This window comes from Megalobrama amblycephala, linkage group LG9 (assembly GCF_018812025.1).
Source record: "Megalobrama amblycephala isolate DHTTF-2021 linkage group LG9, ASM1881202v1, whole genome shotgun sequence".
NCBI lineage: Eukaryota > Metazoa > Chordata > Actinopteri > Cypriniformes > Xenocyprididae > Megalobrama > Megalobrama amblycephala.
The window spans coordinates 19,798,528-19,866,856 of NC_063052.1; the positions used below are offsets into that span (position 1 = coordinate 19,798,528).

The 68,329-nt window shown below is 37.6% G+C and overlaps 3 protein-coding genes, 1 long non-coding RNA gene and 11 other non-coding genes across 26 annotated transcripts in view; 6 read left to right on the forward strand and 9 right to left on the reverse strand.

Moving 5' to 3' along the window:
* Window positions 1-16,408: 16,408 nt before the first annotated feature.
* LOC125276333 lies at window positions 16,409-16,545 on the forward strand. The gene has a single exon (XR_007186652.1). It is a non-coding gene; the product is annotated as a U11 spliceosomal RNA (small nuclear RNA).
* An 11,133-nt stretch (window positions 16,546-27,678) lies between these two features.
* Window positions 27,679-40,525, forward strand: ctps1a (CTP synthase 1a). Of its 6 annotated transcripts, none has more exons than XM_048202023.1 (19): window positions 27,688-27,843; window positions 31,743-31,923; window positions 32,294-32,464; window positions 33,623-33,723; window positions 34,039-34,155; window positions 34,274-34,357; window positions 34,488-34,568; window positions 35,237-35,388; window positions 35,545-35,677; window positions 35,815-35,903; window positions 36,121-36,215; window positions 36,299-36,361; window positions 36,452-36,495; window positions 36,585-36,681; window positions 36,787-36,842; window positions 36,985-37,008; window positions 38,858-38,954; window positions 39,858-40,002; window positions 40,210-40,525. In XM_048202023.1, exons 1-19 carry the CDS (start codon window positions 27,751-27,753, stop codon window positions 40,292-40,294), a joined length of 1,908 nt encoding a protein of 635 aa, XP_048057980.1. In that variant the 5' UTR covers window positions 27,688-27,750; the 3' UTR covers window positions 40,295-40,525. The 6 variants fall into 6 exon arrangements, with proteins under 6 accessions (XP_048057984.1, XP_048057980.1, XP_048057985.1 ...); XM_048202026.1 differs by lacking the exon at window positions 27,688-27,843 and adding an exon at window positions 30,464-30,705; XM_048202025.1 differs by lacking the exon at window positions 27,688-27,843 and adding an exon at window positions 31,541-31,641.
* A 1,094-nt stretch (window positions 40,526-41,619) lies between these two features.
* On the reverse strand, window positions 41,620-46,893 carry LOC125275247. 5 transcript variants are annotated; one of them, XR_007186412.1, is made up of 9 exons: window positions 46,870-46,893; window positions 44,755-44,841; window positions 44,519-44,567; window positions 43,011-43,110; window positions 42,589-42,625; window positions 42,367-42,403; window positions 42,144-42,180; window positions 41,938-41,962; window positions 41,620-41,765 (listed from the first exon to the last, which is right to left on the reverse strand). It is a non-coding gene; the product is annotated as an uncharacterized LOC125275247 (long non-coding RNA). The 5 variants fall into 5 exon arrangements; XR_007186411.1 differs by lacking the exon at window positions 46,870-46,893 and adding an exon at window positions 46,227-46,250; XR_007186408.1 differs by lacking the exon at window positions 46,870-46,893 and adding an exon at window positions 45,713-45,813.
* LOC125276336 lies at window positions 41,830-41,900 on the reverse strand. Its single transcript, XR_007186655.1, has one exon. It is a non-coding gene; the product is annotated as a small nucleolar RNA SNORD99 (small nucleolar RNA).
* Window positions 42,039-42,107, reverse strand: LOC125276337. Its single transcript, XR_007186656.1, has one exon. It is a non-coding gene; the product is annotated as a small nucleolar RNA SNORD99 (small nucleolar RNA).
* Window positions 42,259-42,329, reverse strand: LOC125276338. Its single transcript, XR_007186657.1, has one exon. It is a non-coding gene; the product is annotated as a small nucleolar RNA SNORD99 (small nucleolar RNA).
* On the reverse strand, window positions 42,481-42,552 carry LOC125276335. Its single transcript, XR_007186654.1, has one exon. It is a non-coding gene; the product is annotated as a small nucleolar RNA SNORD99 (small nucleolar RNA).
* Window positions 42,912-42,988, reverse strand: LOC125276311. Its single transcript, XR_007186631.1, has one exon. It is a non-coding gene; the product is annotated as a small nucleolar RNA SNORD103/SNORD85 (small nucleolar RNA).
* LOC125276313 lies at window positions 43,175-43,310 on the reverse strand. Its single transcript, XR_007186633.1, has one exon. It is a non-coding gene; the product is annotated as a small nucleolar RNA SNORA16B/SNORA16A family (small nucleolar RNA).
* On the reverse strand, window positions 44,639-44,715 carry LOC125276310. Its single transcript, XR_007186630.1, has one exon. It is a non-coding gene; the product is annotated as a small nucleolar RNA SNORD103/SNORD85 (small nucleolar RNA).
* LOC125276312 lies at window positions 44,907-45,042 on the reverse strand. Its single transcript, XR_007186632.1, has one exon. It is a non-coding gene; the product is annotated as a small nucleolar RNA SNORA16B/SNORA16A family (small nucleolar RNA).
* Window positions 46,883-53,425, forward strand: rab42a (RAB42, member RAS oncogene family a). The gene is made up of 2 exons (XM_048202029.1): window positions 46,883-47,312; window positions 51,073-53,425. The coding sequence occupies exons 1-2, from the start codon at window positions 47,098-47,100 to the stop codon at window positions 51,497-51,499; spliced, it is 642 nt and encodes a 213-aa protein (XP_048057986.1). The 5' UTR covers window positions 46,883-47,097; the 3' UTR covers window positions 51,500-53,425.
* A 9,047-nt stretch (window positions 53,426-62,472) lies between these two features.
* On the forward strand, window positions 62,473-62,608 carry LOC125276331. Its single transcript, XR_007186650.1, has one exon. It is a non-coding gene; the product is annotated as a U11 spliceosomal RNA (small nuclear RNA).
* A 705-nt stretch (window positions 62,609-63,313) lies between these two features.
* The window catches only part of gmeb1 (glucocorticoid modulatory element binding protein 1), a 16,866-nt gene continuing 11,850 nt past the window's right edge, over window positions 63,314-68,329 (forward strand). Inside the window, exons 1-5 of one of the 3 annotated variants that reach the window (XM_048202032.1) lie at window positions 63,314-63,444; window positions 67,297-67,448; window positions 67,615-67,670; window positions 67,989-68,110; window positions 68,190-68,293. In XM_048202032.1, coding sequence (XP_048057989.1) covers window positions 67,318-67,448; window positions 67,615-67,670; window positions 67,989-68,110; window positions 68,190-68,293 — 413 coding nt within the window. In that variant the 5' untranslated portion in view covers window positions 63,314-63,444; window positions 67,297-67,317. The other 2 variants (XM_048202030.1, XM_048202033.1) reach the window with 2 other exon arrangements.
* Window positions 65,019-65,154, forward strand: LOC125276332. Its single transcript, XR_007186651.1, has one exon. It is a non-coding gene; the product is annotated as a U11 spliceosomal RNA (small nuclear RNA).

Below are 68,329 nucleotides of genomic sequence, written 5' to 3' on the forward strand. Positions count from 1 at the left end.
TGGTCTTCACATCACAGCCAGTGGAAACAATCGGGATAGGACTCAGGAAGAAATCATGTTCATGGATGTGATTATTAACGTTACTGTAGTGTGAAGCAGAGCAGGACCAAGTGTTGTGGGAGCTGAACGAGGCCGCTGGAGTGATTGCGCAACACACGTCTCACGAGCAGCGGAACTTTTATTATGACATAGTCGCCAGCGCAGCTTCCGCTTTTCCAGTCATGAGAATGAGGTAACGCAGCTCTGTTTATCATATTAGATACATTTGAGAGTGTTGAAAATAATGTTATAACGTTACTCTGTGCGTTCGCTTGGCTGCTGTGAGACACTTGTTGCACACTGCAGTAAGATAGAAAGATTTTTATTGCAAAATCTTACATATTGCACCTTTAAGGCCTCGATATATTCAAGTGAAGTCGAAGAACAAACAGGTGTGATGTCATTTCGAACAAAATCAGATCAAAAGGAAGTTTATTTGGTGCTTGTTTCAGGAGTTCGAAACAGCTTGCCAAAGCGAACATTCCGGAAATATGTAGGTGTGCTCTGGTGCTCCACCAGTTCAACTCTTCTGTTCAGTCCGTCAGACATCCACTGGTCTTCTTGTTGTGTTTTTCATCTAAATGCTGCTCGCAGCAGCATGGGCGGCATCGGAATGATTGCTAACAGTATACTGCTGGTCACGCATTTTGAACTTATTTTTTACCCCTAAGCAAAGCGTAAAAAAGAATTTTGCTGTGAGTATATCAGGGCCTTTAGAATTAGGTTAGTTAACACTCTTCGTTTATTACATTTAGCTTTTAATGCTAAGATCGTGTGATGCTCCACTACTGCGCATGCGTTTATGGCATCATCAAAATACACCACAGTACATGCATGCTACATCCACTACGTATTGGTTTTAATCCAGTACATCATTGCGCTACAGGCTGCAGTGAGGACAGTCTCAAAAATTTAGCATAAACCAGCAAGAATTCCTTTACCATGAATTGCTGGTATAGTGCTGCACTTTAAAAACGCCAATTAATAAAATGTTGGAAGAGCAAAAATATCTAAGCTGAACTAATATTCTTGCGTTGGTATATTCTTATGTCGACTCTGCCAAAACAGTATTTTCAGTTTAGTTTAGCTTTAATTCTATTATTCTTAGTTTTAGTTTAGTTTTAGAGCTTTCCTTTCAAGATACAATCATATGCATACATATATACATACGGTGAACATGATTTCACCAAGTACAACATGTTCCTGGATCAACATCTTTGTTGATCCTGGAACAACATTTCAATCAACCAAACAGATTTGAGGGACAAGTTTACCATTTATGTCAAGTTTAGGCTTACAACCTGGGTTAGGTTCTTCCAGTGTTATTCAACTATCATTTCCCTCTGATTTTAGGGATAAGTTATGGGTAGGGTTAGGTTTTGGGGTTGGGAAAAGGTTTGGACTAAATTTTTGGATAGGAATGTTGTTCCAGGATCAGCAAAACATGTCTTACTTTGCAAAATCACGGTGACCATATACCTACACATATATAGTAAGTGTAGTACACATATACATATAGTGAGTGTAGTCATCGGACTGATAACGGAGTGCCTCTGGGGTATATGCTTGGCCCATCTTCCTTTTTGTTTTGTTTGTTTGTTTGTTTTTCTGTTAAACCATTATCTGGTGAAATTCCATAACTCATTTACTACCAGAAAAAAAGAAACACACACAAAAATACTGTACACGCATCTTACCACTTCAGTTGCATGGATATGTTTAATTTTACCTTCTTGTATTAGATGCTGATTGGGTGAATTATTTGAAAACGTAATGTTGTCATAAGACAGTGACAGGAAAATGGATAACACTTGGGCTATTTACAGTTCCACACACAGTCTGTCTTTCCACTCCCACTCACACACCCATATGCACAGATTTTCCCAGGATGCAACAGCAAGACCTGGCATGCTCAGGCTTCTAGGCTCAATCCACTTACGTAATATTTCTATGAGCTGTAAAACATGGGCCATCTACACCTCATGCAATTCTCCTGACTACTCTCTTGATTACTTCTCCCTCAGATGTTCAACACAGGGTCTAGCCAAAAAAAAAAAGCACACAGTCTCCACTTAACCAATGCTAAAGATCTGCATCCCTCACCTCACACTCTGCCTGTCCCAGCATGCATCATTAGCATCTGATTGATTAAAGCTCTTATTGGCCGGGTTCTACTCACCTGCTGTTCGAGGCTTAATGAGGTGATGATGGAGAATAACACACACACACACACACACGTTTGTTTTTATGAATTGTGGGGACATTCCATAGGTGTAATGGTTTTTATACTGTACAAACCGTATTTTCTATCGTCCTACATTACCCCTAAACCTAAACCTACCCATCACAGGAAACTGTGCACACTTTTACTTTCTCAAAAAAACTCATTCTGTATGATTTATAAGCCTTTTGAAAAATGGAGACATGGGGTAATGTCCTCATAAGTCACCCTCTCCTTGTAATACCTATGTCATACACATGTTATTATACAAATTTGTGTCCTGATATGTCACAAAAACGCGCACACACGCACACAGCAGTCCTGTTGTAACATAGGAACTTGAGGGAAAGTGTTTGTAAGTTAAAACAACACTCAAAATCTATTTTATAAATGGTTTTTAGCAATAACAAACCTTTTAAGATGACCCTTTAAGATTATGCAATATATACTTTTGTAGAGGATATTGTCAACTTGATTTTAATTTAATTTATACAAAAATATAGTATAAATTGCCAAATTCACAGTAAAATGCTACACTGCCCCACAATCAAGTGAAATTCACCTGTAAAAACGCCTGTTATTGTAGCGATCGTGTGGCAATAGTGAGATTTGCAGGCAAATATAGGACACATGTAACATTACCTAATGTTAACTAACTTTGCTAGCTAGATAACACTGTACCTAGGCAGTTTTAGTTAATGTGGAATGTTGAACCATTACAAGTCATAACATTTTGAAGTGAAAAAAAAAATTAAAATGTATTTATTAGTTTAGATGAATTATTTCACAATGCTTTGAGTAGTTCATTCATTCAAAATTAATTGCAATAATTATTAATGCGATAATCACAATAGCTGTCAACTGAGTCTAACTTGTACTAAACCTGCAATATTCTTTAAAAAAGTGGGCAGTCAGTGTTGAACTCTATTGCTACCATGATACAACCAATTGTATGTATCTACACTGCTGTCTCACCTTGTGGTTTAGGCATTAAAAGGAAATGCAAAAATATTTCATAAACACAGGAGTGTTCCTGACATTACATAAAAAAAAAAAAAAACTAAGCCTAGGTGGAAGTAACCCTTATTTGACTACATTTGCTTGTGTTTAAATAGGTGTTGTGTAAGGATGCAGTCAGCATTTTCCGACTTGGTTTGATGGAGGAACCTGCATGGAATTCCCTTTCCAGTCAAAATTTGCTTGCCACAGTGACACACTCCTGGGTTTCCCTCAAGGAATTAATGAAAATTTAGCCAAATTCTGTCAGTGGAAACCCAATGACATCTCTTCTCCTCTTTGCTGGCACAAGTGTGGAATATGGGGTTAGAATCATTCCTTTATTCCAAATAAATAGATTATGATCCACAAATAAATGTAGAGAGATTCACAAAAATGACACATATTTACAAATACTGTAAATAGAATGAGATCCATAAATATGTTAAGAGTTTCACAAAAACGAATTAAATTCATTTTTGTGAAACTCTTTTAATGTTCATTTGAAAGTGAACTAATTATTTAATAATTTTTTGTGAATCTCTTTACATTTATTTGTGGAACAAAATCTATTTATTTGGAATAAAGGAACAATTCTAAGCTCATAGCGGAACTAATAGATAATAATAATATAATAGATGTGAAAGCTGTTGATCATGGTCCACTATTATTGCTCAAAGCTCACTCTACCTCAAAAACACTTCAAACAGAAGCGCTGCATGTGGCAGAGTGCAGGTTTGATTTCTGAGGGGGGTCGTGACCCCATCTGGCCGTGTTCTGGTGCTGCCACCACAAGCTGCTGTGTCTGCCTGTGATGACAACAGAGCTGCCTGTCTCTCCCAACTGCTGGAGTCCTTATCAAAAGAGCACTCACTGAAACCAGAAGGACAAAATGGCGTCTTTTTCAAACAATGCCAAAAATAAAAAAATAAGAAACTGAGAAAGAAGAACAGAAGATCAATGGCTGTGTATCAACTAAAATCTGTTATCTATGCACAAACAGTCATATTTGCAAACAGTACAATTATACATTTATCAATAATACAATTTTATGAGCTAATAATAGTAATGGTTATGCTTGCTTTACCAAACTTTGTGGAATTTTAAGAAACTCAGTGTCATGATTTTGCAAAGCACTTACTTGATACATGTTTAAAGATCCCGATTTACATTTCATTTGTTATCAGATCTCTTTCTTTAGCAATGTCAGAACAGTCACAATATTTACAAAGGAATGTGCTTTCAGGTGGAATAATTGGTTTCAAGGGAGCTTTCACCATTGAGCTTGATTTAACTTGTCTCTTTCAATAAAATCAGGAGTCAAACATTCACACATTTCATCTCTATCACTTTCCAGGTTATTAAGCAGTACTGAAATTACATGGACATGTAAATAACTGTAGTATTTGTGGTTCACTGAGCTTCTTTATGTAACAGTCATAAACTACATTTCCCAGAGCAGCCGTTAATGTCATTGCATTATGGGACAACAGCATGAGAATAATAGAGGTACATGGCATAGAAGTTCAACTTTAAACCACTTTACATTTTACTATCAGTGAGCAATTACACGATTGTAGAACACAAAAGCATATAGCATCGCTTTACAACTTCAGAGCTATAAGTAAGCTTGCGCAATATTGTTGAAGCCAACATTTTTAGAAGAACAGTAGAAAAGAGACTAATGTACAAGACTATGAACTGTCTTTTATAAAGAAATGTATTAATCACTCAACTAAATGATAACCAAATTAATCTCCAAATGAGTGAAACCATTTGCTCTATTTCAGAGTACCTTTAAACTGTCACTTGTCAAGGTACAAGTATTTATAACAAGTCAATGTCTATCCATTTAGGATGAACCATTTTGTGGAATGAATCAGATTTTCCAAAGCTATACACATGCAAACAGCTTAGTTTTATTTCCAGACCACCAGCTCGTTTGACCAGTCATCTATAGGGGCTTTCGTGCCGAAAAGTTCTAGGAACTCAGTTTTAAGAACTAGCCACTAGGATAGTTCCCCGAGAACTAATTTCTCCCCGGGCCATGTTCCTGGTTGCATTCGCACAGGGAATAGGAACTGTGAAGCAGTCGAAAGCGGCGTCTTTAAAGGGATAGTTCACCCAAAAATGAAAATTAGATGTTTATCTGCTTACCCCCAGGGCATCCAAGATGTAGGTGACTTTGTTTCTTCAGTAGAACACAAATGATGATTTTTAACTCCAACCGTTGCCGTCTGTCAGTCGTATAATGCATGGCAACTCAATCTATAAGAATCAAAAAAAAAAAACACGCACAGACAAATCCAAATTAAACCCTGCAGCTCGTGACGACACATTGATGTCCTAAGACGAGAAATGATCGGTTTGTGCGTTTTTTTTACCTCTAATACACCACTATGTCCAACTACCTTGAGCATCCGGTGTGTGAGGTCTGAAAACGCGCTCTGATGCCGGAAGTGATCTCTCGTGAGAGATCACTTCCGCCGTCAAAGTGCATTCACACACCGGATGCTCAAGGCAGTTGGACATAGTGGTGTATTAGAGGTAAAAAAAATTATATAAATACTGTTCGGTTTCTCGCACAAACCGATCGTTTCATGTCTTAGGACATCAATGTGTCGTCACGAGCCGCAGGGTTTAATTTGGATTTGTCTGTGCATGTTTTTTTTTTACACTTATAGATGGAGTTCCCGTTGCCATGCATTATACGACTGACAACGGTTGGAATTAAAAATCATCATTTGTGTTCTACTGAAGAAACAAAGTCACCTACATCTTGGATGCCCTGGGGGTAAGCAGAAAAACATCAAATTTTCATTTTTGGATGAACTATCCCTTTAAGCGTGGCATTTACAAACGCTAAAAACCAGTGGATGGAAGGCGCCTTTATCGGAGCTGTGTTTGTTGTGTGTTGTGGGTTTCGAGATAACTGACATGGAATGTAAACACAATTTACACGACTGAAAGAGCAAAAAGTGGGGCTAAGAGACGAAATCTCCAATGACAACTTTCAGTATTACATATCATCGAGGCGGAGAAAAGAACACAACCCTGCAGACAACAGGTACATGCCGTTATTGTTGTTTTACATGTTTATTAAGTAAATATGTTTACACAACTTTTTAAAAATGCCGGGTGCGAGTGTTTGACATGCGTTTGACCAATCAACGTACATTTGTGTCACCGATAGTGCTGGTTTAGACCCTACTCTGAAGTAGGAGGTAATTTAGTTCCCCCAAAAAGAGTTCCAGTCCCATTTTATATTAAGTGGCCTTAACTACTATGTACTTATTCATAGTACATTTAAATTAATCATTTAATACAATGAACTTATTGTGTACATACATGTTTTTACATTGTACTGATATTTTAAAAACACCTGCATGTAATTACATTGACCTACATCTGTAATTAATTTTACATTTATGATTACACTGTTGACCCATCCCTTACACCTTAACCCTACCCTTAAACCTACCCATACCACCAAAGCTTTCCCTAACCTTACCCGTATCCCCCTCACTAGCAGCAAAAGTGTTTTGCAATACAGTATGAACCCAATAAGTACATTGTACTTGTCATGTTCCCAGCCATTTCCAGACTCCAATTCCCAGAATCCTCCCTGACAATCACCCACACTCACTCATCCAATCAGTAATCACTCACACCCAGCTGCAGCACATTACCCAGACTATATAAGTCAGTCACACACACTCACACATTGCAAACTCTTGATTTGCCCCGGTGATCACTACTGAGCGTTTTCTTGTGGACTGTTTATTCCCTGATCTTTGCCTGTGTTCTGGACTCCGTTTATCTGCCGCCTGCCTCGACCATTGCCTGTCCCAGTTTATGTCTTTGCCTTTGCCCCTGTCTGCATTGTTCATTATTTAAATAAAAGCTGCAAATGGATCTCCATTCTGTCGATCCATCATTACAGTACTTATTTTTTGATGTAAGTACATAGTAGGTAAGGCCACCTAATATAAAGTGGGGCTGGAGTTTCCAGGTTATTAAGCAGTACTGAAATTACATGGACATGTAAATAACTGTAGTATTTGTGGTTCACTGAGCTTCTTTATGTAACAGTCATAAACTACATTTCCCAGAGCAGCCGTTAATGTCATTGCATTATGGGACAACAGCATGAGAATAATAGAGGTACATGGCATAGAAGTTCAACTTTAAACCACTTTACATTTTACTATCAGTGAGCAATTACACGATTGTAGAACACAAAAGCATATAGCATCGCTTTACAACTTCAGAGCTATAAGTAAGCTTGCGCAATATTGTTGAAGCCAACATTTTTAGAAGAACAGTAGAAAAGAGACTAATGTACAAGACTATGAACTGTCTTTTATAAAGAAATGTATTAATCACTCAACTAAATGATAACCAAATTAATCTCCAAATGAGTGAAACCATTTGCTCTATTTCAGAGTACCTTTAAACTGTCACTTGTCAAGGTACAAGTATTTATAACAAGTCAATGTCTATCCATTTAGGATGAACCATTTTGTGGAATGAATCAGATTTTCCAAAGCTATACACATGCAAACAGCTTAGTTTTATTTCCAGACCACCAGCTCGTTTGACCAGTCATCTATAGGGGCTTTCGTGCCGAAAAGTTCTAGGAACTCAGTTTTAAGAACTAGCCACTAGGATAGTTCCCCGAGAACTAATTTCTCCCCGGGCCATGTTCCTGGTTGCATTCGCACAGGGAATAGGAACTGTGAAGCAGTCGAAAGCGGCGTCTTTAAAGGGATAGTTCACCCAAAAATGAAAATTAGATGTTTATCTGCTTACCCCCAGGGCATCCAAGATGTAGGTGACTTTGTTTCTTCAGTAGAACACAAATGATGATTTTTAACTCCAACCGTTGCCGTCTGTCAGTCGTATAATGCATGGCAACTCAATCTATAAGAATCAAAAAAAAAAAACACGCACAGACAAATCCAAATTAAACCCTGCAGCTCGTGACGACACATTGATGTCCTAAGACGAGAAATGATCGGTTTGTGCGTTTTTTTTACCTCTAATACACCACTATGTCCAACTACCTTGAGCATCCGGTGTGTGAGGTCTGAAAACGCGCTCTGATGCCGGAAGTGATCTCTCGTGAGAGATCACTTCCGCCGTCAAAGTGCATTCACACACCGGATGCTCAAGGCAGTTGGACATAGTGGTGTATTAGAGGTAAAAAAAATTATATAAATACTGTTCGGTTTCTCGCACAAACCGATCGTTTCATGTCTTAGGACATCAATGTGTCGTCACGAGCCGCAGGGTTTAATTTGGATTTGTCTGTGCATGTTTTTTTTTTACACTTATAGATGGAGTTCCCGTTGCCATGCATTATACGACTGACAACGGTTGGAATTAAAAATCATCATTTGTGTTCTACTGAAGAAACAAAGTCACCTACATCTTGGATGCCCTGGGGGTAAGCAGAAAAACATCAAATTTTCATTTTTGGATGAACTATCCCTTTAAGCGTGGCATTTACAAACGCTAAAAACCAGTGGATGGAAGGCGCCTTTATCGGAGCTGTGTTTGTTGTGTGTTGTGGGTTTCGAGATAACTGACATGGAATGTAAACACAATTTACACGACTGAAAGAGCAAAAAGTGGGGCTAAGAGACGAAATCTCCAATGACAACTTTCAGTATTACATATCATCGAGGCGGAGAAAAGAACACAACCCTGCAGACAACAGGTACATGCCGTTATTGTTGTTTTACATGTTTATTAAGTAAATATGTTTACACAACTTTTTAAAAATGCCGGGTGCGAGTGTTTGACATGCGTTTGACCAATCAACGTACATTTGTGTCACCGATAGTGCTGGTTTAGACCCTACTCTGAAGTAGGAGGTAATTTAGTTCCCCCAAAAAGAGTTCCAGTCCCATTTTATATTAAGTGGCCTTAACTACTATGTACTTATTCATAGTACATTTAAATTAATCATTTAATACAATGAACTTATTGTGTACATACATGTTTTTACATTGTACTGATATTTTAAAAACACCTGCATGTAATTACATTGACCTACATCTGTAATTAATTTTACATTTATGATTACACTGTTGACCCATCCCTTACACCTTAACCCTACCCTTAAACCTACCCATACCACCAAAGCTTTCCCTAACCTTACCCGTATCCCCCTCACTAGCAGCAAAAGTGTTTTGCAATACAGTATGAACCCAATAAGTACATTGTACTTGTCATGTTCCCAGCCATTTCCAGACTCCAATTCCCAGAATCCTCCCTGACAATCACCCACACTCACTCATCCAATCAGTAATCACTCACACCCAGCTGCAGCACATTACCCAGACTATATAAGTCAGTCACACACACTCACACATTGCAAACTCTTGATTTGCCCCGGTGATCACTACTGAGCGTTTTCTTGTGGACTGTTTATTCCCTGATCTTTGCCTGTGTTCTGGACTCCGTTTATCTGCCGCCTGCCTCGACCATTGCCTGTCCCAGTTTATGTCTTTGCCTTTGCCCCTGTCTGCATTGTTCATTATTTAAATAAAAGCTGCAAATGGATCTCCATTCTGTCGATCCATCATTACAGTACTTATTTTTTGATGTAAGTACATAGTAGGTAAGGCCACCTAATATAAAGTGGGGCTGGAGTTCCTAGAACTAAAATCATTCCTAGTTCCTGCGGTGCGAACACAACAAAATCCGGCCATATCTCACTGTGATTTTGCATTATGTTTTTACTTTGGGAGCCGTTGAGCTCTGTAGGCATTTTATGAAGCAATTGGTAGATAAGAGAGAGACTAAATTAAAAGTGAATAAAACATAAATAAATGTATTTTCCTTAGGCTTTTGACTCTGGCAATGAGAGAAGAGTGACAGTAACACTCAGAGAGCAGGACAGATGATTATGTTTCCTGTTTTGTCAGTTCAACTCTGAACAGCTGTGTCTTCACTTTAATCATGTTTCACCTGCAATCAGCGACATGAAGAGAGAAAGAGAGAGTTGAAGAAAGAGGGAGGAGAGACACATTCACCAGGGATGAGCTCAATCAAGCTTCTAAGGATCAAAACCAATCATGCCACATCATTAGCATAATGAACGAAAAACAGCGTGAGATGGGGAAAGTGTGATTCTTCAGCTCCACATTAAAAATTATACATTTAGAATATTTAGTTTCAGTCATTTTGTAGAATAAATCACTGTGTTCCAAGTTTTACTATGAAATTAGTGCAGGCTAGGTCCATTTCTATCGTACAACAAATTGCTGAAAACGGACAAAATAATCGAAGCTTAAAGTCGGCATGAAACGGAAGTAGCAATAGACTTTTGTGATATATATCAGAGTGAAATGGCTTTTTTTCGATTGGGAATTGATTGGATCGTTTTGGTTTGCTATTGCTGTGATCTCACGTGAGCGAGAGTTTGTCCCACCCTCGCGCAGGTGAACACGTCATCAAAAAAAGAGAAGAGATGTCATTGTAAGGGGGAGGGGAAGTTATTTTCATTAAAGATCATAAGAAAAAATGATGTCCATGGATTAATCATTTATAATTTCATTTTTAATTTAATTTCATGGTAACTTTAAAGGAATAAAATTGTGTATTCATTTACTCACCCTCGTGCTATTCCAAAGCTGTATTTCTTTGATTCTTCTGTGGAACATATTTTGAAAACTGTTTTTTATAACTAGTCTTTTTTTATATCTACAGTCCCTGACAAAAGTCTTGTCGCTTATCTATTTTGTAGAAACACCTGCTATTAACCTGACTTTTAATTAATCAATTGGTGTTAGAAATAGCTCATATGAAAAGCTAAATCCGTCCCAAATGATGTTTAATGCACTGAAATAAATTAGTTTCACTGAAAAAAGATTTATCATTTAATCAAGACAGTAAGGTCAAATTTTGACAAGACAAAAGTTTTGTCGCCTATACAGAAATTGAACAAATTTACTGCAAATACAAAAATATGTCAGCAAATTAAGTAGTGGTGCTGTGAGATCCAAATTTAATATCTTGTATGACTTCCATGAGCTTGAAGGACTGCATCCATGCGGTTTGGCAAGGATTCATACAATTTATTGATGAAGTCATCAGGAATGGCAAAGAAAGCAGTCTTGCATACCTCCCAGAGTTCATCAATATTCTTTGGTTTCGTCTTCCATGCTTCCTCTTTCATCCTACCCCTCATATGCTCAATGATGTTCATGTCTGGTGACTGGGCTGGCCAATCCTGGAGCATCTTGATCTTCTTCGCCTTGAGGAACTTTGATGTGGAGATGGAAGTATGCGATAGAGCACCATCCTGCTGCAGAATTTGGCCTCTTTTATGGTTGGGAATATAAGAGGTAGCTAAGATCTCTAAGTATTTTAGACTATTGATGTTGCCTTCCACCCTGCAGATCTCTCGCACACCCCCATACTGGATGTAACCCCAGACCATGATTTTTCCGCCACCAAACTTCACTGTTTTCTGGGTGAATCTCGGATCCATGCAGGCTCCAGTAGGTCTCCTGCAATATTTGCGGCGACTGTGGTGTAATTCAACAGAAGATTCATCTGAAAAATCCACCTTCTGCCACTTTTCCAGCGTCCATCCTTTTAGCAGGCTGTGGGCCTTGGCAAATGCCACACGGTTTTTCAATTGTCTTTTGTTTAGTGCTGGCTTCTGGGCACTGATTCGACCATGGAGGCCATTTCGAGACAGAATCCGACAAACTGTTCTGGTTCAGGTGACCAGGTCTCGTGGAGCTCTGTTGCAGTGGAAAATGGGCTGGCCTTGGATTTTCAGGCCAACAAACGGTCCTCTCGAGCAGTTGTCTTGTGGGGTCTGCCTGACTTGGGCTTGTCAAAATGTCTCCAGTCTCTTCAAATCTATTTTTTATCCTCTATACTTGACGCTGAGACACAATGAAGGTGTCTGCCACATCAGCAGTGGATCTGGTCTTCAGCCTCTTGGTAATCAAAACTTTAGTCTCAGGGTGAATCTTAGGCATATTTGCAGAGGTCTAGTTGCAGTTGATGTGAAGGTCTAGTGTACTGGGGTTCTTTTTATACACACCTGAGACCTAATTGAGCCATTATTAGTCATAGGTGAAGCTAATATGACAAGGCGACAACACTTATGTCTTTGCAAAAATTGACTCAATGGGCTTTACCAAGCTGTGAATATTAGAATACTTTTTGACAGTTTCGTTTTGCACTGAAACATTATTACAAAAGCTTTTGGGATTAAAATGAGCCATTTCTTGTAAAAAAATATTTATTAGAAATATATTTCAGCGGCACTTCAGGTCAATTTGTACACAAGCGACAAGACTTTTGTCAGGGACTGTACAATGGAAGTCAATGGTTTGGTTATCAGCATTTTTCAAATTTGTTTATTTTGTGTTCCAAAGAAATGCACACAAGTTTGGAACAACAGAAGTTAATAATGACATCATTTTTATTTTTGAGTGAACCATCCCTTTAACGATTGACTGTCAAGTTTGATAACTTGCAAATTTACCCTAAATGTGACAATATTGTACACAAAGTACACAAACAATATAATCTTTTATAAATAGTTGCTCAATTATTAAACCCTTAAACCCTGAAGGGAATTAGCATTCTCAAACCATAAGTTCGCTTGAGAATTTCCTATGGGTTTGATGAACAATAATTTTGTGGTTATAACTTGACAAGACTTTCCTGCTACAAGGAATACAGTGAGATTGTACATGCATGGATATTGCCCTACATACTATCACATATGAAAATTACATTGCTACATGTGTATGTTTGTCATATTTAGTGCTGCATAGCAGGGCTGTAGCTAGGGTATCTGGGCGCCAGGTGCGGGTTGTTTCTGTGGACCCCCCTCAGCTGAAATCGTGCTGTATAGTTTTAAGTGTACAAATTAAGTGTTTGGAAACTGGCTCAGGACACAAGACACACAAGTGCATATGAGTGTGGGTAATCCCTGTGCTCACAACATGAACTTCCCCCTATCACAGTCCTTTTTGTGTCCTTTAAAAGACATTCAGTCTCTTTGTTTGTACTGTGTGTAAGTGCTGCCTCCCCACTGATAAAGCCAATTCTTCTTGCATCTCCCTGTTTTCTCTTGCCCTGCCAGTGGTATGTCACAGGAAACAACATTCTCAACATTCCATGTCATCTGATTGGCGGATGTGTGCAGCACCCATGGAAATGGCTTCAGTTCATTGGCAGTGCCTTCCTAATCTTCAATGTGTGCACTGCACCGGAAGATCACTGTTCCTCCTCTGGCATATGCTAACCATACTTCCATATGGACCACAGGGACATTTCCATTTGAACAAGATGGTGGCTGCTATGTTAAGATCACACAACTGGCTGTGTCTTGCTATTTGAGTCAATACAGATAAAACTACAGATGAATTTACCTCAAACTAACATATTTCCCAGACAATATCAGCTTATGTTGTTCACTGTTCCACTTGCAATACCATCACATTAATGGTAAAGGTGCTTCAGAGCTGGTGGGGGCAACAAAGAGTCTAATGTTGTTGTTTTGACATCTTATATTATTCCTATTTTATATACAAGAAAAGATATAGGAATAGGGCTGAATTCTGAATTTCACATCTGGTAAAAATAGTAAGAGTTCTATGCTAGTACACTCTAAAAAATACTGTGTTAAAAACAACCCAAGTTAGGTTGAAAATGGACAAACCCAGTGATTGGGTTATTTTAACCCAGCGGTTGGGTATAAATGTTTGCCCAACCTGCTGGGTAGGTTTATTAAACTCAACTATTGTTTAAAAATTACTGTATTGCTTGCTTAAAATGAACCCAGCGTATGTTGGAAATTAACATTTATTAACATGTTTAATAAATGAACATTTATTAATAAGTTTAATTAATAATAATTAAACAATGACCATTTATTCAATTGCTTATTAATGAATGTTCACCTTTTGATTGTTATTGACATTATGTGTTTGATTTTTAATTTACAACCTATTTTGGGTTCATTTTAAGCCAGAAATATAGTAATTTTTAATTAATAGTTGGGATAAATAAAACTGTCCAGCATGCTGGGCAAACCCAACCACTGAGTTTGTCCATTTTCAAACCAACATGGGTTGTTTTTAAACCAGTATTTTTTAGAGTGTATGTTGTATGGAATAACATACTTACTCTTTCTCTAAATACATTATGTAATGTAAATAGTATGCAAATACAATAAGTAACTTTAAAATTATATTTTTCAGCTTGTTAGCTGAATTAGCCTGCTGGTTTATCATACTGCTAATACTGACAACATTTACAAGTGGCTGCAGTTTTACCCAACTGCAAACTAAAAGCATGATAGGAAAGGAGGTTCTAGACCCACAGATCAGCACTCACTGACTTAGAATAACCATGATGTATTGCTCTGTATGAACACTCTTTTGAAAGATAAATGTTTATCAAATACTGCATATTGTGTCTGTGGCAAGCAGGGTGGGGCCAAGAAGCATGGGAATGGAGCGAGGCTGTGTGCTTAAGTGTTATTGAGCTTCATCTGCGCGCCACACTGGTCTCAAGTCCCATGGAGGAAGTCCGGAAGGATAAAAGCAGGAGTCATGACAGTGCAAGACAAGAAAGGACCAGGCCTGGGGCTTCATGTTGTGTTTTTGTTTTAGTTTATGTGGCAGTTGTTTGTGAGGGGCTGCCGCTTTACCCTCGTTTTGTTGTTTATGTTTATTTTGTTATTAAAGTTATTTAACATTTAACATTCGCCTTTCCCACCTCCTTCTTCTCTGAACTTGAACTTTGTTACAGTTTCACATATTGTTTTTAAAGGTGCCCTAGAATTAAAAATTGAATTTATATTGGCATAGTTAAATAACAAGAGTTCAGTACATGGAAATGACATACAGTGAGTCTCAAACTCCATTGTTTCCTCCTTCTTATATAAATCTAATTTGTTTAAAAGACCTCCGAAGAACAGGCGAATCTCAACATAACACCGACTGTTACGTAACAGTCGGGGTGTACGCCCCCAATATTTGCATATGCCAGCCCATGATCGAGGCATTACACAAGGACAGCCAGTATTAATGTCTGGATCTGTGCACAGCTGAATCGTCAGACTAGGTAAGCAAGCAAGGACAACAGGCCAAAAATGGCAGATGGAGCAATAATAACTGACATGATCCATGATAACATGATATATTTAGTGATATTTGTAAATTGTCTTTCTAAATGTTTCGTTAGCATGTTGCTAATGTACTGTTAAATGTGGTTAAAGTTACCATCGTTTCTTACTGTATTCACGGAGATGAGAGCCGTCGCTATTTTCATTTTTAAACACTTGCAGTCTGTATAATGCACAAACACAACTTCATTCTTTATAAATCTCTCCAACAGTGTGTAATGTTAGCTTTAGCCACGGAGCAAAACCTCAAACTCATTCAGAATTAAATGTAAACATCCAAATAAATACAATACTCACATAATCCGACGCATGCATGCAGTATACATGACGAACACTTTGTAAAGATCCATTTTGAGGGTTATATTATCTGTGTAAACTTTGTTTATGCACTGTTTCAGGCAAGTGCGAGCTCCGGGGGCGGAGAGCACGAGCATTTAAAGGGGCCGCAGCATGAATCGGTGCATTTCTAATTATGCTCCAAAATAGGCAGTTAAAAAAATTAATTAAAAAAAATCTATGGGGTATTTTGAGCTGAAACTTCACAGACACATTCAGGTGACACCTTAGACTTATATTACATCTTGTAAAAAAACGTTCAATGGCACTTTTAAAAATACTGCACAGAAAGCAGAACATTATCATTCTATTCTAAACATAACCATCAGAACTAGCCAATTAAAAGACACTGAGCATCAGAGATTCTGTTATTGGCCCAAGTGCTTGTCAGTCACTACCATTCCCGTCCACATGCCATGATGCTTCACTTATACCCATAAACATTTATTTCAATATTTCTTTTACTATATTAATCAGCAAAAAACACTGATCATCTTGAATGAAACTCACTGCAAATTCTGAAGCAATATAAACCTGACCCATGCTTTTTGATTTAAAGAAATGTAAAGAAATATATCAGAATGTGTTGTTACCCTTGCTAAGATGCCTTGAATATGAGCTCTAGTCAGATCTTTAGAAAATTTAAAAAGGGTGTCTGTTGTGATTAGCACTGTTGTGAAAGATCAACTTGGACCCAATAATGGAATCACTATCAAGAGATTTTGGACGCACAATTTTTTGCATATCGGGTTTACCAGTGGCCAATGTTATTGGTACCCCAACACTGAAGTGGAAAGAAAAAAGTGGTGATTGGAGAACAGATTTTCGCAAAATAATTAATTGTTTCAAAGCACTCGAAACACACGCTGATGACACCTGCATGTCAAAAACAATGTAAATGCAGTAAAAACTCAGATGCATAAAACATTGTGCATGTTTTACACATGCACAAACACCTTGTACAAACCAATTGGAACTGTTTTATTAAAAGAGTAATCTATTAAATGTAATTAACAAATCATCTAATACCATTAAATATGAAGTGTCTTTATAATATGTGTTAATTTAATTTGAATCAAGCTTCTTTTTTAGACTCAATACCGAGTCTGCGTTCTGACGTAAACACCGAAGCGTTGAACTGCGTTTATTACGTCAACTGCGTATATGAGTCAGACAGTGTAAAGAATAATTTGTTGAATAAAGTAATTATTTTTGTTTTGTTTTTGTGCACAAAAAGTATTCTTGTTTCTAGTCTACAAGTCATGTTGACTATTTTAACGATGTCTTTAGTACTTTTCTCAAGCTTGAATGACGGTAATTACGTTGTTTGCTGTTGGGGGATAAAAAAATAAAAAACTCTTAGATTTCATCAAAAATATCTCAATTTGTGTTCTGAAGATGAACAAAGGTCTTCCAGTTTTGGAACGACATGAGGGTGAGTACTTAATCACAGAAATTTCATTTTTGGGTGAACTAACCCTTCAAATACCTTATAGTATGTTATAAACATGACGGTACAGCACAAAGGTAAACACAGCCAGAATTAAGGCCCATTAACACTAAAAGCTATAACTGTAACGATAACTATGTTTGTTTTCTTTTATATGTTTCTGGTGACAGACAGAAGCCAGCGAGGGCCTACATATTGACAGCAATTACTGAAAGTCATGTGCTGTGGAAAGCTGTATTCGTAAATTCGTACACTCTGTGTTACTGGCTTTATACTGTATGTGTAAATAAGAATGTTAACCAGGGATTACAAATGTGTGAAATCTCTAAACTTAATTCTCCATTGAAAGAAACAAAATCAATGTTCTTGTCCTCACAGTCATTTCTCACTTGGAACGACACATTTATGTATGAAAGACCAGTGAGAGAATCATAATAGGGGTATTTAACCTGCGAGAGAAAGGAAAGAAGAGGAGAGAGAGACTGATTCATGTTTCTCAGTATCTAAGCTCCAGGAAAAGCACCAGCTGTCTCTAAATCGCTGTGAAAAGAGAGAGAGAGAGAGAGAGAGAGAAAGAGAGAGAGAGAGACAGAGAGACAGAGAGAGAGCGCAAATGCAATTAGCTGATGTCTGAGTGGAGGAGAGGACTCTGTGCCCAGCGAGATGCCTAGAAAACATGGAGATAGCTCACAGTGTAGAACGCCTGTTCAAATGTCATCGGTTCTACATAATGAGATACATGTCAGCGATGGAGTGCAGGCAAGAGAGCAATAAAAGTACTAAAGACAAACAATGTACAAAGAGCAATGATGCGTTTGAGCTAATGAAACCCTCCAGAGTGTGCATCTATGTTGGCCAACACAAAAAAAAAAAAAGTATTTTAGTCTCATTTCAGCTAATTAAAAAAAAAAAAAAAGATCATTGTTTGTCTGATTAACATTCAGTCTTTTCACATTCAAGTAAATAGGATTTGTATTTGCACGGCTGGAATATAGCTGCTTGGAAATGTTACCAAGATGACCAGCAAGTAAACTGACTTGTCTTGAAATGCATTTGTGAAGGTACAAAATTAACCTGGAACTCTTTTCCACAACAACAGTCAAGTGTTTTTGGAAAAGGCAAGACTAACATTTTAGTGCAGTCTATAATAATTTAGACTGCACTAAATTTTCTTCATTACAAATTGGATGTACCAACAGTAAGGACCCATGTGACTCTGCTAACTCAACAGCAGCTCTACTCACTGAATTGATGGCATAAAGCCCAGAATGAGTTTTGTGAATTATTTTTACTTGTATTTTCACTATACATTGTTACTTACCATCAATAATATTTTGATAGTGGAAAAGTTTCACAGTTTAGAAAGTAGCAGAGTTATAACAGAAGTGAAAAAGTTCCTTGCATAATTCTATGTTATATGATCTGAAAACATTTTAAAGGGTTAATTCACCCAAAAATTAAAATGTCATTCCAAACCCGTAAGGCCTTCGTTTATCTGATGCAGGAGCCGAACGCGGCACCAGTTTTGTTTTTTTCCGTAAGTAGAATAGGGAAGGCGTAGAACATTCAGCGCAAGCGTTTTAAAGAATGCGGAAACGGGAAGTACGTTCAAGGCGATATTTTGTGTTTATAAAGCATAAACGTTTGTATTTTTTGGAAAATGACCGATCGTTTTGCTAGATAAGACCCTTATTCCTCGTCTGGTAGCGTTTAAAGCCCTTTGAAGCTGCACTGAAACTGCAATTTGTACCTTCAACCTGTTGGTAGCCGTTGAAATCCACTATAAGGAGAAAAATCCTGGAATGTTTTCCTCAAAAACCTTAATTTCTTTTCGACTGATGAAAGAAAGACATGGACATCTTGGATGACATGGGGGTGAGTAAATTATCAGGAAAAGTTTATTTAAAAGTGGACTAATCCTTTAAGGGTTTAGGACGACAGGAGGGTGAGTATACTTAAAGACAGAAATTTCATTTTTGGGTGAACTAACCCTTCAAGTATATCTTGATCAAAAGATTGAGTACAAATATAATTATTAAATCTAAGTATTCTAAGTAAACTTGGGTTTAGTTGTGTTTACACTTTTGATAAAGTAGCTTATTAAATACTTTATTCACAGTTACATACTTTCTTATAATCATACATTGTTTGAAAATACTGATTTATAAAGAAAACTATAAGTATAATTTCATTTTTTTTAAAAAAACTTACAAGTATACTTGCAGTATAAAACTAGTAGTTTACTGAGAGTATACTTAAAAGTGTAGTTGCAGTACAAATGAAAAACATATTTGTAAACTATTACTCAAAGTTTACTACTGTTACACTTAAAGTATACTTAAAAGTCTACTTCTATACACTAAAAAGTGGGCCAATTGAGTCCTAAGTAGTATTAAAATAGTACACTTACAAGTATACTACTATACTACTGCAGTATAGTATATACTTTATGTAGTAAGTATACTAATATCAATGTACTAGTAGTATACTTGTAAGTGTACTATTTTAATACTACTTAGGACTCAATTGGCCCACTATTTAGTGTATAGAAGTAGACTTTTAAGTATACTTTAAGTGTAACAGTAGTAAACTTTGAGTAATAGTTTACAAATACGTTTTTCATTGTACTGCAACTACACTTTTAAGTATACTCTCAGTAAACTACTAGTTTTATACTGCAGTAGTATACTATACTGCAGTAAAAATATACTTGAATTTTACTTAAAGGTGCTACAGAGGATGTTTTGTTTTATACATTTTTGCAATATTACTTGAAACTGTCTTTACTAACTGATAAAAGACTATTTATTAGGTGCACTGAAAGTAATAATAATAATATACATCATCTGTAGGGCCTTATAAACATCAGCCAATCGTTTACGCGATCATCGCGATTGGCCCTCTGGCTTGTCAATCACTGCCATTACGTTCCTTGTGAGAGACGTGCGCGGATTGGCCCTCTGGCTTATCAATCACTGCCATGACGTTCCTTGTGAGAGATATGCGCGCTCCAGTAACTTTCCACAGGCGCCGCATGTAATGTTTTTGTCGGGAGTAACAACTACGGATTATGAGTTACCTGCGGTGAGTCCGACATAATGAATCCACTAACACGACACAGCGAATGCCGGTGGTAAACAAACACTCGTGTTCCAATACTCATGCACGAGTTTTGGGAGGCATTCCCTCGAAATGAGCTGTGAAGGAGGAGGGGGTGTTCTTACGCATGCGCTCATTTCAAAAACTCAGTAACAGTCTTTGGTTTTTCAGTCGACGAAAAGATCCTCTGTAGCACCTTTAATAAAAGTAAAAGTATACTTAATAAAATGAAATTGGGTTACACCTTATTTCGACGATCCACTTCAGACACTCTACTAACTATAAGTATTTTGTCAACTACATGTCGACTAACTCTCATTAGAGTATTAGTAGACTGTAGTAGACTTTTAGGTTAGGATTGGGTGTTGGTTTAGTCCAAGTGCTTTGCAACGGTCGGTTTGACTCGTTCAGTGTAGACAGCGTTTAGCTGTTGTGGCACAGCCCGATGCGACGTGATAACTGTGGCGTCTGGTGTAGACACGGTGTTAGAATAAGTAGAATAAGTTGACTTGTAGTTGTGAAGTTACTTGTAGTCAGTAGTCTGTTGGGGGACCATCAAAATAAAGTGTTAGCAACATGTAGTTGCAAAGTGACGTATAGTTAGAATGTCTGGGAAGTGGACAGTTGTGGACCATCGAAATAAAGAGTTACCTGAACTTGAAGTATACTAATTTTTTAAGGGTTGCTTTTTTGAAAAGTTTTGCATACAGACAACAATGTTGCCAAAACCATCCCCGTTCACACAGATCCGCGAAAAACTAAAAACAATGTATTATGCATGCCAGTCCAGTAGTTGGGGATGTCAATTTGTAAAGAAACATTACACGCCTACACTGTAAAAAAAAATCCCGTTGTTTCTACGGAAAAATACCGGCAGCTGTGGTTACCAGAACAATACTGTAAAAATGACATCAAACCGTAAACATACTTACGGAGTTACATGTGAATTTTACATTTTAAATCTGTTAAATTTACGGTAAAATAATGTATTTCATTAACTGATATAATGTTAATTTACTAACCTAATGAAGTACTAATATCTGTTTTGTACCTTTATAATACACTGACAGTCACCAATCACAGTGGTGATGAGAGTCACATGATGAATCAAAGTTCATCACAAGCAGCTTTTCCACAAGCTGAGAAGCACAATACTAATATATAGAAGGTGCACACAGTGTCATTCACACACACACTAAACACCATCATGGTAACATGCATGAAATTTTAAAAATGCAATAAACATTAATTTAACAACATTAGATGTAACATAAAACCCTAATGTACATAACTGATTAGAAAAAAATGAGAAAAACTAAGAAGAAACAGAGTTATTTCAACGAAAATATATCAAATGTGAAGTATCACGCAGGGAATTGTGGGAATGTCAATATACAGTTTTTCACTGTAAATTTTACAATGAATTGTTATTTTTCACTTCCAAAAACTGTGAATTTAACGGTATTTTACCGTAAAATTACATTAAATGTACCATTAGATCTATTACAGTTATTCACCGTATATAGTACGGAAACTTTCTGTAAACCAATCAACAGTTTTTCACCGCAGCATTTTTACAGTCTTTTACTGTTAAAATCACGGTCATTTTTTACAGTGTACACTGCACACATACGCACTGAACACTTAATATGTATGCATATGATGTCATCGTTTTCACAAATTCGCGTTTTTAGTTTACACGGAGACAACAACGGTATCGGTTTCAAAAACTTTAACATTGAAACCAGTTTTAAAAGTTTGCGTTTTCAGGCTACCACAATGATATCATGTAAATGAATGGCAAAAATGCATAAAAAGTTTCCTGTTTATAGATGAAAATGCTGCCGTGTAAACGCCTCCCTTAGATGGAGGCAACATTGCAGCCTACTTACTGTTTGGAACAGCCTTTGCGTCGAGAGCATGCCAATGATGCCTTAAAATGCTGTCAAAGCATACAGGCAGCTCACTAGGTTTTGGAGTATTACCATGTGCATGACTGATGTAGTGTGGCAGATCTGTCTGACTGTACCTCTCCAAATATGGTTCCTCTGGTTGAGTTTTAATTAGAGGAAATGACTAGAGAGAGCTGCTGGTAGAGAAGCTTGAACCACAAGGGGGGAGGGGGGAGTTAATTAAATCAGCCTTGTTGTCGGAGATGAACTAAAAGAGTCTTATCCCTTACTCTGACTGTTCAGATCTGAGTGTGTTGACCATCTCCCCCATTTAGAGTTAAGACCTGAACCCCAGTGTACATGTGTCACTCTAAAATTAAGTGTTTATCTAAGCACATGAACTGTCTGCCCCTTGTATTTCTCTACATTTGACTTCCACCTCCACTAGAGTGCCTCTCTACATTGTAGGGGGAGATCAAAGCCTGTATAAATAAGTGAACCATCTGATGGGGGTTAAAGAGGACAATGTGTCCTCTCTACATGCAGGGCTACTGTGAAAATTAGCTTTGTAATATTAGGTTGAGTTTACTTACACCATTACATATGACAGAAGATGATCTGGCTTTGTCCTCTAGTGATCTCACTCACTGCTGTGTTGGGATCTATATACAGTAGTGTTTATGCAGAAGTGGGTTGAAGTCAATATCATATCAAAATTGGCCTATTTACTTTCTTAATACATATTCTTGGTTGTATTGTGCACGATAAAATCAAGTTGCGCCATTTTCCCCAGTGAATTTTCTTTTTTTATTCAGACATATTTGACATTATGGAAGTAAAAACCATTTCAGGTTTACTTTGAGCCATTTTTATCCCATCTATTGAAATTCAGCCAATCAGACTCCAACACCTCCCCCTTACCATGTCTTTAAGAACCAGTATTGATTGGTTTTAATTTTAAACATGGACCTTTGTCTCTAAGTAGTGATAAACTGAATAGTTACTCCTGCTATTAAAATGAAAGTTTCATTAAGATGTTTTTAGATGTTTAGACAAACCTTATGGGTTGGGATGAAGTTAGCTTAGATGAGTATGAGTACTGTGCAGGCAGCACGTTTCAAGGTCAGTGGTACAGTGGTATAGTTGTGTAATAATGTGGGGAACACTGCCACCTGCCTATAAACACTGGAAAACAATTACATCATCAATTATATGGGAAAAAGGGCCACATTTACAGTTTTAATCCCAAAATCAAACGCTATAGTTCTTATTACATGATAAAACTAAAGAGAAAATTAGAATATTGAGGTAATAAAAGATTGAATTATAGAAATTGCCTACAAGTCTAACATTCTGAGAAATCAAAAGGTCAATTTTAGGTAAACAGTTTTGAGGTTTAGGTGACATCTGCTGGTTTAGCCAGAAACTGCAGACTCTTAGATTGAGAGTGTCTGTGGATTCCATGAAATATTAGTGTGCCTTTACTGGACACTGAATGCTGCCTTTATGTAAGTAAATAGTATTCATAAAAAAATAAAATAAAAAAAAATACAACACAATGATAAATGTTTCACACAATACACTACATTTGTTGCAAACCTTACTACTTTGCATTCAAATTAAGTTCAGCAATCAGCTTTATTAATGCAGCAATAAAAATGATTAAAATTCATTAAACTGACAAAAATGACAGTAAAACAGTGACATAAACAGTGAAATTAACATGTCCATTATGAGACAATACTTGCCCCCTTGAATTTATTTCTAGGGGCATTTTTATAGTCTCAGCCTCAGACGTCCCGCCCACGGACCGTTGGCTAAATATCTGATGCATATGGCACACTTAACTGGAAACACTTCAGGATTTTCAAAGTCATCATCTGGTTGGTTGAATTCTACAGGATGTCTGGGAGATGTGTGTGTTGCATTCTTTAACGGTCCACCTGGAAACAAATGCTGTGACCATAGACAGTAAAGAAATGGACACAGCGACCCCATTGGAACTCAATTGAGACAAGTGAAGCCCATTTTTAGCGATTTTTAGCACTTCCGTTTCTGACGCGCAGACTCAAACTAAGCTTGATGACGTCAGCAACCTGTCTGACAGATGTAAATCTTCTAGTAGCCGTGCGTGCAAACTGCCATCGTTAATCTTGCAGAGACGGCGAGCTTGAGCGGGGAGTTCTTTGGCGTGAGTGAGCAGGAGTAAGTATTCTGATTAATTATTTTGTATAGTATTTTAAAATGTAACGCCAGTACGCCATATTAAGTTAATGCATACTATTGCCTGCGAGCTTCTCCTCCTGCCTGTATGGTAATTTCTCTACTGTGCGACAGAGAGTCGAGTGGTTATGACGCAATCGTTAGCCTATTTTTACAAAAACTGTATCTACGGGGCCATAATGTAACATAGAAGGTAATGGAGCCCTTTATACATTGTCGTGTATCTTTAGAAATAAATAATGGACAAATGGAGTGTTTAAACGCCTCAGATGTAAAGTTATTCACTGTCAAAGTGACGCCAAAATGAATGGGAGTCAATGGGGATGCTAACGCAAGTGAAGTTCTGCTACAAGATGGCGGCACCCGGCCGACTTCAACTTCCGGTCGACTTCCTTGGGCACTGGCTGTGACGCCAAACCCTCTCATGGAAGAAGAACGCTGTCATGTTTACAACTGTGAGCGCTTACTAAGATCAACTAAACGCTGGATTTTCAAAAGTATATGACGTTCGCGGCTCCATTGTTGCAGTAAACTTGCACAACGTTCTTAAATGAGTCATTTATTAGATGCACGCCGGTCTGTTATAGTAGGGACATCGGCTTTACATTTCACGCCCCTAAACATGACACGGAACAAAACGAACTGTGATTAGATGTCAGTCAAACGTCCTCTTGGGCGGTCCTTGACCAATGAAAGCTTTACATGTCAGTCAAACGTCCTCTTGGGCGGTCCTTGACCATTGAAAGCTGCAATAGAGTCCAGACCTTCTGCCGTCAGTCTGATGGTCTGGCTATGCGAGACTAGCATTTTTACCCTTGTAGCAGCGAATGTTTTTTAACCTAATTAAATGTGTGTCATGTTTTGATTAATATATATAAAAAGTCTGCACACCCCTGTTAAATAGATGTTTTTTTCTGAAGTAAAAAAAAAAAAAAAAAAATGAAACTGAACTTTTGCACATTTAATGTAACCAATATGACACATTTCAGAGAAATAAATAAATAAATAAAAACTTTGAAATAGTATAAGTGTGCACACCCCTGAACATAGTACATAATACATAAAGTGCCCTTTGATATTATTACAGCACTTAGTCTGTTTGAACTGTACAATTGAGCTTGATGATTAGTTAATACCCAGTTATAAAGGTGTAAGCGCAGTTTATTAAGATTTTTTTTTTTTTTTCTCTGAAATGTGTCACATGTGGCATTTATGCTGCAGTTACAATAAGTTACAAGATATTATCCTATAGATAATGATGTGATTACGAGCAGGTTGAGTTAAAGGACCTATTAGCCTGCCTATCTAGAGTTTCATGCCAGAACTTTGTATTTACTGAATAATCCGTCAATGCACACACACACACACACACACACACACACAAAATCATGTGACTTGCCTCAACAGTAGATGTGATTTGTGGTTTGATCGTTATGAAATTTCTGAGCTAAAGACTGTCATCATAATGATTTGGTATAGCCAGTTCATTGATATCAGGTCTGTAACATGATTATCTATAAAGGGATGTCTTAGAGAGGCAGAGTCTCTCAGAAGTAAAGACAGGCAGAGGCTCTCCAATCTGTTAAAGAGAACGTAAAAAGATTGTAGAAAACCATGTTCCTCAATGTCAAATTGCAAAGGCTTTGCAAATCTCATCATCTACAGTGCATAACATCATCAACAAACTCTGATTGGTTGCGTTACATGTCAGTCAAACGTCCTCTTGGGCGGTCTTTGCAAATCTCATCATCTACAGTGCATAACATCATCAAAAGATTCAGAGAAACTGGAGAAATCTCTGTGGGTAAGGGACAAGGCCGAAGACCTTTATTGGATGCCCGTGGTCTTCGGGCCGTCAGACGACACTGCATCACTCATCGGCATGATTGTGTCAATGACATTACTAAATGGGCCCAGGAATACTTCCAGAAACCACTGTCGGTAAACACAATCCGCCGTGCCATCTGCAGATGCGAACTAAAGCTCTATCATGCAAAAAGGAAGCCATTTGTGAACATGGTCCAGAAGCGTTGTTGTGTCCTGTGGGCCAAGGCTCATTTAAAATGACTGTTTCAAAGTGGAAAAGTGTTATGTGGTCAGACGAGTCCAAATTTGACATTCTTGCTGGAAATCACAGACGCTGTGTCCTCCAGGCTAAAGAGAAGGGAGACCTTCCAGCGTGTTATCAGTGTTCAGTTCAAAAGCCAGCATCTCTGATGGTATGGGGGTGCATAAGTGCATACGGTATGGGCAGCTTGCATGTTTTGGATGGCACTATGAATGCTGAAAGGTATATAAAGTTTTCCAGACAACGTCTATTTCAGGGAAGGCCTTGTGTATTTCAGCAGGACAATGCAAAACCACATACTTCAGCTATTACAACAGCATGGCTTCTTTGTAGAAGAGTCTGAGTGCTGAATTGGCCTGCCTTCACCTATAGAGAACATTTGGCGCATCATTAAACGAAAAATATGTCAAAGATGACCACAAATTCTTCAGCAGCTGGAAACCTATATCAGTCAAGAATGGGACCAAATTCCAACACCAAAACTCCAGAAACTCATTACCTCGATGCCCAGACGTCTTCAAACTGTTTTGAAAAGAAGAGGAGAAGCTACACCATGGTAAACATGCCCCCGTCCCAACTATTTTGAGACCTGTAGCAGGCATCAAATTTGAAATGAGCTCATTTTGTGCATAAAATTGTAACATTTTCAGTTTAAACATTTATTATGTTATCCATGTTCTATTGTGAATAAAATATTGGCTCGTGTGATTTGGAAGTCTTTTAGTTTTCATTTTATTCAAATTTTTAAAAAAATTCCCAACGTTCCCTTTTCCAGAATTCGGGTTGTAATATATAATACAGCATTTAATAAAATGTAGAAATTAGATCAGTCAAAAGGTGTTATAATGACTGTCACAATTTTAAAAGTCCAAAGATCAAGAAGAGTCAAAAGGTTCCAATATGAAAGTATTTAATAATAAAACAGAAAATCCACAAGGTGTAACAGAGGGTATGTAGCAAACAATAACTGACAATGAACAGAGGAACCAAAGGAGCTTAAGTAGTGGTACAAACAAGGTTAATAAGGAGACACAAGCTGAACGAAGAGAACTAATCATATCAGTAACCATGACTCATGAGAGGCAGGAAACTAGACAAAGGAAACACGTGACTAAAAATAAAACTAAAAGTCCATGAAAATGAAACTAACTAAACAGAACCATGGCATTATGCCCCATCCCGGAAGGTGCAACCTCATGCTGTAACTGAAGAGAAGAGGGAGGGATAGAGGGGGGTTTGGAAGCGGACGAGGAGATGGCGCAGGGATGGTACAAGGAGTGGGTGAAGGGCTGGAAAATAGGGGAGGCAGACTGGCAGATGATGACGACCATGGAGGAGCAGGAGGAGGTAGGTACCATGGAGGATATTCAAGCATACAACTGAGACGTAGCTGGAGGACTGGCTGAGCTTTGTGGTGAAGGTGAGAGAGGAAATCTGGATGGGAAATGTTAAATCCATATAGATCAATGACACAGTTTTCAGGCTGGACAGAACCAGCGGTGAAGGAGACTCAGACGATGATGAAATTGATGATTCAGGGTAGGGTTGGATGGGAAGCTTTACCTCAGAATACAAGTCTATTAGCCAGTCCTCCGGGTCCAGTTCCACCAGGATTCCCTCTGTCACGTGGTTGCCAGCTCACACCCCAGGTCAGACTTACTTTGAGGCGTTGGCTCCAGGTCGATGGTTGGTGCTGTTGTAACACACTCTATCCTTGCGGCGGGCGGAAGCTCTCCGTCTGTGGGGGGCTCGGGCGAATTCTCCACGGTCAAGGGTGGTGGTGGGCTGGGCTCTAGGTCTGGCTGTTGTCTGGATCGGGGGTAGATGCTCTCTAGACCCCGGATGATAGAAAATCCATCATGATGGGAAAAACAATCCAACCCTCTCCGCATGAAGTTGCCTCCTTGTCATTTCTGACTTATAACAAAAAACGGAAAAAAATGACCCTCTAGGTAGTTTTTGAAGCACCTTATTACAACCTATATTTACATTTTAAAGTCATGCGCCCTCTAGCTGGCATAATGACAGTGTCATGTTACATTTGTCATCATGAAATGACATATGACTGTCGTTACCAATCAAAATGCGTGGTCGTTTAAATGCAATGTGTGGACATTTTTCACCATTTGTCCTATTTCCATATAGCAAAACTCATTTTTTTATTAACGACTACACCAACCCCACCCCTAAACCTACCCTTAGTGATTTATTGTGCATATACACTTTATGAGTACATGCATTCCCTGGGATCGAACCCACAATTGCATGATCACATGATTGCATATTGTTATATATTGCAATGCTCTGCCAATTGAGCTACGCAAAACCCGAAATATGATGCAGATAAATGGGAACAAGGCATTAAAATGAAAGTGTCCTGTTGTCGATAGAGGTGCAACTTTAGCAAACGCTCCTATGGGTCGTATTTCATGAATTAAAATGAAAGTGTCCTGTTGTCCATAGGGGCGCCACTTTAGTAAACGCTCCTATGGGTCGTATTTCAGAGAAGTGACAAACGACCTATATAGGCATATTGGTTGGAGAACATGTTGGACAAGGTGTAAAGCTAACAAAAACCCAGAACTAAGTTTTTACTTGTCGACCCCAAAAAACGAGCATTTAGGGACACAAAAGTGGATACAGGCAATTAAGAGAGAGCGCAATGTGTCATATTACTCTGAGACTACGCCCACTGGAGGGGAACACATACGCGACAGGAAAAGCTAAAACAATAAATAAATATAATATATAAAATGGACATTTGGATATTTTGACTTACCAGTGACAAAATGTTTACTGCACACGTAGGCATACCGAGTGTCAGGCTCCCACAATTTAGCCATTCTTCCTGCTGATGCTTCACATCCTATTGCCTGTATTAAATTTTGTCTCCTTATAGGCTGGCTTTTACAGTTTGGTAGCTTATAAAAACTTAGTTCTGGGTTTTTTTTAGCTTGTTTGCTGTACACCCTGTCACAGCAGCTTTTAGGCATTGTTCTGTCTGTTGTTAGAAGCAAGAAACTGCATTATTGTGTAGAATACACATATTGCTGCATTATTGCGTAGAACACACATAAAAAAATATGAGCTGAATGTTAATTTAGATTTGTTCATAAAAAATAATATAAACATTTTATTTGTTAAAGTAAAACAACATCTTCATGATCAGATATTTTTATTTTTAAAATACAACATTGAATTATTGAACAGTTACACATTTTTGAACAATTACATATTCCTATTTTCTTATTAACTAGTAAAACTACACATTTTGAACAATTATAGTTTTAAGCAGTGTATTGGTAGTTAGTGTGCTACACTCTGGGGTTTGTAAAAATAGGGCACAATTTACTGTGTTAATATAAAGGAATTAAACCGTATTGATTTTCCACAGGTGTTTTGCCTGTTTTAAATTGCGCGTTGCATTTTGTGTTTTAGGGTTACATTGTAACAGATAATGTCCTGGCAGAAAATTAACAGTAGCTTTTCTGTTTTTCTACAATTTGTTTCTTAAAGTATACCTAACTGAAAAGCAATTATAGGTACAAGCTAATATCATGCTGTATCATAAATAAAAAAAATATATTTGAACAATTGCAACTATCAATATAATTCACTTATGATGTGTGTGCTGTAGCATCTTTCTTCAGCTCTCTCCAGGATGATCTGCTGCTTGTCTGGCTTAGCTATTCAATGGTTTCCTATTTTGTGTAATTTAGATGAAAATATGTGCCTTTTTATTGTTTGTCACTTAAAAGTTGTCAAATCATTTTTAAAAATAACTAAATTTGTTGCTAGGTGCTTTTTGAAAGAAAAAAGTCTGTAAAGTTGCTAAATTTCATGCAATACAAAGTCAAAAGAAAGGATTGGATTGCCACGTGTGGGCGTGGCCTAAATGCGCTTTGTCTCTATAAGTTACGCCTAGTGTGTAAACGTCACAGTGCGTAATTAATATTCATAATGATTTCGCAACTCGGGCCTCTACTCTGCATTTACGAAACGCGCTTCCGGTTTGCCGTAGCCATTCCGCTACTCTGAGGTCGGGTAGCACGTGTAGTAGATGAACACTGTGCGTGAGTGTGTTGTGAACACGTTTATTATCGCTTTACAACAACGGCTTTTGTGTTGTATAGATCGTTGTATATTTGTCGCTTTAGGCTAGGCCTATTTTACACAAAGTATCCCAACAACGCATCTTCAAATCATTTGGTAAGTTGTTTGTTTCTTAGCTTTATTGTTGACAGCGAAGTATGCGATTCATACCATTCAGTAATAATGACAACACAGCACAGTATAAAAACTAAATAATACAATGAAGCGAACTTGTTCTTTATTCAAAGATAATATTTGAGGTTGTATCCTTTATAAATGCGTAACAAACTCGTGTTCCCATTGTTAGCACATGGTACACGTCGCGTATGAATTATGATATCTGAATCTAAATTGCTTACCAGTAATACATTTGAGGTCCTAGAAGCGGAATTCCCATACATAATTTACCATTGTTTTCGAAATTAGTACCACATTTAGCCTACTGCTGTTTTTTTTTTTTTTTTTTAAGCCGGTAGCTTGGTATGATAACTTACTCTGTCATCAAATAATAAATTAACAAAACTACAAGAAAGAAATATTCAGAAAGCTTCTTACAGTGATTAAACTTGTCATTTAATTGTTATGATTCATTAGCAGTGAAGTTGTAGTAAGTATGGCATTTTGGCGGAAACTTATGGTTGCCATGGTGCCATAATATGATTAACATTTTTGTCAGGAATAGGATCCAAATCTTCCTCATGTCCACATCATCATGTTAATGACCAGCTGTAAATGTGTGTTGCAATGGTTCATTTACTGAAACCTTGAGAAATAGATTTATTTGTGTATCTGAAATGTTCTTATGTTCCATAAGATGTTTGATGATTAATGAAAGTGGAGTTTGATGATTAATGAAACTGTTCTTTCAGGTATTAATAGAGAACAAAGAATCCCATAGATCATTGTTTTGATATCTAGTCAAAGGGTTTCACAGGTCTGTTTGTTGCTTCAGAGAATTGATATTGTTGGTCTCATCACTGTGAAGTGCTTGCTAATGAGATGGAGTTTGACCATGCAAGATTACGCTTAGAAATTGATCTTCATTAAATGATGGTGACTTTTTTCTAAACAAGAAACAATAAAATCAATATTCCCTTTTTTTCCTCTTTATTGTCAGATTAATCATATCCTATGGTTTCTTTTCATTTATCCAGCATATGATTGCCAGTATGAAGTATATTCTGGTGACGGGTGGTGTGATCTCAGGCATTGGGAAAGGCATTATAGCCAGCAGTGTCGGCACGATTCTCAAGTCCTGCGGCCTGCATGTCACAGCCATCAAGATCGACCCGTACATCAACATAGATGCAGGAACCTTCTCACCATATGAGCACGGTAACCTCACACAACTCATAGAAGCTCCTTCCACTTCTGAGACTGTTTTACAATTAAATGTTACAGTATATATCAGTTGATTTCCAAATCTTGAATATTAATGATTAAAACTTGCCATATAAGAAACAATCTGTTTGCTAAATTCAAGCATCGCTATTATTATTGAACAAACCCTGAAACCCTAATTGTAACTATGCATACTATGTTAGTTCTATGCATTTTAAATGAACAAGGTTTTGTGATTGTCAGCCTCTGCTTTTCCACAAGAGACTTTCAGCTAATAAAAGAAAAATACTGCAATTATTTATATGCACAATAATCATATAACTCCTTGGTCTATATATAAATATGATGTTTTGTTTTTTTGTAGGTGAGGTGTTTGTTTTGGATGATGGGGGAGAGGTCGATTTGGATCTGGGAAACTATGAACGTTTTCTGGACATCAGGCTTACCAAAGACAACAACCTGACCACAGGAAAAATCTACCAGTCTGTCATCAACAAAGAGCGCAGAGGAGATTACTTGGGCAAAACCGTACAGGGTGAGAAGGGAGTCTTATATTAAAGGTGCCCTAGAATCAAAAATTGAATTTACCTTGGCATAGTTGAATAACAAGAGTTCAGTACAGTACAGTGAGTTTCAAACTCCATTGTTTCCTCCTTCTTGTGTAAATCTCATTTGTTTAAAAGACCTCAGAAAAACAGGCGAATCTCAACATAACACCAACTCTTACGTAACAGTCGGGATCATTAATATGTACGCCCCCAATATTTGCATATGCCAGCTCATGTTCAAGGCATTACACAAGGGCAGCCAGTATTAACGTCTGGATCTGTGCACAGCTGAATCATCAGACTAGGTAAGCAAGCAAGAACAATAGCGAAAAATGGCAGATGGAGCGATAATAACTGACATGATCCATGATATCATGATATTTTTAGTGATATTTGTAAAATGTCTTTATAAATGTTTCGTTAGCATGTTGTTAATGTACTGTTAAATGTGGTTAAAGTTACCATCGTTTCTTACTGTATTCACGGAGACAAGAGAGCCGTCGCTATTTTCATTTTTAAACACTTGCAGTCTGTATAATTCATAAACACAACTTCATTCTTTATAAATCTCTCCAACAGTGTGTAATGTTAGCTTTAGCCCTGAAGCACTATCAAACTCATTCAGAATCAAATGTAAACATCCAAATAAATACTATACTCACATGATCCGACGCATGCATGCAGTATGCATGACGAACGTCTTGTAAAGATCCATTTGAGGGTTATATTAGCTGTGTGAACTTTGTAAATGCACTGTATTATAGTCGAGAGCTCGGGGGGCAGGGAGCGCACGATTTAAAGGGGCCGCAGCCTGAATCGGTGCATAGTTAATGATGCCCCAAAATAGGCAGTTAAAAAAATTAATCTATGGGGTATTTTGAGCTGAAACTTCACAGACACATTCAGGGGACACCTTAGTTTATATGACTATATAGACTTAACTGGTTCTAGGGCACCTTTAATTCTTGTTGTCTTGTGGCTGTACTTCTAAAATGGCCTGTTTCAGTTTTTATTTCAAGTGCAACTGTGACAAACCACTGTGTCGTCTAAATGGGCTTTAAACATACTGTGTATATACTGTGTGCTTTAAGCATACTGTGTATCCATGTTCTCCATATGTTTAATTGTATAATCATTTGTTCCAGTGGTGCCACACATAACTGATGCTATTCAGGAGTGGGTGATGCGTCAAGCTAAAGTTCCTGTAGATGATGATGATGTTGAGCCCCAGGTTTGCGTCATTGAGGTGAGTAAACATAAAGTAAATAGTTGGCCCGGTTTCACAGACAGGGATTAGATTAAGCCAGGATTAGACCTTAGTTCAATTAAGACATTTAAGTAGATTTTTATAAACGTACCCTAAAAAAAACATTCCTGATGTGTGTTTTAAGACAAAACAATAGCACTGACTTATTTTAAGATATGTCAGTGCAAGTTGCTTTTAGTTAAAACCGCTCAAACATGCATTTTAGTCCAGAACTAGCTTAAGCTTTGTCTGTGAAATCGGGGGTTTAAGTTTAACAGGTTTCTGATGTCTGAAGTTTTGTCTATCTTTTTGAAGTTGGGCGGTACGGTCGGAGACATAGAGAGCATGCCTTTCATTGAGGCCTTCAGACAGTTCCAGTTTAAAGTGAAGAGAGAGAATTTCTGTAATATTCATGTCAGTCTGGTACCACAGGTGAGGAGTTGTGCGCATTCACTTCGACACACAGAACAGAGCATTATAGACCATATCACAATACATGTACGCATGCCCTGGTAATGTGAGTGACATAGTGTCTGATTGTGATGCCCAGCCCAGCGCTACAGGAGAGCAGAAGACCAAACCCACTCAGAACAGTGTGAGAGAGCTCAGAGGACTTGGACTGTCACCTGACCTGGTGAGTCAAGTTTCATAGAGTTTGTGTATGTTCAGAATTGTCACTAGCTTGAATGTTTTTAAGTCTACAATGAATGAACTCTAGATGAATTCTGAGAGTTTTGAGTGTTCTTTTATTCTTGCTGTTGCAGATAATGTGCCGATGCTCCACTCCACTTGAAAACTCTGTTAAAGAGAAGATATCCATGTTCTGTCATGTTGAACCTGAACAGGTTAGACCGGATCCTGCAGAATTGAAAACCACAAATGAGCTACTTTTACCAACATAGCTGTTGATTTAATGCCATAATGGTGAAAAATTGGTTAAAAATGGTTAATGGTTAAAAAACATAATTATCAAGAACATGTTGAAAAATGTGTAAAACGCTGCTTTCTGCTGAAACTGATTTAAAATGTCACAAGGACAGTGAGTCTCATTCACTAATAATTGCATGGATTATTCAAATTTATAGGTACTGGAGAACTGCTCAAGAAATTTTTTTGCCTAATTAACAACATGTGCATTTGCACATGAATTGGTTCTTAACCTGTTCTAATATTAATGAATTTGGAGTATTATAAATGAGCAACCATGTGCTCGAGGTTAGTAATTTGGATAAAACGCATCCAAACCATTTCCATATAATGGCTTTACGCGCAATCTTTTCTTTCTTCACTCTCAGAAAACATATGATGCTCTCTCAAAACACGCTCTCTCACCTGAAAAAAAAAAAAGTATGTCTTTGAGTATGTGATTTGTGTATGTATGGTTTAAGTTGTTCCTGTGTTTTTTTTGTAATTTAGTATGAAAGTTTTAGTATGAAAGTTATTGATGAATTATGATTGTTTTGCATACAGTTAGTGAATGAAACCCAGTGATCTCAGTTGGTCTTCTCTGTAGGTGATCTGCGTACATGATGTATCGTCCATCTACAGAGTGCCCCTGCTCTTAGAAAACCAGGGTGTTGTGGGTTACTTTTCACACAGACTTGATCTGCCCATTGAAACCAGACCCAGGAAGATGCTTGCAAAGTGGAAAGAGATGTCGGACAGGTTAGAATACATTTTAAAGTGATATTGAGCTATAATGGATCATGTAGGCCAAGATCATCCATTCCTTTTGGGATCTATTTCATATCATTATGAAGGCAAAAAAGACCAAGAAAGGCATTTTTTTAAAATGTTTTCTGCATTGTGTTTGTATGGTAGATCAGACAGGCTGTTGGAGCATTGCTCCATTGCTCTGGTGGGGAAGTACACCAAGTTCTCAGACTCGTATGCCTCTGTAATCAAAGCCCTGGAGCACTCCGCTCTCGCCATCAGCCACAAACTAGAGGTTAAGGTGGGTAAAACATAGCCTAATGCAATTGGTTCTACAGCTGGGTAACTCTGTCTAATTTGACCTTTTACAGAATAGTTCATCTGAGTATACAATTGTATCAATAAATCTTTATCTCCTCTTCTTGTTTGTTTCTCTAGTATGTTGACTCTGCAGATTTGGAGCCCAGTACATTACAGGAAGAGCCAGTGAAGTACCATGAGGCCTGGCAGAAACTCTGCAGTGCGGAGTCAGTAATGCTTCCAAATACAATGACTCCATTTACATGGCTGATTTTACACATTTAAACATAATTTATATCTATTCTGCTTAGTAAGAAGATGTTAACACATTAATTGGTGTTCTTTTTATTGAGGAGAATTCAGAAACGGTTAAAGAACTTTATTTTGCCAGTTATCCTGATGTAGTTTTACTAATTTTATTGCTGCTGTCTCTCATGCCATCAGTGGTATTTTAGTACCTGGAGGTTTTGGAGTACGAGGGACAGAGGGCAAGATTCAAGCCATCAATTGGGCCAGGAGACAGAAGAAGCCTTTCTTGGGTAGGACCTTTTTAAAATGAATTTAAACTCCAATGTCCTGCAGCGGCTGTGAATGTAACACAACTGTACTATGCATCTTTCAGGTGTGTGTTTGGGGATGCAGCTAGCTGTGTGTGAATTTGCTAGGAACATGTTGGATTGGAAAGGCAAGTTCTTCCTTCACAAAAGAATGTTGTACTCATGACTCAATTCACAAAGCCATGCTGAATAATGTGTGATTCTTCTGTTTTACCTAGATGCTAACTCCACAGAATTTGACCCAGAAACAAAACATCCTGTGGTGAGTTGAAATGTAGCTTTCTGGTTCATTTTGGATCAGAAACAAAAGAGCAGATAGAACTATAATGTTTTTAATCGGTCATCTCACAGGTGATTGACATGCCAGAGCACAATCCAGGGCAAATGGGCGGAACTATGCGGTTGGGGAAAAGGCGAACTATTTTCAAAACCAAAAACAGCATACTTAGTAAGTGCATTTTACTAACTGTAATACCATATTTATGAAATGTAATGCATGATTTAATGTTTTAATGCATGAAATCGCTGATTTTTATTTTTTTTTCTCTCACAGGAAAACTTTACGGAGATGTAGATTATGTTGAGGAAAGACACAGGCATCGCTTTGAGGTACAAAATCTCTTCTTAAAAGCTATTTAAATGGTCTTAGATGTACAGTGTTTATAGTGTACATAAGATTGTGGGAGTATTCATGCTAAATCTGTCATGACTTGATTTTTTCGCTTTAATATGATTTTTTTTTTTTTTTAAGTCCTCTTCAAATATGTTAGATATGGTAAGTTGATTTATTTCTGTAAATCAGTTCAAAATGTCAGTTTCCGTAAAACATTTGATGGGTTTGCATCATTTACATTTTGCTTGCTATATAACAGCCTTTTCTCCATCAGTAGCTGTTTATAATCAGATTGATGGCTCAATCAGACTGAACAGGCTGAACACCTAAAAAAGAAAAAAAGCATGTAAACATTTAAATCTGTCTATTTTCTCAATCAGATTGAAAATACCTGCTGCAGTGCCGTGATGCGTATGTTAACATACATTTAAACGTGCATATGTTTATTTACATATATCATGTCTTACAGACTGAGGCCCGTTTCAGAAAGGAGGTTATGTGAAAACTGAGTATGTCAACCCTGAAATGAGGGGAAACTCTAGGTTTTCCGTTTCAGAATGGGAGGCATGTCAAAACTGAGAAAGCAGGATAAGTCAAGCCTGTTACTGAAAGAGAGGTAACTTGTACTCAGAGTCAGTTACCATGGTAACTTACTCTGTGAACCTAACCTGGGGTGCATTTCCCAAAAGCATCGTTAGCCAACTATGGTTACAAGTTCCATTGAATTCTATTGGAAACAACTGAACTTGCAATGATGGTTGGCTTTGGGAAATTCTCCCCTGGTCGGAAGGCATCAGAAAGGCATTTATTTTCAATAAAAGTGAAAAAAATGTTCTAAAAGTGGAAGTAAAGTGCCTAAAGAGTGTTTAATAATAATAATAATAATAATAATAATAATAATAAAAGGATTTATAATTTTAATAAATATAATCATTTACACTGTTGTTGCATCCTGTTAATGTACAACAACTGAGGTGCAAATACTATGTATCTGCCAATATAAAGTATAAATAGCATCTAATTACTATTTACGCTTATTGCAAAGAACTGCTACTTTTTACATGTAAATAGAATATATCGCTGTGTAAATAGCATCTGTCACTAAGAAAATATGCTATTTCCACTTGGTGTAAATAGCCGCTGCCTTAGTTTTCTAACCCCATTGGCAGATTAGCAAAATAAGAAAAATACACTTTAATTTATTTATTTTGCCCATGAGATACCATGAAAATTAATATTAGTTCAATAACTTACCGTTCTTCCAGTTTTCACCTATTATAACATATTACAGTAGTCAACATTTGAAGTGGATCAAAACCTTTCATCAAAGTTCTCCTAAAACTTATTCTTAAGACAACTTAGTTCTTAGGACAACTTTTAACTTTTTTGATCCACTAAAAATGTTGACAACTGTATAACAGTGATTAAAAATTAAACTTGTATTGACTCAGATGTATGCAGACATCTTTTTGACGGATGCTGTTGCCATAGTGAACATTAATCCATTGATCATGGCTTTTCATAGTCGTGGTGCATGCACTGTCTACTCTGAGGTTTTGGTTTCAGAACAGCTAAATTGAGTTGACTTACTCTGAGATGGGAAACTCAGAGTTGATTGAACCTCCTTACTGAAATGGGCCCATGGTCAGTAAATGAGATTGAATGTTTACTAAATATTTACTAAAAAAGCTCTTCTGACACATCAGCTTTCTTTTTATATATTTCAAGGCAAAAACAGCAATTATACTTAAGGTAGCTCCGGTGACATTATCGTGGCAGCTTTCTCTGGTTCTGAAGGTGGTTAACCTTGTGTATGCACTGAAATTTTGTTCAGAAATCTTGTAATGCACATGTAAGCATATGTGAATGCAATGTTTAGGGTTTGTATGAACAGAACTTTCAGAATCTGAAATCGGATATATATTATATATATTATATATATATATTATATAACAAATATTTGTATTATCCTAGTAGCATGCTTGAATCCAGCATTATTCCTTCTGAGCAGGTGAACCCAGAGCTGAAGCAGCATTTTGAGGACAAGGGCTTCCATTTTGTGGGTGAGGATGTGGAGGGAGAGAGAATGGAGATCATAGAGCTGGATGGTACGTGAGAGAACACAAGACAAACTAAAATATGACAAGATGATTTGAAAAGGACACTACTTTGAAAGCATATTTGCCAGTCATTTATGTTGTTGTGAGAATAGTGTAATCACTTATGGTGTGTTCACACTCGGCAGGTTTAGTTAGATTAAAACAAACTGATGTGTTTGCTCTGTTAGTGCGGTTCATTTGAATAAGCGCAAACACTACCATCCGATCAAGCAGACAAAGAGGTGGGTCTCGGTCCACGTCCAAATGAACTCTGGTCCGGTTCGACTGAAATATGAACCCAATACTTACGAAAGACATCTAAACAAAACAAGGACATGACGTGACGTCACAAGATGTGACCCCTAAACAGAAAGCACACCTGGTTTTTCTCGTAATAGGAGCGAAGTTACCCATTACAGTCTGGTACAGGTGTTGGAAACCATCTTCTTGTCGCAGATCTTCCCTGGCACTATTTTGACTCCTTTACCATCATGTGAACGAACGCACACACAAGTGCATCTAGCCCAGCCCGCAGCATTGTTTTGGATGTTCAGTAAGTTGTCACAAAATGTTTTTTTTGTGGTTTGGTGTTAAAAATGGCAGTGTGAATGTTAAGCAAACCAGGACTAAATGTATCATTTTCCTTTTTGATCAAGACTAAAACAACCAATAGAACCAAAATACAAGTGTACCTGTCATGACCAGTAATTTTCTTCACAAAGATACCAAAAAACAGTGGTACCACCACTAAAAGGAAACACTAGCAATTTACTACTGAAATGAGAACAAACATGTGACTCAAATTTCTGCAGTAATTGAAAGCATGCCTGAGACTGCCCATAGACCTGAAATAATTTTAGTTAGCTTTTTTTAGCTATGGAATTCTTCAGGGTTTTTTTTTGTTTGTTTCAGATCACCCATATTTTGTTGGTGTCCAGTATCACCCAGAATTCACATCCAGACCCATAAAACCATCTCCACCATACTTCGGCCTGCTGTTGGCTGCTGCAGGAAGGCTTCCAGGTTATATCCAGAAAGGTTGTCGACTGTCGCCACGGTATGATGTTCCCTAAGCAGCAATTTTTCCTGCCCAAATGTCATCCCAAGAGCTGTCAATAAAAACTGGGTGCTGTCTCTGGAAAAGAGACATCATATACAAAACATCTTGAAGCTGAAAATCATTTTAACAGCTGTTGGAACCTAAGCAGTGGCCATTTGACAAGCTTTGCATGATACCAAATGAAAGTTGTTTTTTTATTCACAGAGACACATACAGTGACCGAAGTGGCAGCAGTTCTCCAGACTCAGAGATTGCAGATTTTAAACTGTGTTCAATTGCTCAGGAATAAATCGGTTAATGGTATGTTGTGAGATCTTATCTGTAAACAATTATTCCCAGACAAGCTTTAATTTTAAAGCCACCCATTCTTTACCTGAAAGCAATGGGGATAATTGTTCTGTTTCAGCAGTCAATGGAATTGTGACATGATCAGCTGCTTTTTTTTTTTAAACTGTCATTTAATCTTGTTTGTACATGTGATCATACCAATTAAAGTTAAATAAAGTTTTATTCTAGGTAATTAACGGACTAACTTCATTGTTCTGTGGCTGTGAAGAATTTAAAAGGTGCTGTAGAACATCTTTTGAAAAGATGTAATAATTCTAAGGTGTCCCCTGAATGTGTCAAGTTTCAGCTCAAAATACCCCATAGATTAATTTGAACTGCCTATTTTGGGGCATTGTTAACTATGCACCGATTCAGGCTGCGTGGCCCCTTTAAATCTCTTGCTCCCTGCCCCCCCAAGCTCTCAACTATAAGTGCAGTTATACAGTTGCATAAACAAAAGTTCACAGCTAATATAACCCTCAAATGGATCTTTACAAGATGTTCGTCAATCATGCATTGATTCCTGTGAGTATGGTATTTGGATGTTTACATTTGATTCTGAATGAGTTTGACGCTATATGCTCTGTGGCTAATGGGCTAATGACACACTGTTGGAGATTTATGAAGAATGAAGTTTGTGCATTATACAGACTGCAAGGGTTTTAAAAAAAAAAAAAAAAAAAAAAAAAGTGGCAACGGCTCATCTCCGAATACAGTAATAAAACGATGGCAACTTTAACAGTACATTAGCAACATGCTAACAAAACATTTAGAAAGACAATTTACAAAATCACATGATTGTCAGTTATTATTGCTCCATCTGCCATTTTTCACCATTGTCCTTGCTTACCTAGTCTGATGATTCAGCTGTGCACAGATCCAGATGTTAAATACTGGCTGCCCTTGTCTAATGCTTTGAACATGGGCTGGCATATGCAAATATTGGGGTCATACATATTAATGACCCCGACTGTTACGCATGTTGAGATTCACCCTGTTTTCCGGAGGTCTTTTAAACAAATGAGATTTATATAAAGGAAGCAATGCAGTTTGAGACTCAACGCATGTCTTTTCCATGTACTGAACTCTTGTTATTCAACTATGCTGAGGTAAATTCAATTTGATTCTAGGGCTCCTTAAAAAAAAAAAAAAAAAAAAAAAAAAATTCAGTATTACTGACACCATTCTACAGTAGTTTCTATAAACCTATTTGTAACTTTAAAAACAAAATGTAAATAAATGCAGGCATTTTGTACACTGAGAAACAGATTTTGCAATAGCCAAGGATTGTCCCAATAAAGCACTAAGTGCTTTAGTTTATTGAAAAAAAGAAAAACAAAGCCATAAGTTAAACAATTTACACTTCAGGTTTGACTTGCACCATCCATATGAACACTTTAAATTCCACCTGCTGGTCAAAAGCTTCCGAGCACCTAAAGAAAGAAACAGGAAATACAATGAGCCATAATACATACAAAGACACAAAGTTCTCATAAGTACTGATCTCAGTCCCATATCCGTTAGTTTCATCCAGCAGTCACTACAAAAAGCTATCATCACTGATCAGGAATCAAATTACACTATCAAAAGCTAATGGCAACTTACCAGCACTTGCACCAGTCATCAGCACCTTAAGAGAGGAAAAACCATTAACACAAACGGACAATACAATGAGCATTAACACATACAAAGACAGTTTTCACAAGCACTGATCTCAGTCCCATATCCGCAAGTTTCATCCAGCAGTCACTATGAAATGGACATCATTGATCAGGAATCAATTACACCATCAAAAGCTAATAGCAACATACCTGCACTTGTGCCACCTTTACCACCAGTCATCAGCACCTTAAAAGAGGAAAAAAAACATTAACACAAACGGGCAATACAATGAGCATTTGCACATACAAAGACAGTTTTCACAAGCACTGATCTCAGTCCCATTTCCGTAAGTTTCATCCAGCAGTCACTATGAAAAGCTATCATCACTGATCAGGAATTAATTACACTAAACAAAAGCTGATAGCAACATACCTGCACTTGTGCCACCATTACCACCAGTCATCAGCACCTTAAGAGAGGAAAAACCATTAACACAAACGGACAATACAATGAGCATTAACGCATACAAAAGACAGTTTTCACAAGCACAGATCTCAGTCCCATATCCGCAAGTTTCATCCAGCAGTCACTATGAAATAGGCATCATCATTGATCAGGAATCAATTACACCATCAAAAGCTAATAGCAACATACCTGCACTTGCACCACCTTTACCACCAGTCATCAGCACCTTTAAGAGGAAAAACTATTAAAACAAGCCACAGAAAACAAAATTGCCATGCAACATCACATCAGCAGCTACTGCTGGATGTTGGACAGTAGAGTGACCTACACAGACACCAGCTGACAGGAGGTCAAAGTCTCCCCATTTATTTAGCACGTAGTTGGACAATCTGGTGCACACTGAGAGCACAGATTCTCAAAACGTGCAAATGGACCATAATGACAATGAACTTGCACACAAACACAAAGCCAAACAAGGACTAAATTATAAAGTAGCAATTAGGGCAGTAAAAGCTGGCTCAGAACATTAATTTGACTGTCATAATAGAGCTACTCTCTCAAAGAGGGCAAGTTTGTAATCATAGCAAACATAACCTAAAACAGAAACCAACCTTTTACAGAAGGTTCACTCAGCCCATCTCAAAGAGCACTATGATGGCAGGACAATTCATCCATCCAAGAACATGGTCATCTTATTTCGCACCATCCAACCTGCATGAAAGATTAACCATTAGGCAGGGCTACACAAAATAGGACATCCATGAAGACACATTTCAGTTGTCCTTTTCCTTAATGTTGCTGAGACAGATACAGGTGAACTGTACAGCGACCGTCGGTAAAAGTGTTGCTATCGGCTCCTGTTTGACCGCGCCTGCTATAGATGAACAAGAGCGACTTCGATCAGGGCCGTGAACAGCGATTTCAATAACACCATTTAAGGTGCTTGAGCCAGCAGCAATTTTTTTTTTTTTTTTTTTAGCTACCAGTTTTATAAATGGGTATTCAATAACCGCTAAAGAAGTTCACATGTAGGTGTACTTCAACTGTACATAAACAGTATTTAAGTTTATAAAATTCAATTTAAATATTAAAGTTAAGCCAATACCTATGCAGTAGTGATTACGGTGGCAATCATACATATATAGCTTGAACTGCAGAAATTTATTAAAAAAAAAAAAAAAAAAAAAAAAAAAGGGGAGACATAAGCCAAATATAGATGCATCTAGAAATAGTAACCACATTATGTATAACGTTGCCAGGTATAAAACTAAGGAAAAAAAAATAACCTAAAATGTCGCTGCTTTGTAAACTATTCTGCATATAACGTCAAATTGTTACTTTAAAAAGTGTAATAAGAACTACAAATAAGTTACAAGTAAGAAATTATAATACTATATTTGAGCCCAACCCTGACCAAAACATTGGTTTTCCCGTTTATTTAGCACAAAGTCAGACAATCCGGTGCACACTGAGGGTGCCTTCACACTGGCAGTTTATTTCAAAATGGGGCACAGTTGGCATGGAAGAACCTGGGTGCGCACATGGGTACCGAACCAGAGACGACCTGACGGAGGTGCACTCGAACTTTGCTGCAGTTCACGCGATTATGAAGTCACCACCGACTCTGGTGCACGCTTGTTCAGGAAGTAAGGTAACCTGCGCATGAGTTTACGCCGATTATAAAAGCATTTACTTAAAACACATGTAAGAGATGGTGATGATTCACCTTGGATCTGAGCAGGAGTTAGCCTGCAGTGCATTCACGCTCTGCTGATAGCCATTCATTTGCCACTCTGATTGCACTAGCGGTCTCCTCAAAACAGGCTGCAAGCAGCGGAAAACCATCCACATGCTACGCGCGCACACATAGTAATCTGCTGCACGTCGCCAAATTTGTTTGTTGACCCGTGTTGCGTTTATCACACGCCATGCACATCTGTAGTGACGGGATGAACGCAAATGCACCAGGGTTCAATAGAATCAATTTGAGCGTCAGACCAACGCTGCAGGGATAATCGCGCTCGGGCTCAGACCACGGCAAACGAGCCCAGTGTGAAAGCCCCAGAGAGTATGGATTCTCAGAAAACATGCAAATGGCCTATAATGACAATGAACTTACAGCGCACTGACCCACAATTAGCATTGTCTCACTTGCAGCACTGCACCTTCTGGAAGACAAAATAAAAACATTAAAGCCAAACAAGGTCTAAATTATAACTGAGCAGTTAGGGCAGTTAAAGCTGGCTCAGAACGTTAACTTGATTGTCATAATAGAGCTGCTCTCTCAGAGAGGGCAAGTTTGTCATCATAGCCAACATGAAAACGGAAAGCCTAAAACAGAAACAAACCTTTTACCTTTCACTCAGCTTATCTCAGAGCATTATGATGGCAGGACATTTCATCCATCCGAGAACATGGTCATGTTATTTTGCACCATCCAACCTGCATGGAAAAAGTAACTGTTAGGTAGGGCTACACAAAATAGGACATCCATGAAGACACGTTTCGGTTGTTCTTTTCCTCAATGTTGCTGAGACAGATACAAGTGAACTGTACAGCGACCGTCGGTAAAAGTGTTGCTATAGGCTCCTGTTTGACCGCGCCTGCTATAGATGAACAAGAGCGGCTTCGATCAGGGCCGTGAACAGCGATTTCAATAACACCATCATTTAAGGTGCTTGAGCCAGCGGCAATTTCAGCTGCAAGTTTAGTTTAAGTAGGACTCGATAACCGCTAGAGAATAAGTTCTCACATGTAGTGTATTTCAACTGTATATAAAACCATATTAAAGTTAAACCAGTAACGTTACCTATGCAGTAGTGATTGCAGTGGAACCACGTGGAGAAAGAATATATCATGACTTGCACGAACTTACAGGCGAACAATAACGAGATAGATATAGGCCAAGTATGGCTGTATCTAGGAATAGTAACGTATAAGAAATGTATTAACCGCCATTAGGTATAAACTTCCCAGGTATAAAACTAACGTACAAATATAGCCTAAAATGGCGCCGCGTTGTAAACTATTCTGCAAATAACGTTGCACTGAGTAAAAAAAACAAATTGTAAGCGACATCAAATCCACAAATGTGACTTATAAGAAATTGTAAAACTAATTAATTCGAGTCAAACCCTGACCGCGCTGTTTCGCACTAAATTCTGATTACTTCGAAACATCAAAATATTCAACGATGAACTCCAATAATTCACAACCAAAACAGTAGTATGATAACCAAACAAACTTTTTTTGAAAACTAGCTACTGAAATATACTACACCATTTTCGATGTTTCAGGATTGAAGAGAACTCACCTCCATTCTTTGAGAAAGTGAAAAGAAGGAAGTTGAGAATGTGACGCGTTATTTTATACAGAGAAACTTAACGCTGATTGGTGAACGGGCTCACCGCTGATTGGTTGAATGAGGTGGCTCGCTCGCAAAGCTTGATGGGATTTGTATTTCTGATTCTGAAATAAAAGAAGTTTTTTTTTTTTTTTTTGACATAATAGGCCATTTTAATAACTGAAGACTTTTTTTATTTAACCAACTGGATGTTTTTATTGTGAAATATATTTATATTTAAAAATATATGTATATAAAACTAAGTAATAAAATCATTCTCATGTTGCATGTTGTTGTTAAAATCGTGCTCTAACAAGAACTTGCTTTTACACAACTACTAAATACTATGATCTTAGCTCAAATAAACTATGCAGTTAAAAAAAAAAATCATATTAAACTAGGCTACTAATTCTATTTGTTTACAGATTATACCATACATGAATTTATAGCGAGAGAATCCGTGACAAGAAGTGGGATACGCTACCGGTCAGATGATTAAGATAGTCTCAGTGAGCGCTTTATCTTCTTTTCTTTTTAAATTACAGGCTAATTACAAGCATATTTTGGGTCCATGTGCTTCTTGAGTTGTTTGAGGAATCCCCCCGCGGCTGCCTCAGTGTCACTATTTCAGCACCACGGACAGAGCCTGTACAGCCTCCGCTTGGACCGAGGCAAGATCACCGGCTAACAATCTTCACTAACCAGTAACCACAAATACAAATGTATATGCAAAAAAAAAAAAAAAAAAAAAAAAAAGTGGCTATTTGGCCTAAGATTGTACTTCCTTAATAAAATAATGTTTTAATAAAAAATATCCTTGCAATATATTTGGTATGAATTATTTACTCCGAGTATTATTAAATATATATGAAATTGATTATTGAACACGGGTGCTTTTATCATATTGCTATTTTATACAGGCAATAAACCGCGAGGTCTTGAGTTACAGGGACTTTACCCTTCACTCTGATTCACATCCTGTTTACTCGTAGTAAAATCATTGTATCGCACTGTTTTCGTGGCTTATTGGTTTATGAGAACGAATATTATATAAACTTATAAATACAGGCGTAGTATGCCTGTTTATTAGCAACATTATATAATAATGTGTAAGGAAAAACGCTTACGTCGCAAAGCAGGTTTCGCTTCCTCCAGTCCTCAAATGAAAGTAATTCAGCTCATTTGCTGTAGTTACACATTAGTTAGAACTGAGATGTGAGAATGAGTGCATCACATGACTGCAGCACATCCACCTCACCGCCCCCGCCGCTCCGCTCCATACACTCAATGTAAACACCGTTAGCGCTACTGCTTTGTCTTTGAGCCTGTGGCTGGAGCTCCCGACTCGCCATGCCATGGATATTTTATGGCAATACCAGTTCAGGATCATTTTGCTGGGGGACTCGACGGTGGGCAAATCATCTTTGCTCAAGAGGTTCACGGATGGCATATACAGCGATGTAGCGGATCCTACGGTCGGTGTGGATTTCTACGCCCGTTCACTAGACATCGAACCCGGGGTTAAAATTAAACTACAGCTATGGGATACCGCCGGACAAGAGAGATTCAGGTTAGTGCTCTATGTATTATTATTATTGTTATTATAATTATTATTATGTTCTGTCTGCTGGCTATGTCTCCGTGCACAGTGATATGGAATGAATGCGTAGCCTACATCACTATATGATTTTATCACACATAATGACGACAAGTATCTATGCTTTTGCGATGTCATTGGTTGTGTAATATTGTGTAGAGCAAGGTTATGTTCTAGGTTAGTCCTTTATATCAGTATTTTTACTGTAATATATCATTCTACCTTTATATGTCTGTTATATCATTTACCTGGTGGGTTCCGTGTAATACAGTTCAGCTAGACATTCACAGGCCTACCAGACTGTTTATGAATGAGTTAAACTGGCTCATCTCATTGATTTATATTTTAATGTCATATGCCTCACCTGTTTGGATTCATTACTGAGCATGTTTGGTTTAGTACTGTCACTGGGCTCAGATCCTGATGTCTCTGATCAGCTTGCCCTATTTTTGAAGCACCACTTGCCTTCAGGGAAGCACAAACATCCACCCTCAATGCTTTAAAGGACCATTCATGATATTTAAAAATCAACCACCACAAAAGCCTTTCTTGTTTTTATAAATGTATTCTGAATGATCAGACTCCCCACTTGATTTCCATACAATATCATGGAACACTCTATGCACAAATGGACACACAGGTTCTCTGCTTAACATCCTTTCAGGTATATGATCAATTAGCATTAAATGTATAATTACAATATTTTAGTACACCAGGCCAATTGGGCTCAGAGCTCAAGAGCTTCTGAATGTCCATCTGACAGACACCTACAAAAACCTGACAGAAACAAGCAACTGCAGATGCAAGATTTATATAGACTAGAAAGTCACACTGCTTGAATGTGTGCCATTGCCACACAGTGAAAAGTGGAATAGACAATTGAAATTAGGACAAAGAAATAAAATACATTTCTAGCCTCAGCGCCTCACTGAACACCCATTTTGCAGTTTTAAAGGGTTAGTTCACCCAAAAATGAAATTTCTGTCATTAATTACTCACCCTTGTGTTGTTTCCCACCCATAATACTTTCGTTCATCTTCAGAACACAAATTAAGATATTTTTGATGAAATCCGAGAGGTATATGACTCATCCATAGACAGCAATATAATCACCACTTTCAAGGTCCAGAAAGGTACTAAAGGCATTGTTAAAACTGTCGACGTGACTGCAGTGGTTCGAACTTAATTTTATGGAGTAAGAGAATACTTTTTGTGCGCAAAACAAAACAAAAAATAACGACTTTATTCAACAATATCTTCTCTTCTGTGTCATTCTCATACGTTTTTTACTTCCAGTGCTTCCAGGTTCTACGTCAGAATGCTGGCTCTGGCCGGCTGGCCAACTCCTGCGTCAGCATCACACGCTGCTCACGTGATCAGCTTTGGCCAATACTGAGCCGGCATTTGGTTGTAAACACGGAAGCCTTCACTGTGCTTACTGCGGCAACTATGTAAGGACAATGACAGGGAAGAGAAGAGATTGTTGAATAAAGTGTTTTTATGTTTTGTTTTTGCGCACAAAAAGTATTCTTGTCTCTTCATAAAATTAAGGTTGAACCAATGCGGTCACATCGACTGTTTTAGCAATGTCTTTAGTACCTTTCTGGACCTTAAAAAGTGGTGATTATATTGCTGTCTATGGACGAGTCATATACCACTCGGATTTCATCAAAAATATCTTCATTTGTGTTCCAAGGTCTTACGGGTGTGAAATGACATGAGGGTGAGTAATTAATGACAGAAATTTCATTTTTGGGTGAACTATCCCTTTAAAGCTATATGCTAGTCCTGATACGATTTTGTGTCTTGTGTAAGGGATTATTCCAATAGTGAATTTTTGTAAATGTAACTTTGATGTAACTTATAAATTACTTGATTTTTCATATTAATTGATTTTTCAACTATTTTCTGTTATTTGGATATTACATCTTGCAAAATCCATCCTTCAATATGAATATGCAAAATCCATCCTTCAATTCAGATGGGCTATAAGTTAAATATATTATACAATGAATTAAACCATTAAACCTCAATGGTTTCTGGTTTCAGATGTATCACCGGGTATTTCTTATGATGTATCAGGTTAAATGATTAAAGTAACGCACTGGGTATTAAAGGAACATTCTGGGTTCTATATATATATATATATATATATATATATATATATATATATATATATATATATATATATATATATATATATATAAGCAATAAGGTACTCGCTGTATTGTGAATACAAATATTAAAGCCAAAAATATATATCAATGCAATTTTCATGAAGTAAACTTTCAATAAAAGCCTTCCCTCCACCAGAAAAAAATAGTCCCTGACCGTGAACAGCAACAGAAGTTACAGTATTACGCCATTAGATGGTGGCAAAGACTGTCTTTATGAGTGTGTCAGTCAGTACCGAAGACTTTTACATTGAAAAGACTGAATTGTTGTGAACACGGAACAAGACGCAACTGACAAATGCTTTGACTAGCGCCATCAGTCACGGGAAAACCCCTTAACTGTTAAAAGGACAAGATAATACATCGGGCATTTAAACAGTTTTTATATTATGAACTGATGCAAAAACTTGGGAAAATGAGATCCAGGCAGTAGATAAAGTTGATGAAAAATTATTTATTCATTACAATTAAATTTAGCCTCACACGCAACTTTAATCGATAATGAAAATACTTAATAAAACCAAAAGGTAAAATAACCATCATAAAGGAGTAGTCAATAGTTAATAATAAATTTAGAGTATTGTATCTAATAGATGAAAATCAAAAAGAATTAAAACATTAAGACATTTGCAGATAAGAGAGAAGAAGCAGAAGCCCAGGAGAGCAGAGGAGAGAAGAAGCTAAATTATCAATAACTCAGTCCATATTATACCATGAGAATACAGGGAAATTCCCAACCCACTCAAACTGATGTTTTTGTCAAAATGAAAAAGGTTAATTTCACCCATTACGTCGTCCACTGGTCCAGTGTCAAAAATAGTTGTTTTAACCCTTAGGGAATTTTGCAAATCAACATATTTTGATCAGATTCAATTGAGCAATTAATTCTGAAAAACATCACTTCTGCAGTACTTGGCAGGCGTCCAATATCTAACCACAAACGTGTCAGCGTGACCTGTCACACTGGACCACTTAAAGAACAACGGAACATAACAAGCATACTCTTAAATATAAAATAAGAATAACCATAAGGGTACAATAACAAGTAAATACTTGAAAATATGATAAGAATTAATATATATAAAGTATGAGTACATAAATATATGAAATCAAAAGTGAAACTGATAAATCATAAGCCATAAACGATTAACATAAATATTAATAAAAATGCATGAATATGAATATGGACCATTTCGGATCCACCAGAACATAGGACTGAACTGAAGGAAAATGCTAAATCTGAATGCAGGTAATAAACTCCCCCAATCAATCTCTTTCTCACACTCTTCTAGTTCTACATAATACAGTAAGCTTGGATTCAGTTTACAGTTGCTAATAATAATAAATACACAGCTATTGACCAATCAGAATCAAGAACAGGAACTAACCGTTTTATATATATATGTGTATATGGTGGCTAATTTGCATGAATTTTTATGATCCCATTCATACTTTTTTTCTACATATGCCCCACTGATAGTTAGATGTAGGGGTGGAAATTATTTGATGTATCTATGTAATCATGAGCCTTGAAAATATCATCTTCTTCTTCCCCTCAGGTCCATCACTACTTCCTACTATCGCAACTCTGTTGGCGGGCTCTTAGTCTTTGACCTGACGAACAGGAAGACCTTCGATCACGTGCGGGAATGGCACCGAGAAGTCAGCGAGCACATCCTGCCTCATCACATGGTCTACATCCTGATCGGCCACAAGAGCGACTTGAGCCGCGACCGCAAGGTGACACGGGACGAAGCGGAACAGCTGGCGGCCGAACTCGGCATTCGCTACGTGGAAACTTCAGCCAAGTGCAACAGCAATGTGGAACGTGCTTTCGAGCTGCTCACACGGGACATCTATGAGCTGATGAAGATGGGTGAGATCTCCACTCGTGATGGCTGGGACGGGGTCAAGAGTGGCCTCACCGCTAAAGTTCTTTATCCAGCCGAGGAGGAAGCGGAGCGAGAAAAGAGCTGCAACTGCTGACTTCCACAATCCACCTGTAATTGCTCACCTGTATATCAGTTGGTTGTTGCTCACCTCGGCTTTCACTAATGTGTCGCATCATGGTCACTGCCTCAGGGCCTGGACCGCTGCACTTACCTTGTTGTTGCTGTCTGAGGTTGATGGTACAAGCCACTCAAAAGTGTTTAGTATCTAGGCTTGCATGGAGAGGTACTGCTTCATATTGTTGGAATTCACCCCATGTTTTGACGTTTGCAGCAATCTTGTGGATAAAGTGTGGATAAACATTTTTACATTCTAGTTTGAACTGTATGTCTCATTGTACTTCACATAGTCTGGAGATATTAAGGTTTATTTGGCTTGTTCCTTTCCCTTTAACCATTATTACTGTGGTACCATTACCATTTAGAAAAACATCTAGTGATTACGATCTACAATGTCCATTCACTTAAAGATTTAAAGACCCCATAAAATGGCTTGACAACATGGTTTTCTTTCCTGTGTTGACATATTTCTTATTGAAGCAGGTAGTTGGAGCTGGACAATAGCTTGTCCTTAAAAATACCCATTAGCTTTTAGCTTATGTTAGTGCTGTGAACCATAATTTGCTACTTCCTATTGCTAGTCAGTTGGCAGGTGGTATTAGGAGAAGAACAACTGAGAGCATTTGACTAGGAAAATGTGTCATCAAAACGTTTGATCCGTTTCCCTAGTAGCAGTAAATCATTTTCCCCAGTATATTTTTGTCTTTTAAATGTTTTTAGGAGTGCACATAGCATATATATGCCTTTAAAGCAAGAGACCTGGACTGAAAGCCACAAAACTCCCATTTTGGTTTTCTGGATTCTTCGGTTAAGATGAATTTGAGACAGTGAGGACAGTTGTTGGCTGGTAGACATCATTTAAACCTCCTTTATAACTGATTGCTGGATTTGTAATTTTACACATTAAAATTCTGATCCATTTTTATTCCACTTTGTTTGTAACAGCCCAATTTCTGCATACATTATTATGTGCACAAAGCCAAAATACTTTACTGTAATAGATCAGGAAATAATCGCCAATGCAGCATATTTTAAATTGTTTATGGATAAATACATAATATTTTGTCAAATCTGTTGATGTAGTATTCATTCTCTAAAAGCATATAACGTAATCATATCTCATTCTAAAACCTAGTGATCTACCCATCTTGACAGCATTGTAGTGCATCATAGATGAATTCCTAACACAAAGACTGTTTTGGCAACATCACGTGTATCATCCAAGATTAAGTCAAAAGAAATGTTGATTATGAATATATCTCATTCAATACTAAAAAATATCAATCTAATTAAATGGACTATCCCACCCCAAATTTGTGTGTGCTATGTATGTTTGTGCTTTTTACTATCCAATACCAATAGCTCAGCAACACGCTATCAAGTGTACAAATTGCTACTTATGTATAGCATTTCAAAGCAGCCACTTATAAGGTTCCATTGGTTAGCATGTCGCCTTAACCCCAAAGTATCAACTTTACAATATGAATAGCGTATGCAGAAACACATAACCTTTCAAAATATACTTCATATGTAGCGTGATAGCGCGAACACAGGCGCTTGACAAATTTCATCCTTGTTCAGTGTCTGCACGATTTCTCTCCAAAAGTTATGAGCGAAACAAATTTCTTCGTACTCGAATTTGTAGTTTGTATTATAATTGCGGGTGTCTATCCCCCAGATTTATTCAGTGAAATGTAATTTAAGTTGGTCCAACTTAATTTGATCAAATACAGCTTAAATGAAATGGATATATTTATATTTTTATGCTTGCCCAACTCAGTCTAAAACATTTAATTGAAAAATAAATTATTAGGTAGAAATGATTCCAATTTTGTTCCCCCTATATAGAGAAAATAGACAAAACTTGGTTGAGGTGTTTTTTTTTTTTTTTTTTAAAGTCAGGTATAAACAGTTATTTACTGTTTATAATATCCATAGCTGTCAAAACATTTAATAGATAAATAAACATCTGCTGTATGTTAATGAGTTATTGTATTTAGAACATTGAAATTTTATGTTTACATAATCATTTAGCAGATGCTTTTATCCAAAATAACTTACAAATAAGGAATAGAACAAGTGATCGATCTTAAGGAGCACAAGAAATTCTACAAATACAAACATTCAAACATTGTTCAGAATAGTACAAGCTAGAACAGAGAGGGATTTGATAGTGAAAGCATAGATGAGATTTTTTTTTAAGAATCAGAAGGATGCCATTAAGTGCTCATGGAAGAGATGAGTTATCAGCCGTCCGGATAGAGGGTTAGGAAGATTGCACATGTTGGAAGTCCAGCCATAAGAGCATTGCAATAGTCCAGTCAGGAAATGACAAGGGCCTAAGCGGGAAGTTTTGTCGCATGCTCCGTTAGGAATGGCCAGATCTTTCTGGTGTTGTGCACTGCAAACTTGGATGACTATGCTGTCTTTGTAATGTGGTCTCTTGAATGTTAGATGGTCATCAAAGATTACCAAAAGATTTTTTGACGTATCAAAATGGAATTATTGTTGATGAGCCTAGCTGTATGGTGAAATTATGCTGAGTGGCTGAGAAGACGTAAGGTACTGTCTTTGCTAGATTGAGTTGCAGGTGATGTACTTTCATACATGCTGAGATGTCCACCGGGCAGTACAAGAAATTAAATTAAAAGTAAAGCTGTGTGTTATCAGCATAGCAATTAAGGGTAGGAGAATATATGTGTCTGTATAGAAGGTCCCGGTAATGTATATGAATATATGGAGAAGAGGAGGGGTCCTAGCACTGACCCTTCAGGTACCCCCATGACTAGTTGATGTGCTTTAGATTCCTCTCCTCCCCAGGCAACTTTGAAAGACCAACCTATGAGGTAAGATTTGAATCAGCAAAGTGCAGAAAATATTGAACAAATATGACTTACTATCACTAGAAGGTTGTCACATTGATATTCAGTGATTCCACAATGATGTTCATCAAGCTTTTAAAGTCCCTTAAGACAAGTCATTTCACTCGGCGGCCATCTTTGAAACGCCTCTCGGGCATTCAAGTGCAGCTCCTATTTCTTTGAATAGGGAAACATCAAATTATCCAAAGCTGTTTGCCAAGCTTTCAATTAAATTTCGTATTTGAAATCACCAATGAAATCTGACAACAACTGTCTCATAAATTTTGTTTCTAAACGCTAGAATCATGACAAAAACTGTATTTTTCAGGCTGGATGCGCATGCGCAGTCCTAAATGCGCGTCTCTTGTGCCTCATTTCGGAGGCGCGCGTCTGACTGTTTCTATAGGAACCGGGGCTTCTAACGGCCGCTGCAGTGACGCGATGACTTTACCAATCGGCGATTGGCTCTTATTTATAAGACATATTGCGCGTTGCACTTTCTCCCATTCAAAATAATGCGAGTGACGCGTCTTGTGAAATCAGATGCTTTTGTTTACATTTTTATAGTTATCATTCTTGGTGTCAGTGGGCCTTTACACTAGACCCAAGCCATATCTTCAGACCAGAATATCATACAGACTTGCAGGTGGGCATACTTTAAAATAACTGTATAGCAATGCCTTGGCATCCACCCACAAGCACCACTAAAATTCTAGTTTTGTCTACTTGTATGGAGGTTGAATTCACCAACACCAGGATCGTGTCTCAGGCACTGACTGTATATGAAACAATAGTCTCTGAGTAATGAAGACCGTGTGCTACTTCAGATCAGTGCAGAGGTACAGATATAAGACCCTCATATCAGACACTCTTTATTTCACCAGCATGTCAGCAAGACTTCAGTTATGCCTGCTGTAAAGAGATTTTGCATGCAGCAAAGCTGAGCGTCTTAGCTCCATCATGTGCCGACGGCTTTACTGGGTGTGTTTGTATGTACATTTCTGTATGGCTAAATTTATTGTAAATAGCAGGGTGCAATGTACTTAAATGTCAGGTGAGGCTTTGATGGAAGCTAAAAGGTTTGTGGCTTAACCGCAGGTCAATGTAACATCTCCTTTCATACCACACATACAGTATGTAATTATAAAAGCTATATGAAAGAGTATGGGAAAGTCTGCTTTGGGCCAGCAGAACATCAAAATACTACTGAACACACTGATTTTACAGATCAAGTATGAAAGTCTCCCATACATGATCTTCTATGTAATATGTTGGTATTTAAACGTAGTTGATCATATACATTTTGAAGACCTCCCCTCAAATGCACAGAAAAATAGGAAGAAAAAATGTCAGATTTGGTTCCTTTTGAATCACATGCTGTAGGACAATCAGGTTTCTGTGCTCATTTACAGTGAAATGAGTAAATTACGAAATCCATTTAAAGTTGTAATTGTAATATTGACACATTCAAGGGTGTCTTTTCTCATCCAGCATTAAAACTTATGAAACACTGGGTTTATTTTGTTATTTTCGTAATAAAGTGTAATAATATATGCTGTAAAAATTGCTTTTTTGAGACATTGCAATGGCTGATTTTATGTTTATTGGAATGGGAAATCAGATTGGATTTCGAAGCACCAAGAACACAAAGGACTGTGGACAAATTACTGACCAATCTGCTAAATGTGAACAATTTAAAAAAAGTTGGGAGCTGTGGAGTTTACATGAATGGAAAATGATGGTGAAGAGAGATATATGTTAATATGCTGAGAACGAGGTTAAGGTTACATTTACCAACACAGTTCACACATGAAAATAGCCAAATGCAATGTGAAAAGCCTTGTGGAATCACTTTCTGAACATGATATTTCAAATTCCAATGAGTTGAGTCAATTAGGTTCTTCTACATTAGTAATATTTAAAGGAGTGTGTATGTATACATATATAAATATTCAAAAAATTGACTCAATGGACCGAAATATGTGACCACACTGCTGTTGTGTTGTGGCCACTGAATGGTTTTGCACAATTTGACAACTAGTTTCTATGGTAACTGCATTAATTAAATATGTAAGCATGCCATATTTAACTGCACATTGCTCCTCACTATTTCACAGATAAATGCATTTTTAATGTATACCACAAATCTTTCAAAATGGTGGTGCCAAATACTTTTTACACGCCCCCTTGTGGTCAGCTCTATGACTTCATTTTTAGAAAATGGGTTGCAGTGAAATAAATCACAGTGTAAATGAAATACGATAATTGTGAATTATAGATAGAGAATAGGACATTTTAGAATAAGAGCAGGACTTTCATTAGTCACCCACTATCAGCCACTCACTGTTAATTCTGTTCATATAAACATGTCTGTACATGCCTTTAGGGGCTCATCAGTGGTGTGGATGAGCAGAGTAAAATGTAAATTTTAAATGTTAAATCAACTGTAATGAATGCTAAAGCCAATGGTAATGATGTACATCAAGCTTTGGGCATTGTAAACTGTCAATATATTTGCATTGTGATTTGGTAATTATATAAGATTCATTATGTTTAAATAAAATTAGCATTAAGTTCTGTGTTCTCATAATCTCTTGCAGTTTTTTTTTACCATTCTGAAAATGTACCATTTGTATATGTGGACTTTTCAGTTTTTCTTTCTGCAGGTTACATTGTTGAACCAGTGGCAGAAAATGAAGTAGGTCTTCTCAATTCACATACTTCTTTACAGGCTGTATCTAAAATCGCATCCTATATGCTTATTCACTATTCCCTACACTACTCCACTAATGTAGTCCACTGAATGAGTGAATGTAAACGAGTGAGCGATTGAATGAGTGCACACAGTATGTACACTATGATTTCAGACACTACTACAAATTAATGCCTCCACAAATAATAGGGAATAGGGGCGAATACAGACACATCCATCTGTTTAACCAATTCATTCAATTAGGGGTGTTCAGTTCCAGGTTTTTCAGAGTCGACTCCAACTCCCACCACTGACTCCATTTACTTTACATCAAAAAGGGCCAGGAATGAGATTGCAGTCATTACACACTTTTTTTTTTAATTCCCCTACACAAAGCTTTCAATTACCCTTATTAAAACAACACACTTTTAGTATGACCGTCCAAGTTAGTCCAATTTAGGCAGCAGCTCCTCTCTGCAGAACATGACATCCAGGGGGTGGAGATGGGTAAGTTTAGGGATCAGAAGGTGGAGACGGGTAGGCTTAGGGATGTTTAAAGTGGGTGGAGTTGGATCCAGATCCAAGGGGTGGAGACATGTAGGTTTAGGGATGTTTAAAGTGGGAGGAGTTGGATCCAGATCCAGGGGGAGGAGATGGGTAAGTTTAGGGATCAGGGGGTAGAGACGGGTAGGCTTAGGGATGTTTAAAGTGGGAGGAGTTGGATCCAGATCCAGGGGGTGGAGACATGTAGGTTTAGGGATGTTTAAAGTGGGAGGAGTTGGATCCAGATCCAGGGGGTGGAGACCGGGTGTGTCTCATACGTCCTGAAAAGTGAAGCTGTGGGCTCTTTGATTGCCCCCTGGTGGCTGGATGCAGTACAGGTCATAAACCCCGCCCTCTCAATGCAGTCGAATGAGACTTCAGTGAAAACTTAAAAATAAATTCTGCTTCAAATAAAACTTTCTGAAAGATGGTTTTGGTCATTTAAGGTAGTTGTTATCACGCTGATATATATTCAATTGTTCGTTTTTGTGATGATTTAGATTTTAGCTAGCAATTTGATGCTATAAAAACGGGGCGTGTCGTCATGATTCGAAGTTGATTGACAGCTTGTCTGAGGACTGTCGGAGCTTCGAGGGGAGATTGAAGATGTATTAACTGTTAATTTTCGATTTCTTTGTTATTTAACACCAACAAAATGAGTTGTTCAGCAGTAAACTGTACTAACTGACCTACAGGATCTGACGGATCACTGAACTTTTTTTCTGTAACATTAAATGTGGGCGTTATAAGCTAATTAATAAATGTTATTAGTTAAGATAACACACCTAATGTTAACCATGTCGGGAAAAAGCAGGTGATCGTTATCTGGCAGTTACTTATTATTTTTATGGGTATAAAATAATAATTAGCTGGACAAAACTAATGATAGTCTACTCTAATTACAGCAATCGATCTCCTGTAACGTTAGTTGAACTTGATTTAAAATGGCAGGACCGTTTCTGACGATCTAGAGTTGTTTCTAGTGGCATATTATATTGAGTTTATCTACTGAATTTGCTGTCTCAAAAATATTATTGCTCTAGAAACAGAATAGCCTATTATTTTATAGGTAGAATTTTAAATTGTGTATAATTTTTATAGTCTATTTAAAATACATGAATGATGACGCAGTCGTCTGGGCGGAAGTTTGATACAGCGGCTCCGCCTCCGGTTCCACGGACGATACCTTCTGCGCATGCCCAGGTTGCAAACTTTTTTTTTTATGATGTTTTTGCGTAACATGTCAGCGCCTATCGTCAGCCATTTTGGCCTCAGTTCATTACAATGGAAGGAAGCGGCGTCGCGTCGTCCATCTTTTTTTACAGTCTATGGTGGAGACATGTAAGTTTAAGGATATTTAAAGTGGGAGGAGTTGGATCCAGATCCAAGAGGTGGAGATGGGTAGGCTTAGGGTTATGTCAAGTGGGAATAGCTGGATCTGGATCCGGATCCAACCTCGCCCCCTGGATCTCATGTTCTGCAGTGAAGATCATCTAAATTTAGAGATGACATTATATCGAAATGATGAGTAGCTCTCAATGTTGTCACCTACCTGTTGCCGATACCTGATTTTACAGAGAGAAAAGTCATGAGAAACAACCGTCGAATATTATGTCTTTTATCCAAAGATGCTTTTATCCAAAGTGACTTACAAATGAGGAATCTTTATGATTCATCGTAAAGAGGCAAATAAACAGAAGTGCTCACAATACAAGTTTCAGACATTGCTTAGAGTAGCATAAACTAGAATAGGGGAGGATTAAAGGTCCCGTTTTTCGTGGTTTTTTGAAGCTTTGATTGTGTTTATAGTGTGCAATATAACATGTGTTCATGTTTCGCGTGTAAAAAAACACAGTATTTTTCACATAATTTACTTATCGGTATACCGCTGTTTCCACTGTCATAAAAACGGGCTGATGACTTCCTTGTTCTATGAAGTCCCTCCTTCAGAAATATGTAACGAGTTCTGATTGTGCCAGCGGTTCCTGTGTTGTGATTCGACAGCAGCTTAGCAAACCTTGCCCGGAAAGGTCACGCCTCTTACCAGTGGAGATGCATGCGCTCAGTGTTATTGTAAACATGTCTTAATTTTACCCTATCAATTTGAGCCGGAATCAGACCCAGTGATTGGACTGCGGGATGAAAATAACAGCATTTCGACGACATGGCGACAAACACACTCTACAAACGCAACTCTTGTGTATTCCTGTGGGCGGAGGTTAGTCAAAAAACTGTTTTAGTGACGTCATTAAAGAAGGAAGTAGAGGGATGTAGTCCAAACTGGCCGTTCAATGTAGGCGACTTCTGTTAAATAAAATATCTCGCTTGGCATTGAACTTTGAGCTTTAAAATTTTACAGATTTTATTTATACTCTAACAACAACATTACACACTAACTAAAGTTTGAAACATGGGCTCACGAAGAACGGGACCTTTAAAGGAAAGTGAAATCATCTTTTTTTAAATGATTAAGTGATAGGTTAAGTGCTCACGGAAGAGATGTGTTTTCAGCTGTCTTATTGATTATGAACACATTGGATTAATAGCATAACATCAAACTACAAAGCTGGCATGGAAGTATGTATAAAGTCAATATGACTGTTATTTATTTCTAAGCTACATGTAGGATAAAAGTATGTGACAAAGTTGTTTCTGCAACATGGTGTAATACATCAGTGTCTGAATTCCTCACTTCATCTTGGTAAGATATAAGTCAACATCTAAACTGTGAAATGAATTCTGAGATAGGCTAGGCTGCGAAGGATCCATCCGTTAGCTACGTCCCAATTTAGAGGCTGCATCCTTCGAAATCTGCATTTCGAAGGGTGATTGTGCTACCGCAGCACAACAATGGCTGTCCCAATTCGAAGGCTCCTTCAAATGCGTCCTTCATTTCACAGGCAATGAAGGATACAAGGGATGGATCCTTCACACACTCACATCCCCCAAGCTGTCTTACCTAGTTACTCGATAAAAACACATTCTCAAAACTTACGTTTTCCCTATGGTTGTGTGAATTGTAAATTGTGTGAAAAAGTATTTTACACAAAAATCGAAAACCCCTTTATAAAACCCCATAGGAAAATCTTGAAAGGAACCAGCGGCGAATTAGGCACCGTTTACACTAGTGCAGTTTCGTTTTAAAATGAAAACGATCCTGGTCTACACTGGCGTTTCCACAGTTTTAGAAATGATCTCAGTTAACACTACACAACCGAAAACGCATGTCACATGACCGTTCATGCACACTGGGCATGCGCGTACAAGCGTAAACAGTTGCCACTTGCGCATGCTGCAGTATTAAAAAAATGCTGAGTTTAAGTGCACAATGGATGCTAAAAATGACAACAAAGCCAGCAAAGCTTGCAGTTCAGTCTCCATGTTACACGGTCATCAAGGATGCGCAGAGAGAACCCGCCATCATTTTCAAAGTCGGTCCATTTGCACTGAAACGCAACCCCGGCGTTTTCAAACTAAAATGGGCTCTGCAGCGTTTTAGAAATTCTCTGTTTTCGAAAGTCGAAACGCCCGAGTAGCCTAGTGTAAATGACAGGCGTAACTGTAGCAAAAGTTATGCCTTTTAAAACTAAGGGGCTGTTTACACGACACCGTTGTGTAAGTTTTATGAGGTTTGGCCATTAATTTACATGACAACGGCATTTTGGTAGCCTGAAAATGCAAACTTTTGAAAACAGGTTTCAAAGTGCAAGTTTTTATAAACGTCTCCGTGTAAACAACAAAAACGTGAATCTTTGAACACGATTACGTCATGCACATGCGTATTAGTCTATAGTCTTTTATCGCCATCTAATGGCCTGCCAGCAGAATACAGCGTTTTTAGTCGTTTACACGGATTCGTATGAATGGGGATCACACTACTTGATCGTTTTGACAATGGTGTCGTCTGTACGTGGAAACTCGAAGGAAAAACTTCACCGTTTTCTGTAGTGTAAACGTACCCTAAAACACACTAGTGTAACGGGGCCTTTCTGACATCATACCTGCAAGCCTTACTACCTAGAATGCGAGCATTTTTGGCTTTAAAAAGATGTTTCAATAAATAAGCAAGAATAAACGTGGTGTTCTCTATAATTCCTGTTCTTTACGACAACAAAACACTTAAATGCGGGCTCGTAATCACGACTTCAGAAGTGGGAAGTAGGACATTTCCGATAGCACGTTTAGGCAGTGTTATAGTTGGACTCTGCCTGAAAACGTGATGAATCTGGAAAAGAATGCTGAAGAAGCCAAGCAGTTTAGCATAATGTAACAATGCTTCCTAATGCTATAGTGTTACCAAAAAATATTCTAGCATTTCATTCCTGGGTCATGAATAGATAGGCCCTAAGACTTTTCTGTATGTATGACTATGCATTCTCCCTCACACAATCACAATATGAAAAACATTTACAATAGAACGACTTAATAATAATCAACAACGTTTTTACCTCTAAGATATTTGAGCTATTGTTAGTTTGGTGTTTGATGCGTGTAATTACTATATTTTTCTCGTTTAAACATTGTCTGTAATACACTAGCCAATCAGACAACACCGACGAAGCATCCACAGTGATGTTATTGGCCAAAGTGCTTGTCAATCATCACCGTTACCGCCCCAATCCCATGATGCTTCACGTTAGAATACATTTCTACACTTGTGTTTCGAGTTAATTTAGCGTATTAACCAACAAATATATCTATAATCTTGTACAATAGATTATAAAGTATATAATGAATTGGGAATTGTAAAGCATACTAAAGCTAATCGTTGTTTTGACTGGCCATATATTTGTTACCCTCTCTGAGACACCCTGTCTCCCAGAATGTGAAGTCCAGTCAAAAAAACAACAGATTAAAAAGGGTATCTGCCGTGACTGGCATAGCTGTGGAAGGGATTCTCTGACACAGTTACGGAATCGCTATCAAGAGATTTCGGATGCACAATTTTTAAAACTCGGAGCTGCCAATGACCGTTGTTCTTGGCGCTCCAATCTTAGCATGTTAAGGAAAGATTAACCATTTAACAGTAGTAGTTTAGGGAAGAATGTTTTACTTTGTATAATTTCAGTGAATTATGTGTGTATCTGTTTGCCTATAAACTGTTTAATTTTTCCCCAGTAGAAAAGTATTAGATTTACACTTTAAGTGTTAGTTGTATAGTGTTTGTGAATGTTTTTAAGTGGTAAACGAAAATAAAGCCTTTTGAAAAATGACTGCAATTGTTTAAGATGATTTTATGAGGGATTACCATATTCATATACAACGCATACATACTCTTATTGTACTCCAGCTACTCAATTTTGATAATGGAGATTGGGGTGGATTTCCAATTTGTATATTAGTGCCTAGTTGAAACAAACTCCAAAAGGTAATACAACCCACAGTTATTGTAATTCTTCTTATTAATATTTAATGGACTTTCAAGTGCTTGTAGATACCAGGCTAAGGAATTAATACGTTTAAACAATGATACTGATATCAGTGTACAAAAATCTCCATTCAATTGAAAACATGTTTTCAAGTTGTACTCCACACAAGCAGACGCAGTATTTAGCGGGTGAAATGCTTTACCTCAGACTTATCATCAAAACAGAGGCTTTTTAAAGTTTTAAACTGTACCATAACATCACAACTACTTTATATGACACTGACAATCCCATGAACCGTGTTTATTTTAATACGAGCAGTCCTGTGTGTACTGTAAAGTCTCTCATGGCTAGAGCTGGAACAGGGATGAGCTTGAGCAGGAAGTGTAGCTCAACAAACTGCGCATGTTCACTCAAAGCCTCTCGCTATGTAAGGATGACACCGACCGCGATCTAAACGGTAAGGCCAGTCCAGCGCATTTCATCATCTCAAATGTAACGGTTAAACGTGACTGCACAGCGGAGAACTTCGACAGAACGTCGACTAGAAGTGTTCGCGGCTCGGGTGGCAGCAGCAGCCCCCTCGAATGGCGGAGGAGCGTCTTGTCGTTTGTGTGTGTGCGTCCCGCCGCACGGGAGACGTCATGAGAACAGAACACCGCGGCGCGACGCCAGCGCGTCATTTAGATACAGTCCGCCCGTACGGCCAGTGAATGCTTCATGAATTAGCCGCGCTTGAGGTGTTTAGAGTGGGATGTTTGTTTGTAAACACGCATTCACCCACAAACAAACAAGCAGTGAAATGAAGGTGTGTGTTAGCATAGCGCGTTAGCATCACGAACAGCAGATGAGTGAGAAAGAAATGGCGCAACATGAAGAGCTAAAATGCTAACTGAATTAGCAACCGAAGAAGTCAACACTTCTAAAAGTGCAGTCGCTTAGAAACATTCACCATGGCAACCAACACAGTTTCCCCACAATACGATAGTTAGCACGGTTGTTGTCGCTACTGTTAAATCTTAATAAATACATGAGTGGTCTCTTTCAAACAGCGCAATACTTTATTCATTTAGGTAAATACATTTTTAACCACAGGTGGTTCTTAATACCAGTCACTAACTATGGTATTTTGACGGAATCTGTTGTTACCATGGTAAACAGAAGAGGTAGTCGTGTCATGGTACAGTGATGTCAGATAGTAAGTACTAGTACTATGAGGCTGTATGATGTCAATATTCATGTACCGTGGTATTTACTCCAACGTACTTAAGAATACCATGGTGTGCGACTATGGGTTAAATCAAAACGTGGTACCAACATGTGCCAACGTACATATATTTATATATTTATATATATATACAATTTCTACTGTTGTCGGGATATAGTGTGCTTTTACACACACACACACACACACACACACACACACACACACACACACACACATATATATATATATATATATATATATATATATAAGCACACTATATCCCGACAACAGTAGAAATTGCTCTTTTAATTGAAAATGGTTCATATAAAACACTTAGTTTTAGTTGATATAAACCATATATATATATATATATATATATATATATATATATATATATATATATATATATATATATATATGTATACTTTTTTTTTTAATGTATTTTGTAGTTTTCTATTTGTTTTTTAAAAATGGAAATACTTGGTCATGTTACAGTGACTTTACTGTTGAAAGTCACCATTTAAAGTCATTTTTAGTCTCTGGCCATTTTAAATGAATGGACCACTGCTTTAGGTTTGGTTAACTTAACTGGCTTAGTCTTGGAGTAAAAAGAATGGACATTTTCCTTATTTGATATTATGTTCTTAGACACTATCTTGTAAATTGGCCTTATCATACAGTACACATTCACTTGTTCATACTGAATTAATGTTACAGATGACGCTACTGTATAATCTGTTGTTTATTACTGTCTGAGATCTGAGTTACCCTCATGGAGATACCCTGACACTTTTAGTGGGTCTTCCAGTTAGGGGTTGTGAAAGATTAAAAAGGGTATCTGCTGTGACTGGCATAGCTGTGGAAGGGATTTTCTGACATAGTTACGGAATCGCTATCAAGAGATTTCGGATGCACAATTTTTATAATCTGAGGCTACCATTGATCGATGTTCTTGGTGCCTTGGTTTATTACTGTAAAGATAAGAAAAACTAAATAAAAACATTAAATGTTGAAGTCCACAATGGTGTTATAATGGTGTTGACATTTTCCATTCCGACTTAGTTCATCTTTGTTTGTGTGTAATGTTTTATGTGGTTCTGTTGATTAAGAGGTGGAGCAAGTATATAATGTTTATATGATTGACTACGTTTTTTGAATAACAATGAAGAAATGAATTGTAAGGCCAGGACCTTGTATTAAAGGGTTAGTTCACCAAAAAATTGAAATTATGTCATTAATTACTCACCCTCATGTCGTTCCACAGCCGTAAGACCTTCGTTCATCTTCAGAACACAAATTAAGATATTTTTGATGAAATCCGATGGCTCAGTGAGGTCTGCATTGCCAGCAAGACAATTAAAGGTCCCGTTTTTCGTGTTTTTTTGAAGCTTTGATTGTGTTTATAGTGTGCAATATAACATGTGTTCATGTTTCGCGTGTAAAAAAACACAGTATTTTTCACATAATTTACTTACCTGTATACCGCCGTTTCCACTGTCATAAAAACGGGCTGATGACTTCCTTGTTCTATGAAGTCCCTCCTTCAGAAATACGTAACGAGTTCTGATTGTGCCAGCGGTTCCTGTGTTGTGATTCGACAGCAGCTTAGCGCACCTTGCCCGGAAAGGTCACGCCTCTTACTATAACGTGGAGATGCATGTGCTCAGTGTTATTGTAAACATAGTTTTACATGTGGATTATAATTTTCAGGAACCGAGTTAAACATAAATTGTAACCATTGATCTCTAAGTACAGCGTCCCTGGGAAGGCCAAACAAAGGTGATTGGACTGCGGGATGAAAATAACAGCGTTTCGACGACATGGTGACAAACACACTCTACAAACGCAACTCTTGCTCTTCTCCGTGGGAGTGCAACAAGACCACGCCCCCTTTTTTTGTGTATTCCTGTGGGCGGAGGTTAGTCAAAAAACTGTTTTAGTGACGTCATTAAAGAAGGAAGTAGAGGGATGTAGTCCAAACTGGCCGTTCGATGTAGGCGACTTCTGTTAAATAAAATATCTCGCTTGGCATTGAACTTTGAGCTTTAAAATTTTACAGATTTTATTTATACTCTAACAACAACATTACACACTAACTAAAGTTTGAAACATGGGATCACGAAGAACGGGACCTTTAACACTTTCAGATGTCCAGAAAGGTACTAAAAACATGTTTAAAACAGTTCATGTGACTACAATGGTTCAACAAAAAAAAAGTATTTTCAACAGTGTCTAGTAATGGCCGATTTTAAAACACTGCTTCGTAGCTTTACAAATCTTTTGTTTTGAATCAGTGGTTCAGAGCATTAAAGTCATGTGATTTCAGTAAATGACGCTTCTTTACATCATAAGTGTTTAGCAATTTCAATAGTTCACGTGAATTTGGCAGTTTGATATGCAATCCGAACTACTGATTCGAAACAAAAGATTCGTAAAGCTTCGAAGCAGTGTTTTAAAAAAGTATTCTCATCACTTGGTAACTGACATTCTTCCAAATATCTTCCTTTGTGTTCAGCAGAACAAAAAAATTCATACAGGTTTAGAACTACTTGAGTTTTCATTTTGGGTGAACAATCCCTTTAAGAAAATTAAATATGGTCAGTGTTGAGTTTAAATGTGGTTGACATATCAAGCAAAACATCTTCTGAAATATAATCAGTAGTTTAATGGAATATCATGCATATTATTATTATTATTATTACTACTATAAACACTACCGGTCAAAAGTTTATAATAATTACGATTTTGAACAAAGTCTCTGTTGAAAGAATTCTGTTATGCTCACAATGGCTGCATTTATTTGATTAAAAATACATTAAAAATACATCAAAAACGATTATATTGTGAAATATTATTACACTGTTTTATAACTGTTTTTTAATATATTTTTAAAAAGTAATGTATTTATGTGATGGCAAAGCTGAATTTTCCATTATAGCCATTACTTCAGTCTTCAGTGTCACATGATCCTTCAGAAATCATTCTAATATGCTGATTTGGTGCTTAATTATTATTGATACTCAGTTATTATAATAATAATCTTAATTATGACAAACTTTTGACTAGTATAGATAAAATATTCACCAGGTATTTCATATTCCTCAGTGTTGAAGGAGAGTGCGGGCTATGGCAGAGACAGAAGTCACTGTGTCCGTGGAGGACATGGTGGTGATGAAGAGCACAGAGGAAGAGGATGTGGAGCCTGACAACCAAAGCAAGACTCAAATGATCCTACAGCTGCAGCCCATCACAGCTGGGTAGGTGTGAGGACCTTAAACTAGACAGCTAGGTATATCAAAACACACAAGCATGCAATAGACAAACACTTTACATCTGTCATATTAAACAAAGGACCAAAACAGCTTAATTCTTGGGAGTATAAAAGTGGAGCTTGATGTTATAGATGGATGTTTTATGTTTTAGGCTTGGAGATGAAAGCAGTGAGACAGATGCTGCAGTTGTGGCAGTGGAGACACAAGGTAAACATGTCCCAAAACTTATTAGTGATACTTTTCTTCTTTGCATTATGACAGTGGGTTTTGCACAGCCAAGTATCACTCATATGTTCTTTATAAAATGTAGTCAAGTAGTTTAAACAGTCATTAATTCACATAATAACTAGACAGTAATCTCACTGTGGTTTCCTGCAAACGCATCTTAGCTGTAAAAATGCTGTAAGGTCTGTCTGCTCAAATTTATCAGCTTTCTCCAAGCAGCGGATTACGCTTCAGTTTGTGTCATAAATGCACCTTATGCAGTTTTCCCACAATAAACTGTTGTGTGTGTGTTATGTGCAGATGAGGCATCTGCTGAAGGAGAGGATTTGGAGCTTGGTTATCCCATTACATGCGGCGAGAGTAAAGCCATCCTTCTATTCAAGAAGTTTGTCTGCCCAGGAATCAATGTGAAATGTGTGAAGGTTGGTGTTGTGTAGACCTTAATGCTGCAGATAACAGTTGTTAATGTGTTTTAATGTGGTTTTCTCTGTTTCTCTGCAGTATGAGGATCAGTTGATTAGTCCAAAGCAGTTTGTGCACATGTCGGGTAAAGCCACCTTGAAGGACTGGAAGCGAGCGATCCGGATGGGTGGGGTTATGCTCAGGTAATAAGCATTCTGGGTGTGTTCAGATCAGACCTC

Excerpts from the sequence above, each read along its gene's own strand:
- rab42a (XM_048202029.1), top strand. The coding sequence starts at position 47,098 with ATGGATATTTTATGGCAATACCAGTTCAGGATCATTTTGCTGGGGGAC. Across the intron at positions 47,313-51,072 it reads GCCGGACAAGAGAGATTCAG|GTCCATCACTACTTCCTACT; the intron begins GTTAGTGCTCTA and ends TCTTCCCCTCAG.
- ctps1a (XM_048202023.1), top strand. The coding sequence starts at position 27,751 with ATGGCGCAGGGATGGTACAAGGAGTGGGTGAAGGGCTGGAAAATAGGG. Across the intron at positions 31,924-32,293 it reads CTTCTCACCATATGAGCACG|GTGAGGTGTTTGTTTTGGAT; the intron begins GTAACCTCACAC and ends GTTTTTTTGTAG. Across the intron at positions 35,904-36,120 it reads CAGAAACTCTGCAGTGCGGA|TGGTATTTTAGTACCTGGAG; the intron begins GTCAGTAATGCT and ends TCATGCCATCAG.